The sequence below is a fragment of the Rana temporaria genome, chromosome 12, assembly GCF_905171775.1.
Source record: "Rana temporaria chromosome 12, aRanTem1.1, whole genome shotgun sequence".
NCBI lineage: Eukaryota > Metazoa > Chordata > Amphibia > Anura > Ranidae > Rana > Rana temporaria.
In genome coordinates this window covers 2,229,426-2,301,514 of record NC_053500.1, presented here as the reverse complement: position 1 = coordinate 2,301,514, position 72,089 = coordinate 2,229,426, and the positions used below count along the sequence as shown (strand labels likewise).

At 50.3% G+C, this 72,089-nt stretch overlaps 1 protein-coding gene and 1 non-coding gene across 2 annotated transcripts; both read right to left on the bottom strand.

The window, feature by feature from the left end:
• Positions 1-13,841: 13,841 nt before the first annotated feature.
• CACNG1 (calcium voltage-gated channel auxiliary subunit gamma 1) lies at positions 13,842-63,392 on the bottom strand. Its single transcript, XM_040329972.1, has 4 exons — positions 63,002-63,392; positions 23,306-23,380; positions 18,013-18,150; positions 13,842-14,716 (listed from the first exon to the last, which is right to left on the bottom strand). Exons 1-4 carry the CDS (start codon positions 63,240-63,242, stop codon positions 14,490-14,492), a joined length of 681 nt encoding a protein of 226 aa, XP_040185906.1. The 5' UTR covers positions 63,243-63,392; the 3' UTR covers positions 13,842-14,489.
• On the bottom strand, positions 19,287-19,419 carry LOC120919743. Its single transcript, XR_005744672.1, has one exon. It is a non-coding gene; the product is annotated as a small nucleolar RNA ACA64 (small nucleolar RNA).
• Positions 63,393-72,089: the final 8,697 nt, after the last annotated feature.

Below are 72,089 nucleotides of genomic sequence, written 5' to 3'. Positions count from 1 at the left end.
GAGGGGGGATTGGGGTATAATAGAGGGAAGGATTGGGGTATAATAGAAGGACAGACGGGGGATTGGGGTATAACAGAAGGACAGAGGGGGGATTGGGGTATAACAGAAGGACAGAGGGGGGATTGGGGTATAACAGAAGGACAGAGGGGGGATTGGGGTATAACAGAAGGACAGAGGGGGGATTGGAGTATAATAAAAGGACAGAGGGGGATTGGGGGTATCATAGAGGGACAGAAGGGAGGATTAGGGTATAATAGAAGGACAGAGGGAGGATTGGGGTATAATGGAAGGACAGAGGGAAGGATTGGGGTATAATAGAGGGACAGAGGGGGGATTGTGGGTATCATAGAGGGACAGAGGGGGGATTGGGGTATAATAGAGGGGGGATTGGGGTATAATAGAAGGACAGAGGGGGGATTGGGGTATAATAGAAGGACAGAGGGGGGATTGGGGTATAATAGAAGGACAGAAGGGGGATTGGGGTATAATAGAGGGAGGATTGGGGTATAATAGAAGGACAGAGGGGGGATTGGGGTATAATAGAAGGACAGAGGGGGGATTGGGGTATAATAGAAGGACAGAAGGGGGATTGGGGTATAATAGAAGGACAGAGGGGGGATTGGGGTATAATAGAAGGACAGAGGGGGATTGGGGTATAATAGGACAGAGGGGGGATTGGGGTATAATAGAAGGACAGAGGGAAGGATTGGGGTATAATAGAAGGACAGAGGGGGGATTGGGGTATAATAGAAGGACAGAGGGGGGATTGGGGTACAATAGAAGGACAGAGGGGGATTGTGGGTATCATAGAGGGACAGAGGGGGGATTGGGGTATAATAGAGGGGGGATTGGGGTATAATAGAAGGACAGAGGGGGGATTGGGGTATAATAGAAGGACAGAGGGGGGATTGGGGTATAATAGAAGGACAGAAGGGGGATTGGGGTATAATAGAGGGAGGATTGGGGTATAATAGAAGGACAGAGGGGGGATTGGGGTATAATAGAAGGACAGAGGGGGGATTGGGGTATAATAGAAGGACAGAAGGGGGATTGGGGTATAATAGAGGGGGGATTGGGGTATAATAGAAGGACAGAGGGAAGGATTGGGGTATAATAGAAGGACAGAGGGGGGATTGGGGTATAATAGAAGGACAGAGGGGGGATTGGGGTATAATAGAAGGACAGAGGGGGGGGGGATTGGGGTATAATGGAAGGACAGAGGGAGGGATTGGGGTATCATAGAAGGACAGAGGGATGATTGGGGTATAATAGAAGGACAGAGGGAGGATTGGGGTATAATAGAAGGACAGAGGGAGGATTGGGGTATAATAGAAGGACAGAGGGGGATTGGGGTATAATGGAAGGACAGAGGGAGGGATTGGGGTATAATAGAAGGACAGAGGGATGATTGGGGTATAATAGAAGGACAGAGGGAGGATTGGGGTATAATAGAAGGACAGAGGGGGGATTGGGGTATAATGGAAGGACAGAGGGGGGATTGGGGTATAATGGAAGGACAGAGGGAGGATTGGGGTATAATAGAAGGACAGAGGGAGGATTGGGGTATAATAGAAGGACAGAGGGGGGATTGGGGTATAATAGAAGGACAGAGGGGGGATTGGGGTATAATAGAAGGACAGAGGGGGGATTGGGGTATAATAGAAGGACAGAGGGAGGATTGGGGTACAATAGAGGGACATAGGGGGGATTAGGGTATAATAGAGGGACAGACGGAGGATTGGGGTATAATAGAGGGGGGATTGGGGGTATCATAGAGGGACATAAGGGAGGATTAGGGTACAATAGAGGGTAATACTATAGAGTACAGTGCAGGTTTGCGGTCTGGTAGTGTGCTCAGTGCTGTGCACACCTGTCTCAGGTGAGAAGGTTTAGCCCCTTCCTGCTCACAATCAGTATTCAGGTGAGGAGAGCTCGGCACTCACATCCACCCCTCACACTTCTCTCAGAGGTTCTCCAGGGGCCCCATACAGAGTAGGGCCCCCAGCACACAACTAGCGGTGCCCCAGTTTTACCTGGACAGGATCTTCCGCTTGTATCGGACCCTCTGCACACAGGTAAGGCAGACATTTCATTATTGGAGTGTGAGCTCTGTGCCGGATATTCAGTGTCAGGTAATTTCCCCTCACAGCTCACCTGACACGGGTATTATGTGAATAATATTTGACTAGTGTTTAGCATTCATGCCTGTGCATTGTCCGCTCTCTGGTCACATGACGGGGGTAGGTGAGGTAAATCTCTCTCTCTGGTCACATGACGGGGGTAGGTGAGGTAAATCTCTCTCTCTGGTCACATGACGGGGGTAGGTGAGGTAAATCTCTCTCTGGTCACATGACAGGGGTAGGTGAGGTAAATCTCTCTCTCTGGTCACATGACAGGGGTAGGTGAGGTAAATCTCTCTCTGGTCACATGACGGGGGTAGGTGAGGTAAATCTCTCTCTCTGGTCACATGACAGGGTTAGGTGAGGTAAACCTCTCTCTGGTCACATGACGGGGGTAGGTGAGGTAAATCTCTCTCTCTGGTCACATGACAGGGGTAGGTAAATCTCTCTCTGGTCACATGACAGGGGTAGGTGAGGTAAATCTCTCTCTCTCTGGTCACATGACGGGGTAAGTGAGGTAAATCTCTCTCTCTGGTCACATGACGGGGGTAGGTGAGGTAAATCTCTCTCTGGTCACATGACGGGGGTAGGTGAGGTAAATCTCTCTCTGGTCACATGACGGGGGTAGGTGAGGTAAATCTCTCTCTGGTCACATGACAGGTGTAGGTGAGGTAAATCTCTCTCTCTGTTTACATGACGGGTGTAGGTGAGGTAAATCTCTCTCTGGTCACATGACGGGGGTAGGTGAGGTAAATCTCTCTCTCTGGTCACATGACAGGTGTAGGTGAGGTAAACCTCTCTCTCTCTGGTCACATGACAGGGGTAGGTGAGGTAAATCTCTCTCTCTGGTCACATGACAGGGGTAGGTGAGGTAAATCTCTCTCTGGTCACATGACAGGGTTAGGTGAGGTAAACCTCTCTCTGGTCACATGACGGGGGTAGGTGAGGTAAATCTCTCTCTCTGGTCACATGACAGGGGTAGGTAAATCTCTCTCTGGTCACATGACAGGGGTAGGTGAGGTAAATCTCTCTCTCTGGTCACATGACGGGGGTAGGTGAGGTAAATCTCTCTCTGGTCACATGACAGAGGTAGGTGAGGTAAATCTCTCTCTCTGGTCACATGACAGGGGTAGGTGAGGTAAATCTCTCTCTGGTCACATGACAGGGTTAGGTGAGGTAAACCTCTCTCTGGTCACATGACGGGGGTAGGTGAGCTAAATCTCTCTCTCTGGTCACATGACAGGGGTAGGTAAATCTCTCTCTGGTCACATGACAGGGGTAGGTGAGGTAAATCTCTCTCTCTCTGGTCACATGACGGGGTAAGTGAGGTAAATCTCTCTCTGGTCACATGACGGGGGTAGGTGAGGTAAATCTCTCTCTGGTCACATGACGGGGGTAGGTGAGGTAAATCTCTCTCTCTCTGGTCACATGACGGGGGTAGGTGAGGTAAATCTCTCTCTCTCTGGTCACATGACGGGGGTAGGTGAGGTAAATCTCTCTCTCTGGTCACATGACAGGGGTAGGTGAGGTAAATCTCTCTCTCTGGTCACATGACAGGGGTAGGTGAGGTAAATCTCTCTCTCTGGTCACATGACGGGGGTAGGTGAGGTAAATCTCTCTCTCTGGTCACATGACGGGGGTAGGTGAGGTAAATCTCTCTCTCTGGTCACATGACGGGGGTAGGTGAGGTAAATCTCTCTCTCTGGTCACATGACGGGGGTAGGTGAGGTAAATCTCTCTCTCTGGTCACATGACGGGGGTAGGTGAGGTAAACCTCTCTCTCTGGTCACATGACAGAGGTAGGTGAGGTAAATCTCTCTCTCTGGTCACATGACAGGGGTAGGTGAGGTAAATCTCTCTCTCTCTCTCTCTGGTCACATGACGGGGGTAGGTGAGGTAAATCTCTCTCTCTGGTCACATGACAGAGGTAGGTGAGGTAAATCTCTCTCTCTGGTCACATGACAGGGTTAGGTGAGGTAAACCTCTCTCTGGTCACATGACGGGGGTAGGTGAGGTAAATCTCTCTCTGGTCACATGACATGACAGGGTAGGTGAGGTAAATCTCTCTCTGGTCACATGACGGGGGTAGGTGAGGTAAATCTCTCTCTCTGGTCACATGACGGGGGTAGGTGAGGTAAATCTCTCTCTCTGGTCACATGACGGGGGTAGGTGAGGTAAATCTCTCTCTGGTCACATGACGGGGGTAGGTGAGGTAAATCTCTCTCTCTGGTCACATGACGGGGGTAGGTGAGGTAAATCTCTCTCTCTGGTCACATGACGGGGGTAGGTGAGGTAAACCTCTCTCTCTGGTCACATGACAGGGGTAGGTGAGGTAAATCTCTCTCTCTGGTCACATGACGGGGGTAGGTGAGGTAAATCTCTCTCTCTGGTCACATGACGGGGGTAGGTGAGGTAAATCTCTCTCTCTGGTCACATGACGGGGGTAGGTGAGGTAAATCTCTCTCTGGTCACATGACGGGGGTAGGTGAGGTAAATCTCTCTCTGATCACATGACGGGGGTAGGTGAGGTAAATCTCTCTCTCTGGTCACATGACGGGGGTAGGTGAGGTAAACCTCTCTCTCTGGTCACATGACGGGGGTAGGTGAGGTAAATCTCTCTCTCTGGTCACATGATGGGGGTAGGTGAGGTAAATCTCTCTCTCTGGTCACATGACGGGGGTAGGTGAGGTAAATCTCTCTCTGGTCACATGACGGGTGTAGGTGAGGTAAATCTCTCTCTGGTCACATGACGGGGGTAGGTGAGGTAAATCTCTCTCTGGTCACATGACTGGGGTAGGTGAGGTAAATCTCTCTCTCGGGTAACGTGACATGCCCATAGGACATGTGACCCGAAAGCTACCAATAATCACTCAACTCATCCTCTTCTTTTTGTTTATATTTCACAGTATGTTCCCCATCCTATCCAGACCTCCCCATCCCATACAGATGTTCCCTATCCAGACCTCCCTATCCCATACAGACGTTCCCTATCCTATCCAGACCTCCCCATCCCATACAGACGTTCCCTATCCAGACCTCCCTATCCCATACAGACGTTCCCTATCCTATCCAGACCTCCCCATCCCATACAGACGTTCCCTATCCTATCCAGACCTCCCCATCCCATACAGACGTTCCCCATCCTATCCAGACCTCCCCATCCCATACAGACGTTCCCCATCCTATCCAGACCTCCCCATCCCATACAGACGTTCCCTATCCTATCCAGACCTCCCCATCCCATACAGACGTTCCCTATCCTATCCAGACCTCCCCATCCCATACAGACGTTCCCTATCCTATCCAGACCTCCCCATCCCATACAGACGTTCCCTATCCTATCCAGACCTCCCCATCCCATACAGACGTTCCCTATCCTATCCAGACCTCCCCATCCCATACAGACGTTCCCTATCCTATCCAGACCTCCCCATCCCATACAGATGTTCCCTATCCAGACCTCCCCATCCCATACAGACGTTCCCCATCCTATCCAGATCTCCCCGTCCCATACAGACATTCCCTATCCTATCCAGACCTCCCCATCCCATACAGACGTTCCCTATCCTATCCAGACCTCCCCATCCCATACAGATGTTCCCTATCCAGACCTCCCCATCCCATACAGACGTTCCCTATCCTATCCAGATCTCCCCGTCCCATACAGACGTTCCCTATCCTATCCAGACCTCCCCATCCCATACAGACATTCCCTATCCAGACCTCCCCATCCCATACAGACGTTCCCTATCCTATCCAGACCTCCCCATCCCATACAGACGTTCCTCATCTTATCCAGACCTCCCCATCCCATACAGACCTCCCCATTCCGTACAGACGTTCCCTATCCTATCCAGACCTCCCCATCCCATACAGACGTTCCTCATCTTATCCAGACCTCCCCATCCCATACAGACCTCCCCATTCCGTACAGACGTTCCCTATCCTATCCAGACCTCCCCATCCCATACAGACATTCCCTATCCAGACCTCCCCATCCCATACAGACGTTCCCTATCCTATCCAGACCTCCCCATCCCATACAGACGTTCCCTATCCAGACCTCCCCATTCCATACAGACGTTCCCTATCCTATCCAGACCTCCCCATCCCATACAGACGTTCCCTATCCTATCCAGACCTCCCATCCCATACAGACGTTCCCTATCCTATCCAGACCTCCCCATCCCATACAGACGTTCCCCATCCCATACAGACGTTCCCTATCCAGACCTCCCCATCCTATCCAGACCTCCCCATCCCATACAGACGTTCCCTATCCTATCCAGACCTCCCCATCCCATACAGACGTTCCCTATCCAGACCTCCCCATCCCATACAGACGTTCCCCATCCTATCCAGACCTCCCCATCCCATACAGACTTTCCCCATCCTATCCAGACCTCCCCATCCCATACAGACGTTCCCTATCCTATCCAGACCTCCCCATCCCATACAGACGTTCCCTATCCAGACCTCCCCATCCCATACAGACTTTCCCCATCCTATCCAGACCTCCCCATCCCATACAGACGTTCCCTATCCTATCCAGACCTCCCCATCCCATACAGACATTCCCTATCCTATCCAGACCTCCCCATCCCATACAGACGTTCCCTATCCTATCTAGACCTCCCCATCCCATACAGACGTTCCCTATCCTATCCAGACCTCCCCATCCCATACAGAATTTCCCTATCCTATCCAGACCTCCCCATCCCATACAGACTTTCCCCATCCTATCTAGACCTCCCCATCCCATACAGACGTTCCCCATCCTATCCAGACCTCCCCATCCCATACAGATGTTCCCTATCCTATCCAGACCTCCCCATCCCATACAGACTTTCCCTATCCTATCCAGACCTCCCCATCCCATACAGACTTTCCCCATCCTATCCAGACCTCCCCATCCCATACAGACTTTCCCCATCCTATCCAGACCTCCCCATCCCATACAGACGTTCCCCATCCTATCCAGACCTCCCCATCCCATACAGACGTTCCCTATCCTATCCAGACCTCCCCATCCCATACAGACGTTCCCTATCCTATCCATACCTCCCCATCCCATACAGGTGTTCCCTATCCTATCCAGACCTCCCCATCCCATACAGACGTTCCCTATCCAGACCTCCCCATCCCATACAGACGTTCCCTATCCTATCCAGACCTCCCCATCCCATACAGACGTTCCCTATCCTATCCAGACCTCCCCATCCCATACAGAGGTCCCCTATCCTATCCAGACCTCCCCATCCCATACAGACGTTCCCTATCCAGACCTCCCCATCCCATACAGACGTTCCCCATCCTATCCAGACCTCCCCATCCCATACAGACGTTCCCTATCCTATCCAGACCTCCCCATCCCATACAGACGTTCCCTATCCAGACCTCCCCATCCCATACATACGTTCCCTATCCTATCCACACCTCCCCATCCCATACAGACGTTCCCTATCCTATCCAGACCTCCCCATCCCATACAGACGTTCCCCATCCTATCCAGACCTCCCCATCCCATACAGACGTTCCCTATCCTATCCAGACCTCCCCATCCCATACAGACGTTCCCTATCCTATCCAGACCTCCCCATCCCATACAGACGTTCCCCATCCTATCCAGACCTCCCCATCCCATACAGACGTTCCCCATCCTATCCAGATCTCTCCATCCCATATAGACGTTCCCTATCCTATCCAGACCTCCCCATCCCATACCGACGTTCCCTATCCTATCCAGACCTCCCCATCCCATACAGACGTTCCCTATCCTATCCAGACCTCCCCATCCCATACAGACGTTCCCCATCCTATCCAGACCTCCCCATCCCATACAGACGTTCCCCATCCTATCCGGACCTCCCCATCCCATACAGACGTTCCCTATCCTATCCAGACCTCCCCATCCCATACAGACGTTCCCTATCCTATCCAGACTCCCCATCCCATACAGACGTTCCCTATCCAGACCTCCCCATCCCATACAGACGTTCCCTATCCAATCCAGACCTCCCCATCCCATACAGAGGTCCCCATCCCATACAGACGTTTCCTATCCAGACCTCCCCATCCCATACAGACGTTCCCTATCCAGACCTCCCCATCCCATACAGACGTTCCCCATCCTATCCAGACCTCCCCATCCCATACAGACGTTCCCTATCCAATCCATACCTCCCCATCCCATACAGACGTTCCCTATCCAGATCTCTCCATCCCATATAGACGTTCCCTATCCAGACCTCCCCATCCCATACAGACGTTCCCTATCCTATCCAGACCTCCCCATCCCATACAGACGTTCCCTATCCTATCCAGACCTCCCTATCCCATACAGACGTTCCCTATCCAGATCTCCCCATCCCATACAGACGTTCCCTATCCAGATCTCCCCATCCCATACAGACGTTCCCTATCCAGATCTCCCCATCCCATACAGACGTTCCCTATCCAGATCTCCCCATCCCATACAGACGTTCCCTATCCAGACCTCCCCATTCCATACAGACTTTCCCTATCCTATCCAGACCTCCCCATCCCATACAGACATTCCCTATCCTATCCAGACCTCCCCATCCCATACAGACATTCCCTATCCTATCCAGACCTCCCCATCCCATACATACGTTCCCTATCCTATCGAGACCTCCCCATCCCATACAGATGTTCCCCATCCTATCCAGACCTCCCCATCCCATACAGACGTTCCCTATCCTATCCAGACCTCCCCATCCCATACAGACGTTCTCCATCCTATCCAGACCTCCCCATCCCATACAGACGTTCCCCATCCTATCCAGACCTCCCCATCCCATACAGACGTTCCCTATCCAGACCTCCCCATCCCATACAGACGTTCCTCATCTTATCCAGACCTCCCCATCCCATACAGACCTCCCCATTCCGTACAGACGTTCCCTATCCTATCCAGACCTCCCCATCCCATACAGACATTCCCTATCCTATCCAGACCTCCCTATCCCATACAGACGTTCCCTATCCAGACCTCCCCATCCCATACAGACGTTCCCTATCCAGACCTCCCCATCCCATACAGATGTTCCCTATCCAGACCTCCCCATCCCATACAGACATTCCCTATCCTATCCAGACCTCCCCATCCCATACAGACGTTCCCTATCCTATCCAGACCTCCCCATCCCATACAGACGTTCCCTATCCAGACCTCTCCATCCCATACAGACGTTCCCCATCCTACCCAGATCTCCCCATCCCATACAGACGTTCCCTATCCTGTGCTGAACCTTGTCATTTTCCTTAAAGTGCAAATTTTATATTATTTTGATCCGTTGTTGTGGGGCCCTTCAGTGGCACGGGACCCATAGCCTGGTGCCTACTTTTCCTGTTTGGTAATCCGGCGGACAGTACAACGCTTCCTGTGCAGCAAAAAATAATCCTTTCTGTCCGCTAAATTACGTAAAGATTCGTTTCCTATCCCCCGAGGGCTCGTTCACACCGCGCCGCACATAAAAAATACATGAATGTTAATGCACATTACACTTCGCACTTCATTATTTAAATATATTGTTTTCTATAATGGAAACATCGAGGGACATAATATTAATTCCTATTTTTTTTGTGTGTTTTTATGAGGCGTGTTGCAAAAATGTATAATTTTTATCGGTGCGCTGGCATGACGTGAACAGAACACATGGGACCGGATTCAGAACGAAGTTACGCTGACGTATCTAATAATATGCCGCGTAACTTCTAGGATGCGCCGACGCTGGAATTTTGGTAAGATCCGACTGGTGTAAGCCTCTTACGCCGTCGTATCTTAGTTGCATATTTACGCTGGCCGCTAGGTGGCGCTTCCATAGATTTACGCAAGGAATATGCAAATTAGGTAGATATGCCGATTCACAAACGTACGTACGCCTGGCGCATTTTTTTACGTCGTTTACGTAAGGCTTTTTCCGGCGTAAATTTATCCCTCATAAAGCAGGGGTAAGTCATGTTAGGCATGGACGTCGGAAACGTATGAACAGCGTCGTATTGGAGATGTCCCCAGCACACCATGGGTCTCCTGGAGATGTCGCCAGCACACCATGGGTCTCCTGGAGACGTCGCCAGCACACCATGGGTCTCCTGGAGATGTCGCCAGCACACCATGGGTCTCCTGGAGATGTCTCCAGCACACCATGGATCTCCTGGAGATGTCTCCAGCACACCATGGATCTCCTGGAGATGTCGCCAGCACACCATGGATCTCCTGGAGATGTCGCCAGCACACCATGGATCTCCTGGAGATGTCGCCAGCACACCATGGATCTCCTGGAGATGTCGCCAGCACACCATGGGTCTCCTGGAGATGTCGCCAGCACACCATGGGTCTCCTGGAGATGTCGCCGGCACACCATGGGTCTCCTGGAGATGTCGCCTGCACACCGTGGATTTCCTGGAGATGTCGTCACCACTCCATGGGTCTCCAGAATGGATCCAAAGCTTTTTTTAGTGATCACATAGTTACTGCAAATAGCAACCTTTGGGAGGCACGCAGGGTGGCAGGCATGGGTCACATGCCTGATGAAGGGGTCCTGCGTGGCTTCTAAACCTTGCTATTTGCTGTAACTATGTGATCGCTAAATAAAGCTTTGGACCCATTCTGGAGACCCATGGTGTGCTGGTGACATCTCCAGGAGACCCATGGTGTGCTGGCGACATCTCCAGGAGACCCATGGTGTGCTGGCGACATCTCCAGGAGACCCATGGTGTGCTGGCGACATCTCCAGGAGACCCATGGTGTGCTGGCGACGTCTCCAGGAGACCCATGGTGTGCTGGCGACGTCTCCAGGAGACCCATGGTGTGCTGGCGACGTCTCCAGGAGACCCATGGTGTGCTGGCGACGTCTCCAGGAGACCCTTGGTGTGCTGGCGACGTCTCCAGGAGACCCGTGGTGTGCTGGCGACGTCTCCAGGAGACCCGTGGTGTGCTGGCGACCTCTCCAGGAGACCCGTGGTGTGCTGGCGACATCTCCAGGAGACCCGTGGTGTGCTGGCGACCTCTCCAGGAGACCCGTGGTGTGCTGGCGACATCTCCAGGAGACCCGTGGTGTGCTGGCGACATCTCCAGGAGACCCGTGGTGTGCTGGCGACGTCTCCAGGAGACCCGTGGTGTGCTGGCGACGTCTCCAGGAGACCCGTGGTGTGCTGGCGACGTCTCCAGGAGACCCGTGGTGTGCTGGCGACGTCTCCAGGAGACCCGTGGTGTGCTGGCGACGTCTCCAGGAGACCCGTGGTGTGCTGGCGACGTCTCCAGGAGACCCGTGGTGTGTTGGCGACATCTCTGACTATTCATGGTTCCAGCCGATGGTCACTTCAGCACCCACTTATACATGCCGCCATCTCTACAGGAATGTGTGCGTTGGGAATAGTGCGTTTGAACCAAAGAACTGACGCTCACCGAATGGCGTGCCTTGATCTCAGAAGGACTGATACAATGTTGCTTTATGTTTTGAGGGTGCATGTGCCCGACAGTACACTGGGTGGGCAACCCCTTCCATAAAACGGGGCACTGCGTCTTTAACGCTGACATGGACGGTGTAAAAAGAAGTGCGTAGACGTGTAAGAAATGCGGCCGGTGGGAGCCGGGTATTTATAGGAGGCCCGCCCACATAGCCGCTCCAACGGCTCCATTTTAAGAGCTCGGGGAGAAAGTGTTTGGCCTCTTCTTGCAAGGAGACACCTCGGCAGAATCTGTCGCCGGAGGATCGGGTTCTCTCGTCTATTTAAAGGGAATGAAATAACATTTTTGCAGCCTAGTCCGTGAGTGCAGGCCTGGATCCGGGGGGGGGGGGGGGGGTCACTGCAGGCGTGAAAGTTTTTCAACAGGAAGTCAGAGAATGCCAGAGAGGAGTCACAGCCGCCATTTTCTGAGAAGATGCCAAACCTCGACCCGGGTCATAAAAAATATTTGGTTTACCATTGTAGATTCAGGCCCGGATTCAGAAAGCAGTTACGACGACGTATCTCCAGATACGCCGTCGTAACTCTGGGTGCGGCCCGTCGCATCTCGGCGTCTGATTCATAGAATCAGATACGCCTCAATGTTGCCTAGATACGAGCGGCGTAAGTCTCCTACGCCGTCGTATCTTAGGGTGCAATATTAACGCTGACCGCTAGGGGCGCTTCCCTAGACTTCCGTGTCGAATATGCAAATTAGGTAGATACGCCGATTCAGAAACGTACGTCCGCCCGGCGCAGTTTTTTACTTTGGGCTTTTTCCGGCATAAAGTTACCCCTGCTATATGAGGGGTATCCTATGTTAAGTATGGACGTCGTTCCCGCGCCGAGTTTCTAAATTTTACGTTGTTTGCGTAAGTCGATTCAGAAAAGAGCTGGACGCAAGTTACGCTCACGTCGAAACCAATGACGTCCTTGCGACGTCATTTGGAGCAATGCACGCTGGGAAAGTTTACGGACGGCGCATGCGCAGTTCGTTCGGCGCTGGGATGCGCCTGATTTAAATTTTACACACCCCCCAGCCGCGGAATTTGAATTCCGCCGGGGGATTTACGATACGCCGCCGCAACTTTAGAGGCAAGTGCTTTCTGAATAAAGCACTTGCCTCAAAAACTTGCGGCGGCGTAACATAAATCAGATAGGTTACGCTGAATCTAAAGATCCGCTGACCGATCTGAATCTGGCCCACTGAAAATCCAAATTTCTAAAAAGCAGTAAGGGCACCACGCCAGCGGTCGTAGATTCCAGAAAAGTTTTTAATTGAATAATTAAATAATAAAAAAAAGAAAGGCAACGCGTTTCGGAGGTTCAGGCCCCTTGAAGCATTGCAAGCACGACTCCCACAGGCAGAAGCATGATGGGGCTTGTAGTTTTGCAACAACTGGGGGGGGGGGCACCAGTTTTGAGACCCCTGCTCTATGGTCACCAGATGTACTACAGTGGAACCTCGGCTTACCAGTAACGCGGTTAACGAGCGTTTTGAATAACGAGCAACCTTTTTTAAAAAAAAAGTTCTGACTCGCTTTGTTGTCTTGCAACACGAGCAGAATTCAAGCTAATAGGGTGTGCAGTACCGCATTTGGCCAGAGGGGCGGAAATGCTCGGAATTACTCGGAAATACTCAATTGCCAAGGGTTTCTGAGATCAGCCAAGCTGTCCCTGAATATTTCCAAGGCTCTCCGGCGCCCCCCCCCCCTTCATCTGGCCAAATGCGGTATTGCATGCCATAGAAGTCAATGCGGAACGAATTAACTTTGTTTCCATTGACTTCTATGGGGGAAACTCGCTTTGGATTACAAGCATTATGCTCGTAATCCGAGGCTCCACTGTATTTGTAATATCCAGTGCTTACCCCGACTTGTTCATTCCCCGACTTAGGGGTACCTGGGGTAGGCGGCACACTTTGGTAGGGGTGGGTCAGCCACACCCCACTGTGAACTTTGACCTCTGGAATTACTGTTTATCAAATGTATCCGAGTACCCCCATCAAAAGGGGGTGAGGGGCGGGGGGGGGGGGGGTCACCCAGAGGAAAAAATAGGATTTTTTGTACTCACCGTAAAAATCCTTTTCTCTGTCGTCCATGGACGGACACGGCCTTCACAAGTCTTGACATTTGGGTTATGTTCCCTGTTCATAGGAGAGGATTAGGCAGATGTCAAGACTTGAGAAGGCTGTGTCTGTCCATGGACGAAAAGAGAAATCCAAATTTCTAAAAAGAAAGCAGTCGTAGATTCCAGAATTTTTTTTAATTGAATGTTTGGTAGAAAAACAAAAAAAGAAAAGAAAGGCAACGCGTTTCGGAGGTTCAGGCCCCTTCATCAGTACTTATATAATATGTAACCTCCAGGATTGTCCAGACTCATTTAGAATATTGATGATCGTTGTATACAGAGAATCATGTAACATCCCCAGCAATAAAAACCTGATGGGGGTTCTAACCCCCCCCCCCACCATACACACTCACTCCATCCAAAAACAGAATTTTGCATGCAGAAAACAAAAGAGGGATCTTCATTCAATAGTTTGTCGTTTTTTTTTAACACCCGGAGCTCCATCTTAAGTCTAGTACCGGGTCCGAACGCTGTCATTGGCTCGTTCCAGGCAGACGAGGGGGGCTGTGGGGTGAGAGACGCCCTGGGGGGGGGGGAGGGGAAAAGTTACAACCAACCAATGAACTCTATGATCCTCCTTGTAGCTCTATACAGTAAGGAACCTTCTCCATCCTGCTGACATGGAGACGGAATTGTACAGATCAGCAGAGCTGCGTCTTTATTGGTCTGAAGGCTTTTTTTGGGGGGGGGGGAGGGGGGCCCTCGGAGACCATCAACATTTTTTTAAATCTGCCGTCTGGAGTGCAACGGTGACATGGATGGGGCCCCTCAGATCTCGGGCTCAGCGTCCATACACGACTCCCATGGGTTCCTGGGCATCCGGGGCAAAGAGATGAGCACCAGGGCGATGCCACACAGGAAGAGCAGACCGAAGGAGGCGCAGGCGCAGCCGAAGGACCAGGAGTAGTAATATTCGATCCACACCGTCTCCTTGCTGTCGATCATCCGGTGCACAGACTGCCTGATGACCTCCGCCGAGATGATCATACACAGACCTGCAAGAGAGAAGGGACACAACGTCAGATTGGTCTGATCTTCAGAATTCGTATCTACAAAGACTCGGCGCTATGGCCGCTATCTATGGGGCCTTTCCCTGACAACCAGATTCCTGACCACCAATGTAAGGGACATTCTTCCCACTGATCACCAATGTAAGGGACATTCTTCTCACTGATCACCAATGTAAGGGACATTCTTCTCACTGATCACCAATGTAAGGGACATTCTTCCCACTGATCACCAATGTAAGGGACATTCTTCTCACTGATCACCAATGTAAGGGACATTCTTCCCACTGATCACCAATGTAAGGGACATTCTTCTCACTGATCACCAATGTAAGGGACATTCTTCTCACTGATCACCAATGTAAGGGACATTCTTCTCACTGATCACCAATGTAAGGAACATTCTTCTCACTGATCACCAATGTAAGGGACATTCTTCTCACTGATCACCAATGTAAGGGACATTCTTCCCACTGATCACCAATGTAAGGAACATTCTTCTCACTGATCACCAATGTAAGGGACATTCTTCTCACTGATCACCAATGTAAGGAACATTCTTCCCACTGATCACCAATGTAAGGGACATTCTTCTCACTGATCACCAATGTAAGGGACATTCTTCTCACTGATCACCAATGTAAGGGACATTCTTCTCACTGATCACCAATGTAAGAGACATTCTTCCCACTGATCACCAATGTAAGGGACATTCTTCTCACTGATCACCAATGTAAGGGACATTCTTCCCACTGATCACCAATGTAAGGAACATTCTTCTCACTGATCACCAATGTAAGGGACATTCTTCCCACTGATCACCAATGTAAGGAACATTCTTCTCACTGATCACCAATGTAAGGAACATTCTTCTCACTGATCACCAATGTAAGGGACATTCTTCCCACTGATCACCAATGTAAGGGACATTCTTCTCACTGATCACCAATGTAAGGGACATTCTTCTCACTGATCACCAATGTAAGGGACATTCTTCTCACTGATCACCAATGTAAGGGACATTCTTCCCACTGATCACCAATGTAAGGGACATTCTTCCCACTGATCACCAATGTAAGGGACATTCTTCTCACTGATCACCAATGTAAGGGACATTCTTCCCACTGATCACCAATGTAAGGAACATTTTTCCCACTGATCACCAATGTAAGGGACATTCTTCCCACTGATCACCAATGTAAGGGACATTCTTCTCACTGATCACCAATGTAAGGGACATTCTTCTCACTGATCACCAATGTAAGGGACATTCTTCTCACTGATCACCAATGTAAGGGACATTCTTCCCACTGATCACCAATGTAAGGGACATTCTTCTCACTGATCACCAATGTAAGGAACATTCTTCCCACTGATCACCAATGTAAGGGACATTCTTCTCACTGATTACCAATATAAGGAACATTCTTCCCACTGATCACCAATGTAAGGGACATTCTTCTCACTGATCACCAATGTAAGGAACATTCTTCTCACTGATCACCAATGTAAGGAACATTTTTCCCACTGATCACCAATGTAAGGGACATTCTTCCCACTGATCACCAATGTAAGGGACATTCTTCCCACTGATCACCAATGTAAGGGACATTCTTCCCACTGATCACCAATGTAAGGGACATTCTTCTCACTGATCACCAATGTAAGGGACATTCTTCTCACTGATCACCAATGTAAGGGACATTCTTCTCACTGATCACCAATGTAAGGGACATTCTTCTCACTGATCACCAATGTAAGGGACATTCTTCTCACTGATCACCAATGTAAGAGACATTCTTCCCACTGATCACCAATGTAAGGGACATTCTTCCCACTGATCACCAATGTAAGGAACATTCTTCTCACTGATCACCAATGTAAGGAACATTCTTCTCACTGATCACCAATGTAAGGGACATTCTTCTCACTGATCACCAATGTAAGGGACATTCTTCTCACTGATCACCAATGTAAGGAACATTCTTCCCACTGATCACCAATGTAAGGGACATTCTTCTCACTGATCACCAATGTAAGGGACATTCTTCCCACTGATCACCAATGTAAGGGACATTCTTCCCACTGATCACCAATGTAAGGAACATTCTTCTCACTGATCACCAATGTAAGGGACATTCTTCCCACTGATCACCAATGTAAGGGACATTCTTCTCACTGATCACCAATGTAAGGGACATTCTTCTCACTGATCACCAATGTAAGGGACATTCTTCTCACTGATCACCAATGTAAGGGACATTCTTCTCACTGATCACCAATGTAAGGGACATTCTTCTCACTGATCACCAATGTAAGGGACATTCTTCCCACTGATCACCAATGTAAGGAACATTCTTCCCACTGATCACCAATGTAAGGGACATTCTTCTCACTGATCACCAATGTAAGGGACATTCTTCCCACTGATCACCAATGTAAGGGACATTCTTCCCACTGATCACCAATGTAAGGGACATTCTTCCCACTGATCACCAATGTAAGGAACATTCTTCCCACTGATCACCAATGTAAGGGACATTCTTCCCACTGATCACCAATGTAAGGGACATTCTTCCCACTGATCACCAATGTAAGGGACATTCTTCTCACTGATCACCAATGTAAGGGACATTCTTCCCACTGATCACCAATGTAAGGGACATTCTTCCCACTGATCACCAATGTAAGGGACATTCTTCCCACTGATCACCAATGTAAGGAACATTCTTCCCACTGATCACCAATGTAAGGGACATTCTTCTCACTGATCACCAATGTAAGGGACATTCTTCCCACGGATCACCAATGTAAGGGACATTCTTCCCACTGATCACCAATGTAAGGAACATTCTTCCCACTGATCACCAATGTAAGGGATATTCTTCTCACTGATCACCAATGTAAGGGACATTCTTCCCACTGATCACCAATGTAAGGGATATTCTTCTCACTGATCACCAATGTAAGGGACATTCTTCTCACTGATCACCAATGTAAGGAACATTCTTCCCACTGATCACCAATGTAAGGGACATTCTTCTCACTGATCACCAATGTAAGGGACATTCTTCTCACTGATCACCAATGTAAGGGATATTCTTCTCACTGATCACCAATGTAAGGGACATTCTTCTCACTGATCACCAATGTAAGGGACATTCTTCTCACTGATCACCAATGAATTGGCTTTAGCAGGTATCCCAATGTTTTCATTGGCTCCCCTGGGATGGGAAGTTTGGGAACGGATGTAATGGATACAATGGATAGAAAGTTGCACTGACCTGCGAAGACGTAGAAAAGGCCGGCCGGTTTGAGGAGGTAGTCCAGCTTCTCCCGGAAGGACAGAAGGGTGCAGAAGGTGCCCATGGTCATGAAGCCGACCCCGATGATGGCGATGGCTGCAGCCGAGATGCTGTACTCTGCAGAGACAGGAATGAGTGTAAGAAGGGAAAGACGATCACTGACGTCATACGTCCAGCCCCTCCCCCCCCTACAGTTAGAAACACATATGAGGTCACACTTAACCCCTACAACTCCCCCTAGTGGTTAACTCCTAAACTGCAATTGTCATTTTCACAGTAATCAGTGCATTTTTATTAAAGGTCGACCGATATGGGTGTTTCTCAGTGCCGATGCCGATATTTAGAAATCAGGGCGGCCGGTGGCTGATATATGATGCCGATTTTTGCTGCCGATTTTTGCTGCCGATATTTTAGGCCGATTTATTTTCTTTTTTTTGGCACTTACAGGTGGCACTGGCAAGTGGCACTGATTGGCAGGTGGCACTAATTGGCACTGAAAGGTTGCACTAATTGGCACTGGTAGATGGCACTGATTGGCAGGTGGCACTGGCAGGCACTAACAGGTGGCACTGGCAAGTGGTACTGGGTGGCACTTATTGGCACTGGCAGGTGGCAATGGATGGCACTGGCAGTTGACACTGGATGGCACTAGTTAGCATTGGCAGATGGCACTGGTTGGCACATGGCACTGGCAGGTGGCACTAACAGGTGGCACTGGTTGGCACTGATTGGCAGGTGGCACTAACTGGCACTGGATGGCAATAGTTAGCACTGGCAGATGGCACTGGTTGGCATTGGCAGGTGGCGCTGGATGGCTTTAGTTCGCACTGGATGGTGGCACTGGCGCAAAAACTAAAAACCGCAGAGGTGATCAAATACCACCAAAAGAAATCTCTATTTGTGGGTAAAAAAGGACGCCAATTTTGTTTGGGAGCCACGTCGCACGACCGCGCAATTGTCAGTTAAAGCACAGCTCTCCCCGTTCTTCAGCCCCGGGGACCGATCGCGGGACTCCAGCGGCGATCGGGCCCGCGACCCACGGCTGGGCACTTAAAGAGGACGCACAGGTACGTGCTTGTGCCCAGCCGTGCCATTCTGCCGACGTATATCTGCAGGAGGCGGTCCTTAAGTGGTTAATCCTGTTCCATAGCCAAAACGGAAACGGTGTGAATAAATGGCTGGTTGTCACCAAACTGGTGTCCCAATTTGAAGATTTCCCCTTTCATTTGGGAATATGGCAAAGGCATGGGGCAGAGTGTTGGGGTACGGGTCTCATTACACACACACACAAGGTTATGGGTAATAAGCTTTGATACCCCAATGTTTGTATAGGCACATTGATCTTACCAATGGCTACAGAACAGACCAGTGGCAATTTCCCTCTGTGCCGCAAAAAAAATAAAAAAGGGAATTTCTTAACTGGTTGCTGACCAGCCACCGTCATTTTACGGCGGCAGGTGGGCTCCCCTGCGCGAGAGCACGTAGTATAACGTCGGCTCTCGTGCAGGCCACTACCCCCGCGCGTCCCCAGCGGGCGCGATCGCCGCCGGGCACACGCGATCGCTCGTTACAGAGCGGGGAACGGGAGCTGTGTGTGTAAAGACACAGCTCCCGGACCTGTCAGGGGGGGAAACGTTGATCCTCTGTTCATACAATGTATGAACAGCGATCTGTCATTTCCCCTAGTGAGGCCACCCCCCCCTACAGTTAGAACACACCCAGGGAACATGATTAACCCCTTCCCCGCCCCCTAGTGTTAACCCCTTCACTGCCAGTGGCATTTTTATAGTAATCCAATGCATTTTTATAGCACTGATCGCTATAAAAATGCCAATGGTCCCAAAATTGTGTCAAAAATGTCCGAAGTGTCCGCCATAATGTCGCAGTACCAATTAAAAAAATCGCTGATCGCCGCCATTACTAGTAAAAAAAAAAAAAAAAATTATAAAAATGCCATAAAAATATCCCCTATTTTGTAAACGCTATAACTTTTGCGAATCAATAAACGCTTATTGCGATTTTTTTTTTTAACGAAAAATATGTAGGAGAATACGTATCGGCCTAAACTGAGGAAAAAAAAGGTTTTTTTTATATATTTTTGGGGGATATTTATTATAGCAAAAAGTAAAAAATATTCATTTTTTTCAAAATTGTCGCTCTATTTTTGTTTATAGCGCAAAAACTAAAAACCGCAGAGGTGATCAAATACCACCAAAACAAAGCTCTATTTGTGGGGGAAAAAGGACGCCAATTTTGTTTGGGAGCCACGTCGCACGACCGCGCAATTGTCGGTTAAAGCGACGCAGTGCCGAATTCGCAAAAAGTGCTCTGGTCTTTGACCAGCAATATGGTGGCTAAATTCTATTCTGCTACATTTCTTTGGGGGGGGGGGGATCCCAATAAGTGCATGTTGATTGGTTTGTGTGAAAGTTATAGCGTCTACAAACTATGGGATATATAGTAGAATTGTTATTATTTTTCATACTAGTAATGGCGGTGATCGGTGACTTATAGTGGACGAGCAATTTGACACTAAATGACGTTGGGGGGGGCGAGTGGTTTAGTTGTCTTGTTATTTCTTACTGCCGCCAGTAGATGTCACTGGTATCCAGGGCTTTTTTTCTGGGGGAACGTCGGGGAACGCAGTTCCGGCACCTTCAGCAATGAATGTATGTAATAGAAAGGAGTGCTGGGGGTGTGCTGGAGGGTCTATTGATGCTGGCGGGAATCAATTTTTGTATGTTGTTGGGTAGGTTTGTTGTTGCTGAAGGGGGGCGTGCTATGTTGCTGGGGGGGGGGTCAATTGTTACTGGGAGGGGTCTACTGTTGAGGGAGAGGTCTATTGTTGCTGGCTCCTGGAGGGTCTATTGATGCCAGCTGCTGGGGGTCTATTGTTGCCGGGGGTGGTATTTTGTTGCAGGGGGTCCATTGTTGCTGGGGGGGGGGTCTATTGTCGTGTGGTTGATCTATTGTTGCTGGGGTGAGGTCTCTATTTTACTGTCTTTCTTGTTATTGACAAATTCCGTGCAAATCACTTGGTAGCACAAGATGATACTTGGTTCTGTATTCTCTAAAAGGGTTGGTACTGGGAGGTGGGTAGGGGGTAGAACCAATGGACAATGCTCAGGGGTGGGTAGGGAGCGGAAACGAAGGGTAACCCAGAAGGGGGGAGTTCCTGCACCTATTCTCTGAGGAAAAAAAAGCCCTGCTGGTATCACTGGTCATAGTGTGAGATCTCACAAACAAAACTGAGTTCTGAATATTTATATTTTCTCTAGCCAATTAGGTAGGAGGTTTTTGCCACTGGTGCATGCTGGGGGGAGGACATAAATATTTGGGACAGGCCATGTGCTCGCTCTCTTCCTCCGGGATGATGCCTAGGGAGAGGTGCTGTAGGATGGAGCTCTGCTGTTAGGCCCAATGTGTTGCGGCCTGGAAGTGGTATATCGGGGTTATGACTGAAGCTTTTAGCCAAAACCCTGGTATTTTTCTTTTTAGCTGTCGATTCTGTTAATCATAAAAGCGATCCGAGCAGCCGATTAGCTGCTGGATCGCTTTTAGAAGCAACGGAAGGGGACGGCTCTTCCCGTTGCTTGCCTGGGAAATGATCCGAAGGTTCGCGCAGCTGAGCCGTAGAGGTGAACAGAGACGTCGCTACCGGTCTAGGGCAGAAGTAAATCAAACTTCCTTTTTATTTTTTATTTTTTTGCTTTCAATGGTAGAGGAGAGATTTGGGGTCCATAAGGAGGACCTGTCATTCTTATTTAAATGTATAGGGATATTTTACATTCCTTGTAATAGGAATAAAAATGATTAAAAAAAAAAAATAATAATAAAAGGGACAGTTTTTAAAAATAAATAAATAAGAAAAATAAAAAGTGCCCCCCATCCCTCTGTGCACATGTGCAGAAACGAAAACCAATACGTAAGGGACACACGCATGTGTAAAGGTGTGTAACACCACACATGTGATGTATCACCGCGATCGTTAGAGCGAGAGCAAAAATTCTAGCACTAGACCTCCTCTGTAACTCAAAACATGTATAGCTAGATTCAGGTACATTTGCTCAACTTTGCGGCGGCGTAGCTTAAGGAATTTAAGCTACGCCGCTGTAAGTTAGCGAGGCAAGTACATGATTCACAATGTACTTGCCTGCTATGTTACGGCGGCGTAGCCTAAATCGGCGGGCGTAAGGGCGCCTAATTCAAATGTGTTTGAGGGGGGCGTGTTGTATGTCAATGAGGCTTGACCTCACGTTTTTTGCGAACTGCGCATGCGCCGGGCGCCTACATTTCCCAGTGTGCATTGCGGCCAAGTACGCCGCACGGGCCTATTGATTTGGACGTGGACGTAAACTACGTAAATCCCTATTCACGGACGACTTACGCAAACGACGTAAAAAATTCGAATTTCGACGCGGGAACGGCGGCCATACTTGACATTACTATTTCAACTAGGGCCTAGCTCTAACTTTAGGCGGCCTATCTCTTACGTAAACGGCGTAAAAGTACTGCGTCGGCCGGGTGTACGTTCGTGAATCGGCGTATCTACTCATTTACATATTCTACGCCGACCGCAATGGAAGCGCCACCTAGCGGCCATCCGAAATATTGCAATCTAAGATAGGACGGCGCAAGCCGTCGTATCTTAGATATGTTTAAGCGTATCTCTGTTTGAGAATACGCTTAAACATAGGTCGGCGCAGATTCTGAGTTAGGTCGGCTTATCTACTGATACGCCGACCTAACTCTTACTGAATCTACCTAGTAATCTGTAAAAAAATGTTTGAATGGTTGCCTATGGGGATTTCTAAGTATGGTAGTTTGTCACCATAACAATGGGTGTGCCCAATTTTAAAGCGTGACATGTTTGGTATCTATTTACTCGGTGTAACATCATCTTTCATAATTTACCAAAAAATTAGGTTGTATGTTTTTTTTTTATATTTTTTTCCCCTCAAAAACTGCATTTGAAAAAAAACGCTCCAGAAATACCGTGTGACATAAAAAATTGCAATGATCGCAATTTTTTTCTCTAGGGTCTGTGCTAAAAAAAAAATTATGTGTGTGTGTGTGTGTGTGTGTATGTGTATGTATATATAAATATATATACATACACATACATAAAAATAAAAAAATAAAAATAAAAATATATATATAAAAAATATGTTTGGGGGTTCTGAGGGGCTTGGGTGTGAGGGGGACCCCAATGTTCAGTAATGTGTCCACCACAAATCTATGTGATTTAGAGGCTCGGCATACGTCTACCTACCTTTCTGAGTGGTGACCTGTAATATCTCCGAGGTTTCTCCAGAGGTGAAATGCTTGAAGTAAGAGCAGTTTGTCTCTGAAAGAGAGCAGAATGACACAACTCATATTAATGTTATTACAGCTCATTTACATATCTCTGACATATACCACAGTGCTGTACAGAGAATACATTATTCTCTACAGTAGTTTTTCTAATGGATTGGACTACACGGACCAGCCTTCCCTCCCCACCTCCATCAATGAGCCTTCCCTCCCCACCTCCATCAATGAGCCTTCCCTCCCCACCTCCATCACTGAGCCTTCCCTCCCCACCTCCATCAACGAGCCTTCCCTCCCCACCTCCATCAACGAGCCTTCCCTCCCCACCTCCATCAATGAGCCTTCCCTCCCCACCTCCATCAATGAGCCTTCCCTCCCCACCTCCATCACTGAGCCTTCCCTCCCCACCTCCATCAACGAGCCTTCCCTCCCCACCTCCATCAATGATCCTTCCCTCCCCACCTCCATCAATGAGCCTTCCCTCCCCACCTCCATCACTGAGCCTTCCCTCCCCACCTCCATCAACGAGCCTTCCCTCCCCACCTCCATCAACGAGCCTTCCCTCCCCACCTCCATCAATGAGCCTTCCCTCCCCACCTCCATCAATGAGCCTTCCCTCCCCACCTCCATCAATGAGCCTTCCCTCCCCACCTCCATCACTGAGCCTTCCCTCCCCACCTCCATCAACGAGCCTTCCCTCCCCACCTCCATCAATGAGCCTTCCCTCCCCACCTCCATCAATGATCCTTCCCTCCCCACCTCCATCAATGAGCCTTCCCTCCCCACCTCCATCAATGATCCTTCCCTCCCCACCTCCATCAAAGAGCCTTCCCTCCCCACCTCCATCAATGAACCTTCCCTCCCCACCTCCATCAAAAAGCCTTCCCTCCCCACCTCCATCAATGAACCTTCCCTCCCCACCTCCATCAATGAACCTTCCCTCCCCACCTCCATCAATGATCCTTCCCTCCCCACCTCCATCAATGATCCTTCCCCCACCTCCATCAATGATCCTTCCCTCCCCACCTCCATCAAAAAGCCTTCCCTCCCCACCTCCATCAATGAACCTTCCCTCCCCACCTCCATCAAAAAGCCTTCCCTCCCCACCTCCATCAATGAGCCTTCCCTCCCCACCTCCATCAATGATCCTTCCCTCCCCACCTCCATCAATGATCCTTCCCTTCCCTCCCCACCTCCATCAATGAGCCTTCCCTCCCCACCTCCATCAAAAAGCCTTCCCTCCCCACCTCCATCAATGAACCTTCCCTCCCCACCTCCATCAAAAAGCCTTCCCTCCCCACCTCCATCAATGATCCTTCCCTCCCCACCTCCATCAATGAGCCTTCCCTCCCCACCTCCATCAATGAGCCTTCCCTCCCCACCCCCATCAACGAGCCTTCCCTCCCCACCTCCATCAATGAACCTTCCCTCCCCACCTCCATCAATGAACCTTCCCTCCCCACCCCCATCAACGAGCCTTCCCTCCCCACCTCCATCAATGAGCCTTCCCTCCCCACCTCCATCAAAAAGCCTTCCCTCCCCACCTCCATCAATGAACCTTCCCTCCCCACCTCCATCAATGAACCATCCCTCCCCACCTCCATCAATGATCCTTCCCTCCCCACCTCCATCAAAAAGCCTTCCCTCCCCACCTCCATCAATGAGCCTTCCCTCCCCACCTCCATCAATGATCCTTCCCTCCCCACCTCCATCAATGAGCCTTCCCTCCCCACCTCCATCAATGAGCCTTCCCTCCCCACCTCCATCAAAAAGCCTTCCCTCCCCACCTCCATCAATGAACCTTCCCTCCCCACCTCCATCAAAAAGCCTTCCCTCCCCACCTCCATCAATGAACCTTCCCTCCCCACCTCCATCAATGAACCTTCCCTCCCCACCTCCATCAATGATCCCTCCCTCTCCACCTCCATCAATGAGCCTTCCCTCCCCACCTCCATCAATGAACCTTCCCTCCCCACCTCCATCAATGATCCCTCCCTCTCCACCTCCATCAATGAGCCTTCCCTCCCCACCTCCATCAATGATCCCTCCCTCTCCACCTCCATCAATGATCCTTCCCCTCCCCCACTCCATCAATGATCCTTCCCTCCCCACCTCCATCAATGATCCTTCCCTCCCCACCTCCATCAATGAGCCTTCCCTCCCCACCTCCATCAATGAGCCTTCCCTCCCCACCTCCATCAATGATCCTTCCCTCCCCACCTCCATCAATGATCCTTCCCTTCCCTCCCCACCTCCATCAATGAGCCTTCCCTCCCCACCTCCATCAATGAGCCTTCCCTCCCCACCTCCATCAATGAGCCTTCCCTCCCCACCCCCATCAACGAGCCTTCCCTCCCCACCTCCATCAACGAGCCTTCCCTCCCCACCTCCATCAATGATCCTTCCCTCCCCACCTCCATCAAAAAGCCTTCCCTCCCCACCTCCATCAATGAACCTTCCCTCCCCACCTCCATCAAAAAGCCTTCCCTCCCCACCTCCATCAATGAACCTTCCCTCCCCACCTCCATCAATGAACCTTCCCTCCCCACCTCCATCAATGAGCCTTCCCTCCCCACCTCCATCAATGAGCCTTCCCTCCCCACCTCCATCAATGAGCCTTCCCTCCCCACCCCCATCAACGAGCCTTCCCTCCCCACCTCCATCAATGAGCCTTCCCTCCCCACCTCCATCAATGATCCTTCCCTCCCCACCTCCATCAAAAAGCCTTCCCTCCCCACCTCCATCAATGAGCCTTCCCTCCCCACCTCCATCAATGAGCCTTCCCTCCCCACCTCCATCAATGAACCTTCCCTCCCCACCTCCATCAATGAACCTTCCCTCCCCACCTCCATCAATGATCCTTCCCTCCCCACCTCCATCAAAAAGCCTTCCCTCCCCACCTCCATCAATGAGCCTTCCCTCCCCACCTCCATCAATGATCCTTCCCTCCCCACCTCCATCAATGAGCCTTCCCTCCCCACCTCCATCAATGAGCCTTCCCTCCCCACCTCCATCAAACAGCCTTCCCTCCCCACCTCCATCAATGAACCTTCCCTCCCCACCTCCATCAAAAAGCCTTCCCTCCCCACCTCCATCAATGAACCTTCCCTCCCCACCTCCATCAATGAACCTTCCCTCCCCACCTCCATCAATGATCCCTCCCTCTCCACCTCCATCAATGAGCCTTCCCTCCCCACCTCCATCAATGAACCTTCCCTCCCCACCTCCATCAATGATCCCTCCCTCTCCACCTCCATCAATGAGCCTTCCCTCCCCACCTCCATCAATGATCCCTCCCTCTCCACCTCCACCAATGATCCTTCCCCTCCCCCACTCCATCAATGATCCTTCCCTCCCCACCTCCATCAATGATCCTTCCCTCCCCACCTCCATCAATGAGCCTTCCCTCCCCACCTCCATCAATGAGCCTTCCCTCCCCACCTCCATCAATGATCCTTCCCTCCCCACCTCCATCAATGATCCTTCCCTTCCCTCCCCACCTCCATCAATGAGCCTTCCCTCCCCACCTCCATCAATGAGCCTTCCCTCCCCACCTCCATCAATGAGCCTTCCCTCCCCACCCCCATCAACGAGCCTTCCCTCCCCACCTCCATCAACGAGCCTTCCCTCCCCACCTCCATCAATGATCCTTCCCTCCCCACCTCCATCAAAAAGCCTTCCCTCCCCACCTCCATCAATGAACCTTCCCTCCCCACCTCCATCAAAAAGCCTTCCCTCCCCACCTCCATCAATGAACCTTCCCTCCCCACCTCCATCAATGAACCTTCCCTCCCCACCTCCATCAATGAGCCTTCCCTCCCCACCTCCATCAATGAGCCTTCCCTCCCCACCTCCATCAATGAGCCTTCCCTCCCCACCCCCATCAACGAGCCTTCCCTCCCCACCTCCATCAATGAGCCTTCCCTCCCCACCTCCATCAATGATCCTTCCCTCCCCACCTCCATCAAAAAGCCTTCCCTCCCCACCTCCATCAATGAACCTTCCCTCCCCACCTCCATCAAAAAGCCTTCCCTCCCCACCTCCATCAATGAACCTTCCCTCCCCACCTCCATCAATGAACCTTCCCTCCCCACCTCCATCAATGATCCTTCCCTCCCCACCTCCATCAAAAAGCCTTCCCTCCCCACCTCCATCAATGAGCCTTCCCTCCCCACCTCCATCAATGAGCCTTCCCTCCCCACCTCCATCAATGATCCTTCCCTCCCCACCTCCATCAAAAAGCCTTCCCTCCCCACCTCCATCAATGAACCTTCCCTCCCCACCTCCATCAAAATACCTTCCCTCCCCACCTCCATCAATGAACCTTCCCTCCCCACCTCCATCAATGAACCTTCCCTCCCCACCTCCATCAATGATCCCTCCCTCTCCACCTCCATCAATGAGCCTTCCCTCCCCACCTCCATCAATGAACCTTCCCTCCCCACCTCCATCAATGATCCCTCCCTCTCCACCTCCATCAATGAGCCTTCCCTCCCCACCTCCATCAATGATCCCTCCCTCTCCACCTCCATCAATGATCCTTCCCTCCCCACCCCCATCAATGATCCTTCCCCTCCCCCACTCCATCAATGATCCTTCCCTCCCCACCTCCATCAATGATCCTTCCCTCCCCACCTCCATCAATGAGCCTTCCCTCCCCACCTCCATCAATGAGCCTTCCCTCCCCACCTCCATCAATGATCCTTCCCTCCCCACCTCCATCAATGATCCTTCCCTTCCCTCCCCACCTCCATCAATGAGCCTTCCCTCCCCACCTCCATCAATGAGCCTTCCCTCCCCCACCTCCATCAATGAGCCTTCCCTCCCCCACCTCCATCAATGAGCCTTCCCTCCCCACCTCCATCAATGAGCCTTCCCTCCCCACCTCCATCAATGATCCTTCCCTCCCCCACCTCCATCAATGATCCTTCCCTCCCCCACCTACATCAATGAGCCTTCCCTCCCCACCTCCATCAATGATCCTTCCCTCCCCACCTCCATCAATGAGCCTTCCCTCCCCACCTCCATCAATGATCCTTCCCTCCCCACCTCCATCAATGAGCCTTCCCTCCCCACCTCCATCAATGAGCCTTCCCTCCCCCACCTCCATCAATGATCCTTCCCTCCCCACCTCCATCAATGAGCCTTCCCTCCCCACCTCCATCAATGAGCCTTCCCTCCCCACCTCCATCAATGAGCCTTCCCTCCCCACCTCCATCAATGAGCCTTCCCTCCCCACCTCCATCAATGAGCCTTCCCTCCCCACCTCCATCAATGAGCCTTCCCTCTCCACCTCCATCAATGATCCTTCCCTCCCCACCTCCATCAATGAGCCCTCCTTCCCCACATCCATCAATGAGCCTTCCCTCCCCACCTCCATCAATGATCCTTCCCTCCCCACCTCCATCAATGAGCCTTCCCTCCCCACCTCCATCAATGAGCCTTCCCTCCCCACCTCCATCAATGAGCCTTCCCTCCCAATCTCCTTCAATGATCCTTCCCTCCCCACCTCCATCAATGATCCTTCCCTCCCCACCTCCATCAATGAGCCTTCCCTCCCCACCTCCATCAATGAGCCTTCCCTCCCCACCTCCATCAATGAGCCTTCCCTCCCCACCTCCATCAATGAGCCTTCCCTCCTCACCTCCATCAATGAGCCTTCCCTCCCCACCTCCATCAATGAGCCTTCCCTCCCCACCTCCATCAATGAGCCTTCCCTCCCACCTCCATCAATGAGCCTTCCCTCCCCACTTCCATCAATGATCCTTCCCCTCCCCCACCTCCATCAATGAGCCTTCCCTCCCCATCTCCATCAGTGAGCCTTCCCTCCCCCACCTCCATCAATGCGTCTTCCCTCCCCACCTCCATCAATGAGCCTTCCCTTCCCCACCTCCATCAATGAGCCTTCCCTCCCCACCTCCATCAATGAGCCTTCCCTCCCCACCTCCATCAATGAGCCTTCCCTCCCCACCTCCATCAATCAGACTGGACTCTGTGCAGGCCAGTCAGGTTCCTCCACCCCAAACTCCCTCATCCATGTCTTTATGGCCCTTGCTTTGTGCACTGGTCCAAATCATTTGGTGGAGGAGGGATTATGTTGTGGGGGGAGGGAGGATTATGGTGGGGGGTTGTTTTTCAGGGGATGTGTTGGCCCCTTAGTTCCAGTGAAGGGAACTCCTAAGGCGTCAGCATACCAAGACATTTTGGACAATTTCATGCTCCAGAGTTTGTGGGAGGAGTTTGGGGACGGCCCCTTCCTGTTCCAACATGACTGCCCACCAGTGCACAAAGCAAGGTCCATAAAGACATGGAGGAGCGAGTTTGGGGCCGAGAAACTTGACTGGCCTGCACAGAGTCCTGACCTCAACCCGATAGAACACTGTAACGGAATGACCCGTGACACCCAGAGACTTTTGAAGGATGGGGGTACTCCTGTGCCAGCGTCACTAATGACTCTTGGGTCATCCTGTGCCCCTTTTGGGCATAGGGTGACTGATAAATGATAATTCATGTTTTGCAGGATATCTTGGAATATTACAAGTTGTTAAAGTCTGACTCCCAATGGAGTGTTTTCATTCAATGGGGGGGGGGGGGGGACATGCTTTTGAGGTGTTAATTGCGTCTGCTCCTAGACATTCCATTGTGAGATGCTAATGACACTGGCCCGGATTCAGAAAGCAATTGCGCCTGCGTAACCATAGGTTACGCAGCGCAATTGCTTACTTGCGCCGGCGTAACGAATGCTCCTGATTCAGGAACCTCGTTACGCCGACTGCAGCCTAAGATATGCGCGGCATAAGGCTCTTATGCCCGCATATCTTAGGCTGCATTCTTGCGATGGCCGCTAGGTGGCGTTCCCGTTGTGCTCAGCGCATAGTATGCAAATTGCATACTAACGCCGATTCACACCGTTACGCGAGCCCTGAGTACGCAATTTACGTCGTTTGCGTACGGCGGTTTTCGCGTAAGGCTGCCCCTGCTATTAGCAGGGGCAGCCAATGTTACGTATACCCGTCGTCCCCGCGTCGCGAAATTTGAACTTTACGTACTTTGCGTAAGTGAATCGTGAATGCCGCTGGACGCCATTCACGTTCACTTTGAAGCAAATGACGTCCTTGCGACGTCATTTGCCGCAAGGCACGTCGGGAAAGTTTCCCGACGGAGCATGCGCTCTACGATCGGCGCGGGAACGCGCCTAATTTAAATGATTTCCGCCCCCTACGGGATCATTTAAATTGCCCGCGCTTACGCCGGGCATTTTGCCGGAGCGCCCACGCAATTTACGGAGCTACTGCTCCGTGAATCGCGGGTAGCGCAGAAAATTTGCGGGGGCGCAGGGCAAAAACGTTGCCCTGCGCCTCCGTAAAAACTGTGCAAAGGTACCTGAATCTGCCCCACTGTTGGTGTGAGAAGCCTATTGATGATCAGGTGTGAATAGCTTATTATTGCGGAGACGGGACGTCTGGGGGATGACTAATAATCAACTCAACTGAATGTCATTGTCTAAGAGAGTGTGGATTGAAGTGCCGTGTGGGTGGAGTTGATTCATTGTTCACTTGGTTTCTAAAACTGTATATAAGAAAGCCAAGTTACCATTAAAAGTGTTCATACATTTTGAAACCAGTAACAGAGCTTGTGTCTCGTTATTCTGGGAAATGAGATGGATTGTGTCTGCTGGCTTGTCGGACTGTCACTTCTCTCCTCTCCCTGAACTGTCGCTTTTCCCCTCTCCCTGAACTGTCGCTTTTCCCCTCTCCCTGAACTGTCGCTTCTCCCCTCTCCATGAACTGTCAATTCTCCCCTCTCCCTGAACTGTCAATTCTCCCCTCTCCCTGAACTGTCGCTTCTCCCCTCTCCCTGAACTGTCGCTTCTCCCCTCTCCCTGAACTGTCGCTTCTCCCCTCTCCCTGAACTGTCGCTTCTCCTCTCTCCCTGAACTGTCGCTTCTCCTCTCTCCCCGAACTGTCGCTTCTCCCCTCTCCCCGAACTGTCGCTTCTCCCCTCTCCCCGAACTGTCGCTTCTCTCCTCTCCCTGAACTGTCGCTTCTCCCTTCTCCCTGAACTGTCGCTTCTCTCCTCTCCCTGAACTGTCGCTTCTCCCTTCTCCCTGAACTGTCGCTTCTCCCCTCCCCCTGAACTGTCGCTTCTCCCCTCTCCCCGAACTGTCGCTTCTCTCCTCTCCCTGAACTGTCGCTTCTCCCCTCTCCCTGAACTGTCGCTTCTCCCCTCCCCCTGAACTGTCGCTTCTCCCCTCTCCCTGAACTGTCGCTTCTCTCCTCTCCCTGAACTGTCGCTTCTCCCTTCTCCCTGAACTGTCGCTTCTCCCCTCCCCCTGAACTGTCGCTTCTCCCCTCTCCCTGAACTGTCGCTTCTCCCCTCTCCCCGAACTGTCGCTTCTCCCCTCTCCCCGAACTGTCGCTTCTCTCCTCTCCCTGAACTGTCGCTTCTCTCCTCTCCCCGAACTGTCGCTTCTCCCCTCTCCCTAAACTGTCGCTTCTCCCCTCTCCCTAAACTGTCGCTTCTCCCCTCTCCCCGAACTGTCGCTTCTCCCCTCTCCCCGAACTGTTGCTTCTCCCCCTGAACTGTCGCTTCTCCCCTCTCCCTGAACTGTCGCTTCTCTCCTCTCCCTGAACTGTCGCTTCTCCCTTCTCCCTGAACTGTCGCTTCTCCCCTCCCCCTGAACTGTCGCTTCTCCCCTCTCCCTGAACTGTCGCTTCTCTCCTCTCCCTGAACTGTCGCTTCTCCCTTCTCCCTGAACTGTCACTTCTCCCCTGTCCCTGAACTGTCGCTTCTCCCCTGTCCCTGAACTGTCGCTTCTCTCCTCTCTGAACTGTCGCTTCTCCCCTCTCCCTGAACTGTCGCTTCTCCCCTCTCCCTGAACTGTCGCTTCTCCCCTCTCCCTGAACTGTCGCTTCTCCCCTCTCCCTGAACTGTCGCTTTTCCCCTCTCCCTGAACTGTCGCTTTTCCCCTCTCCCCGAACTGTGGCTTCTCTCCTCTCCCTGAACTGTCGCTTTTCCCCTCTCCCTGAACTGTCGCTTTTCCCCTCTCCCTGAACTGTCGCTTTTCCCCTCTCCCTGAACTGTCGCTTTTCCCCTCTCCCCGAACTGTGGCTTCTCTCCTCTCCCTGAACTGTCGCTTCTCTCCTCTCCCTGAACTGTCGCTTTTCACCTCTCCCTGAACTGTCGCTTTTCCCCTCTCCCCGAACTGTGGCTTCTCTCCTCTCCCTGAACTGTCGCTTCTCTCCTCTCCCTGAACTGTCGCTTTTCACCTCTCCCTGAACTGTCGCTTCTCTCCTCTCCCTGAACTGTCGCTTTTCACCTCTCCCTGAACTGTCGTTTCTCCCCTCTCCCTGAACTGTCGCTTGCACCTTCCCAACACCATAACCTACATCCACCTCGATGTGATCTTTCTGGACGATTCCCTTCCTGGGAAATGTAGAAATATTGTGAGGAGAAGAGCGGACGGGGGAGGGTGACATGATGTGATGAGACAGGCCATGTTTTCTGTTGCCCGTGGAGCGCCAATCGCAATAATGAAGCAGAAAAGCTGCAGGAAACGCGTTGGGATGAGACAGCTGCTGGGAGCGGGGGGATGCGGCGAGTGTTGGGGGCTGCGCTCCGGTCCGGCTCCTGGTAGTCACAGGAGGATGGGGGGGGGAGGCGACTCGGGGGCCCCAAACCTGCCGTGTCACGAATTCTGTCTGTTGTCATAATCAGAGATTTGTTGGTCAATAGAATATGACATCCCCTAAAGAGAACCTGTCATGTAAAATAAAAAATCTGCACACTAATTGGGTCAGATCCGATGTTTCCGCCCGTCTAACAATGGCTGTGGGAACGCTCACATCCAATCATTTTCAGCCGCGTCCCGGATCGGAGTGGGGTCTGATGGTGATCCGATTCCGAGGAGCTTCTATGACCCCAGATCACACTGACACACTGACACTTGGGGGTCCCAGAACAATGGCACCCTGACACTTGGGGGTCCAGAACAATGACACTTGGGGGTCCCAGAACAATGACACCCTGACACTTGGGGGTCCAGAACAATGACACTTGGGGGTCCAGAACAATGACACACTGACACTTGGGGGTCCCAGAACACTGACACCCTGACACTTGGGGGTCCCAGAACAATGACACACTGACACTTGGGGGTCCAGAACAATGACACCCTGACACTTGGGGGTCCCAGAACAATGACACACTGACACTTGGGGATCCAGAACAATGACACCCTGACACTTGGGGTCCCAGAACAATGACACACTGACACTTGGGGGTCCCAGAACACTGACACCCTGACACTTGGGGGTCCCAGAACAATGACACACTGACACTTGGGGATCCAGAACAATGACACCCTGACACTTGGGGTCCCAGAACAATGACACACTGACACTTGGGGGTCCCAGAACACTGACACCCCGACACTTGGGGGTCCCAGAACAATGACACACTGACACTTGGGGGTCCCAGAACAATGACACACTGACACTTGGGGGTCCAGAACAATGACACACTGACACTTGGGGGTCCCAGAACAATGACACACTGACACTTGAGGGTCCCAGAACAATGACACCCTGACACTTGGGGGTCCCAGAACAATGACACACTGACACTTGGGGGTCCAGAACAATGGCACCCTGACACTTGGGGGTCCAGAACAATGACACTTGGGGGTCCAGAACAATGACACCCTGACACTTGGGGATCCAGAACAATGACACCCTGACACTTGGGCGTCCCAGAACAATGACACCCTGACACTTGGGGGTCCAGAACAATGACACTTGGGGGTCCAGAACAATGACACCCTGACACTTGGGGATCCAGAACAATGACACCCTGACACTTGGGGGTCCAGAACAATGACACTTGGGGGTCCCAGAACAATGACACACTGACACTTGGGGGTCCAGAACAATGACACCCTGACACTTGGGGGTCCCAGAACAATGACACACTGACACTTGGGGGTCCAGAACAATGACACACTGACACTTGAGGGTCCCAGAACAATGACACCCTGACACTTGGGGGTCCCAGAACAATGACACACTGACACTTGGGGGTCCAGAACAATGGCACCCTGACACTTGGGGGTCCAGAACAATGACACTTGGGGGTCCAGAACAATGACACCCTGACACTTGGGGGTCCAGAACAATGACACCCTGACACTTGGGCGTCCCAGAACAATGACACCCTGACACTTGGGGGTTCAGAACAATGACACCCTGACACTTGGGGGTCCAGAACAATGACACCCTGACACTTGGGGGTCCAGAACAATGACACACTGACACTTGGGGGTCCCAGAACAATGACACCCTGACACTTGGGGGTCCCAGAACAATGACACCCTGACACTTGGGGGTTCAGAACAATGACACCCTGACACTTGGGGGTCCCAGAACAATGACACTGACACTTGGGGGCCCCAGAACAATGACACACTGACACTTGGGGGTCCCAGAACAATGACACCCTGACACTTGGGGTCCCAGAACAATGACACCCTAACACTTGGGCGTCCCAGAACAATGACACACTGACACTTGGGGGTCCCAGAACAATGGCACCCTGACACTTGGGGGTCCAGAACAATGACACTTGGGGGTCCAGAACAATGACACCCTGACACTTGGGGATCCAGAACAATGACACCCTGACACTTGGGGATCCAGAACAATGACACCCTGACACTTGGGGATCCAGAACAATGACACCCTGACACTTGGGGGTCCAGAACAATGACACTTGGGGGTCCCAGAACAATGACACCCTGACACTTGGGGGTCCAGAACAATGACACCCTGACACTTGGGGGTCCAGAACAATGACACCCTGACACTTGGGCGTCCCAGAACAATGACACCCTGACACTTGGGGGTCCCAGAACAATGACACCCTGACACTTGGGGGATCCAGAACAATGACACACTGACACTTGGGGGTCCCAGAACAATGACACCCTGACACTTGGGGGTCCCAGAACAATGACACCCTGACACTTGGGGGTCCCAGAACAATGACACCCTGACACTTGGGGGATCCAGAACAATGACACACTGACACTTGGGGGTCCCAGAACAATGACACCCTGACACTTGGGGGTCCCAGAACAATGACACCCTGACACTTGGGGGATCCAGAACAATGACACACTGACACTTGGGGGTCCCAGAACAATGACACCCTGACACTTGGGGGTCCAGAACAATGACACCCTGACACTTGGGGGTCCCAGAACAATGACACCCTGACACTTGGGGGATCCAGAACAATGACACCCTGACACTTGGGGGTCCAGAACAATGACACACTGACACTTGGGGGGTCCCAGAACAATGACACCCTGACACTTGGGGGTCCCAGAACAATGACACACTGACACTTGGGGGTCCAGAACAATGACACCCTGACACTTGGGGGTCCCAGAACAATGACACCCTGACACTTGGGGGTCCAGAACAATGACACCCTGACACTTGGGGGTCCCAGAACAATGACACACTGACACTTGGGGGTCCAGAACAATGACACCCTGACACTTGGGGGTCCCAGAACAATGACACCCTGACACTTGGGGTCCCAGAACAATGACACCCTGACACTTGGGGGCCCCAGAACAATGACACCCTGACACTTGGGGGTCCCAGAACAATGACACACTGACACTTGGGGTCCCAGAACAATGACACACTGACACTTGGGGGTCCAGAATATTGACACCCTGACACTTGGGGATCCCAGAACAATGACACCCTGACACTTGGGGGATCCAGAACAATGACACCCTGACACTTGGGGGCTCAGAACAATGACACCCTGACACTTGGGGGTCCCAGAACAATGACACCCTGACACTTGGGGGATCCAGAACAATGACACCCTGACACTTGGGGGTCCCAGAACAATGACACACTGACACTTGGGGGCCCCAGAACAATGACACCCTGACACTTGGGGGTCCCAGAACAATGACACCCTGACACTTGGGGGTCCCAGAACAATGACACCCTGACACTTGGGGGCCCCAGAACAATGACACCCTGACACTTGGGGGTCTTTCTCTGTATACGATTCTGAATTATATTTTCTGGGGATCGGTGCGGCGTGGAGAAGGTAGAATTTGCTGCGCTGGCTCTGGATGGACAATCAGGTCTTCTCCGGTCTCACAGAGTTCCATCGTATTATCAGTAAATAGCTCATGTTCATTAGCAGACTATCCCCTTACACTGGGCAGCCACCCCCGCCAGGCGCCCCCCCACCCCCATATCAGGAACACCAGCTGCTGAATCTTGGGAATGCTGCTATCCATGGGATCCCCCGACTCACCCAGATTAACCCCTGAGGAGCCGGGATAACCAAATACACAACATGGAGTGTTGGTCGGCTAAGGTTACCTCTCTGATGACAGAGCTGGTCCCCCACATATACCAAGCAATAGGAAACGCATTACAGACAATATATAGTGCCATGAAAAAGTATTCACACCCCCTTGAAATTCCCCACATGTCATGTACAGCCAAAAAACGTAAATGTATTTTATTGTTTTTTTTTGTGATAGACCAACACAAAGTGTCACATAATTGTGAAGTGGAACCAATCTCATGGTGAGGCGCGGGGCCCTTGGCTGGGCGCAGTGTCATGGTAAGGTGCGGGGCCCTTGGCTGGACGCAGCATCATGGTGAGGTCCAGGGTCCTGGGCTGGGCGCAGTGTCATGGTGAGGCGTGGGGCCCTGGGCTGGGCGCAGTGTCATGGTGAGGCGTGGGGCCCTGGGCTGGGCGCAGTGTCATGGTGAGGCGTGGGGCCCTTGGCTGGGCGCAGTGTCATGGTGAGGCGTGGGGCCCTCGGCTGGGCGCAGTGTCATGGTGAGGAGCGGGGTCCTGGGCTTGGCACAGTGCCATGGTAAGCTGCTGGGGCCCTCTGCTGGGCTCAGTGTTGCTGTGAGGTTCAGGGCCCTCGGTTGGGCACAGTGTCATGGTGAGGGGTGGGGGGCCTTGGCTGGGCGCAGTGTTGCTGTGAGGTCCAGGGCCCTGGACTGGGCGCAGTGTCATGGTGAGGCGCGGGGCCCTTGGCTGGGCGCAGTGTCATGGTGAGGCACGGGGCCCTTGGCTGGGTGCAGTGTCATGGTGAGGCGCGGGGCCCTTGGTTGGGTGCAGTGTCATGGTGAGGCACGGGGCCCTTGGCTGGGTGCAGTGTCATGGTGAGGCGCGGGGCCCTTGGCTGGGTGCAGTGTCATGGTGGGGCGCGGGGCCCTTGGCTGGGCGCAGTGTCATGGTGAGGCGCGGGGCCCTTCGCTGGGCGCAGTGTCATGGTGAGGGCCGGGGCCCTGGACTGGGCTCAGTGTCATGGTGAGGCGCGGGGCCCTTGGCTGGGCGCAGTGTTGCTGTGAGGTCCAGGGTCCTTGGCTGGGCTCAGTGTCATGGTGAGGCGCGGGGCCCTTGGCTCGGCGCAGTGTCATGGTGAGGGCCGGGGCCCTGGGCTGGGCGCAGTGTCATGGTGAGGCGCGGGGCCCTTGGCTGGGCGCAGTGTCATGGTGAGGGCCGGGGCCCTTGGCTGGGCACAGTGTCATGGTGAGGGCCGGGGGCCCTTGGCTGGGCGCAGTGTCATGGTGAGGCGCGGGGCCCTTCGCTGGGCGCAGTGTCATGGTGAGGCGCGGGGCCCTTCGCTGGGCGCAGTGTCATGGTGAGGCGCGGGGCCCTGGACTGGGCGCAGTGTCATGGTGAGGGTCGGGGGTCCTGGACTGGGCGCAGTGTCATGGTGAGGCGCGGGGCCCTTGGCTGGGCGCAGTGTCATGGTGAGGGTCGGGGTCCTGGACTGGGCGCAGTGTCATGGTGAGGGCCGGGGGTCCTGGGCTGGGCCCAGTGATATGGTGAGGTCCAGGACCCTTGGCTGGGCGCAGTGTCATGGTGAGGCGCGGGGCCCTTGGCTGGGCGCAGTGTCATGGTGAGGCGCGGGGCCCTTGGCTGGGCTCAGTGATATGGTGAGGGCCGGGGGCCCTCGGCTGGGTACAGTATCAGGTGAATAATTGCAGTGAATGGGAAGCATGTTGGGCTCTCCATATAAAAGTGTATTTATACACAGAGGACATTGCAGGGCTCATTCTATATTTGTCTTCCACCATATAATCACCTGCAGCTCCTTCTGGGGCCCCCCCGGGGGGTGGGGCCCGCCTTCGCTCTTATGTAGCCTGCAGTTCGCACGCTGGGCGCTGCCCTCCTGTCTCTGTCAATCACATGACCCCCCTGGCCCAGCAATGCGGAGACAGCTGGACATTTACGACCAGCGCACCCCCAAACGTGCCGCAAACCTCAACTCTTTTATCTCATCTGGTGAATTGAGCCGTTTGCTGCCGGCGGCTATAAATATCCCAGCCGCCATTTGCTCCGGTGGGGGCGGGGGTGGGGGGGCATCTTACAGGGTGTGCAGGAGAGTCACGCTGAGACCGTCTATGTATGAGAGTCATGTGCGTTCCTCTACACACCGAGACCGTCTATGTATGAGAGTCACGTGCGTTCCTCTACACACTGAGACCGTCTATGTATGAGAGTCACGTGCGTTCCTCTACACACCGAGACCGTCCATGTATGAGAGTCATGTGCGTTCCTCTACACACCGAGACCGTCTATGTATGAGAGTCACGTGCGTTCCTCTACACACTGAGACCGTCTATGTATGAGAGTCACGTGCGTTCCTCTACACACGTGTAGAGGACCTCTAGTCACGTGTGTTCCTCTACACACTGAGACCGTCTCTGTATGAGAGTCACGTGCGTTCCTCTACACACTGAGACCGTCTATGTATGAGAGTCATGTGCGTTCCTCTACACACTGAGACCGTCTATGTATGAGAGTCACGTGCGTTCCTCTACACACTGAGACCGTCTATGTATGAGAGTCACGTGCGTTCCTCTACACACTGAGACCGTCTATGTATGAGAGTCACGTGCGTTCCTCTACACACCGAGACCGTCTATGTATGAGAGTCATGTGCGTTCCTCTACACACTGAGACCGTCTATGTATGAGAGTCATGTGCATCCTCTACACACTGAGACCGTCTATGTATGAGAGTCACGTGCGTTCCTCTACACACTGAGACCGTCTATGTATGAGAGTCACGTGCGTTCCTCTACACGCTGAGACCGTTTATGTATGAGAGTCACGTGCGTTCCTCTACACACTGAGACCGTCTATGTATGAGAGTCACGTGCGTTCCTCTACACACTGAGACCGTCTATGTATGAGAGTCACGTGGGTTCCTCTACACACTGAGACCGTCTCTGCTCTCTCTCCCCTGTGCAGGGGGACTGGTCTTGTCTCCGCCCTCCTCCTGTTTTTTTCTGTAGTGGGTGGAGCCTGCTGGGTCCCTTCCACAGCTCTGCTCTTTCTTCTTGTGCAGGGGGACTGGTCTGGTCTCCGCCCCCCTTCTGCAGTTTTCTGTAGTGGGTGGAGCCTGCTGAGCCCCTCCCACATTTCTGCTAAATCCCAATTATGCAGGGTGCCTGGTCTTGTCTCCGCCCTTTCCCTTTCTGTAGTTTTATGCAGACAGCCTGTGGTGGGTGGGGTCTACTTGGCCCCTCCTCCATTCCTGCATTCTCCTGGCCCTGGGTGGGCCAGGAGAGGGCATCTAGATGGTTCTAATCCCTGGTGGTCCTGATGGAATCCCTAGTGGCCCTGGGTGGAAATCTAGATGGTCCTAATGGCATGCCTAGTGGCCCTGGGTGGGCATCTATGATGGGCATCCCTGGTGGTCCTGATGGCATCCCTGGTGGTCCTGATGGAATCTCTAGTGGCCCTGGGTGGGCATCTAGATGGTTCTAATGGCATCCCTAGTGGCCCTGGGTGGACATCTATGGTGGGGATCCTTGGTGGGCCTGATGGAATCCCTAGTGGTCCTGGGTGGGCATCTAGATGGTCCTAATGGCATGCCTAGTGGCCCTGGGTGGGCATCTATGGTGGGCATAACTGGAGAGCATGATGGAATCCCTAGTGGCCCTTGGTGGGCATCTAGATGGTCCTAATGGCATCCCTAGTGGCCCTGGGTGGGCATCTATGATGGGCATCCCTGGTGGTTCTGGTGGCATCCCTGGTGGACCTGATGGAATCTCTAGTGGCCCTGGGAGGCATCTAGATGGTTATAATGGCATCCCTAGTGGCCCTGGGTGGGCATCTATGGTGGGGATCCTTGGTGGGCCTGATGGAATCCCTAGTGTTCCTGGGTGGGCATCTAGATGGTCCTAATGGCATGCCTAGTGGCCCTGGGTGGGCATCTATGATGGGCATCCCTGGTGGTCCTAATGGCATCCCTGGTGGTCCTGATGGAATCTCTAGTGGCCCTGGGTGGGCATCTAGATGGTTCTAATGGCATCCCTAGTGGCACTGGGTGGGCATCTATGGTGGGGATCCTTGGTGGCCCTAATGGAATTTCTAGTGGCCCTGGGTGGGCATCTAGATGGTCCTAATGGCATCCCTAGTGGCCCTGGGTGGGCATCTATGGTGGGGATCCTTGGTGGTCCTCATGGAATCCCTAGTGGTCCTGGGTGGGCATCTAGATGGTCCTAATGGCATGCCTAGTGGCCCTGGGTGGGCATCTATGGTGGGGATCCTTGGTGGTCCTAATGGCATCCCTAGTGGCCCTGGGTGGGCATCTATGGTGGGCATTCCTGGTGGTCCTGATGGCATCCCTGGTGGTCCTGGGTGGGCATCCTGGGGAGGGGGGCTGCGCTGATAATCAACCAGCACAGACCCCACCCTGTCAGGAGAGCAGTCGATCGGCTCTCCTCTACTCGCGTCTGTCAGTGCGAGTGAAGAAAAATCGATATACGGCTCTTCCTGTTTACACCGTGATCAGCTGTGATTGGACACGGCTAATCACATGGTAAGGAGCCTCCGCCAGAGGAGATCGGTGATGCGGTGTGTCAAGCTGCGCTCCTCCTCGGGCATGCGATCGCGGCTTATCCAGACTGAATGTCAAATGACGTCCGGTCAGGATAACTTGCGCACGTCATTCTGTTATATGGTGGCGGGAAGTGGTTTAAAATGATGTTTGTGTTGCAGGAGATGCCCAAAATCTGACTTGTATCTTAGTGCAGACTTCTGGGAAAATCAGTCAGCCAATCACACAAGCAGGAAATTATATTTGGGGGGGTGCTCTGTATACCATGATCTGTGTATAGAGCGCCTCCAGGCGGCCATATTGCACTTTACAGAAAATGGGGAGGAAATATCATTTTTAATAACATTCAATCACAATCGGACTTGTGTAGCGATTGTAAATGGGAGAACCCCCCCACCCCCCACTAGTGGAGTTACCCTTTAAGTGAAACTTTAATTTCTGGTGAGAAGCCACGCCCCCTGGCAGCGCAGACCGCGAGGCGTGGGAGGAAAGCCAGGAATTTCCATGTAATCGATCGGTGTTGCGCTCCTCCTTGGATCCGGCCACCCAGATCCAGCCAGGAGCCGGACAGATATCCCCCCCCGGAGCCGCATGAAGTGGCCGCAGCTGCTGGACCACCTGAACCGGAGAGCGTGCGGGAATGTGATCCGACGTTCTAGGGATCGGGTGATTGATCGGATTTATCGGGAAGGGTCACATGACATGTAGTGTGGGTGGGATGATGGGAAGTGGACTGCTGAGATTTTACAACAAAAGTGACCAACCAATAAAAAACAAAATACTTTTATTGATTACCCAGCTGGCATTGATGAAGACCACCAATCATGGAAGATTCATGGAGGAAGGGGAAGTTCACACGGGCGGCACAATCAGTTAATTAGCATTTTTACCACGTGCCCGCCTACAGGATAACATGGCGGCCACTCAGGTTTGCTCACATTGGATCTTTGAAACCTTATTTTGCAGCACCCCCGGGTCCACCACTGACCCCACCCCCTTTTCCCTGCCCATGTATACCCCACCTTTTTAATGAAGCACCCATCAATGCAGCCTCGGCAGTGCCCATCAATGCAGCCTCAGTAGCGCCCATCAATACAGCCTCAGTAGCGCCCATCAAATGCTGCCTCACCAGCGCCCATCAAATGCCCATCAATACAGCCTACCAGTACCCATCAATGCCGCCTACCAGTGCCCATCAAATGCAGCCTCACCAGCGCCCATCAAATGCAGCCTCACCAGCGCCCATCAAATGCCCATCAATACAGCCTACCAGTACCCATCAAATGTAGCCTCACCAGCGCCAATCAATGCCGCCTACCAGCGCCCATCAAATGCAGCCTCACCAGCGCCCATCAAATGCAGCCTCACCAGCGCCCATCAAATGCAGCCTCACCAGCGCCCATCAAATGCAGCCTCACCAGCGCCCATCAAATGCAGCCTCACCAGCTCCCATCAATGCAGCCTCACCAGCTCCCATCAATGCAGCCTCACCAGCTCCCATCAATGCAGCCTCACCAGCTCCCATCAATGCAGCCTCACCAGCTCCCATCAAATGCCCATCAATACAGCCTACCAGTACCCATCAATGTAGCCTCACCAGCGCCCATCAAATGCCCATCAATACAGCCTACCAGTACCCATCAAATGCAGCCTCACCAGCGCCCATCAAATGCAGCCTCACCAGCATCCATCAAATGCAGCCTCACCAGCGCCCATCAATGCAGCCTCACCAGCGCCCATCAATAAATGTTTGCTTGCTTCCATTCATTCGGGAGTCGGGGCACAGTCCTCCACCGCCGCCTCGCCTCAGACACTGTGTGCCAATGGCGTGGCGGCTGCCTGCTGATGCTGAGACTTAGTTGCTTGCTGTCCAGAGAAGAGAGTAGGAACCCCAGTGGCTGGGCGCCCTAGGCGGCTGCCTAGTTTGCCTAGTGGAAGCGCCGGCCCTCCCTCCCTTCTCTCTCCTGCCTCCAAAAATAAAATCATTTTATGGAATGGAAAAGCTACAAAGTACAAATGACGGAAAATAAAAGAGTCAGTCTGGTTAGATGGCGCGGCTTTCCCAGCATCCCCTCTTCTGTCTCTTCTAGGCCCTTTCAATCTTAGCCTGGCAGGTGCCATCTTGGCTCCTGGAGGATTGGAATGCATGGGGGGGTACAGTAAGTGGAGGCGGACCCTTCTCCTCCTTGGGTTACACACACGGGGTTAATGAGCGCGGAATAGCGAGGAACAGATGTCACTGGAGGTATTTTCATACTCATTATAAGATGAGTATCTCCTCATTCCTCCCTCAGCCCCGTCTGCCCTCCGGATCAGCTGATTACTTATTGCTCATGTTCTAGAGATCCCTAAGAATAACACCCCCGATCACTTTCCTCACCTGTCTGCCCCCCCGTCCCCGGGAATGTCCCCGATTTCCATCGCCCACTAATTGCATCACAAAGTGTCAATTAACCCCAATCACACAATGTAGAAGTCAACTTATACTGTGCCCATCAAACGCAGCTACTGTGCCCATCAAACGCAGCTACTGTGCCCATCAAACGCAGCCACTGTGCCCATCAAACACAGCCACTGTGCCCATCAAACACAGCCACTGTGCCCATCAAACACAGCCACTGTGCCCATCAAACGCAGCCACTGTGCCCATCAAACACAGCCACTGTGCCCATCAAATGCAGCTACTGTGCCAATCAAACGCAGCTACTGTGCCCATCAAACGCAGCCACTGTGCCCATCAAACGTAGCCACTGTGCCCACCAAGCGCAGCCCTGTGCCCATCAAACGCAGCCACTGTGCCCATCAAACGCAGCCACTGTGCCCATCAAACGCAGCCACTGTGCCCATCAAACGCAGCCACTGTGCCCATCAAACGCAGCCACTGTGCCCATCAAGCGCAGCCACTGTGCCATCTTAAATGCAGCCACTGTGCCCATCAAGCGCAGCCACTGTGCCCATCAAGCGCAGCCACTGTGCCCATCTAAAACGCAGCCACTGTGCCCATAAAACGCAGCCACTGTGTGTGGGGGAGTGTCAGTCGTTTTCTATGAGCGGGGGAGTGTCAGTCGTTTTCTATGAGCGGGGGAGTGTCAGTCGTTTTCTATGAGCGGGGGAGTGTCAGTCGTTTTCTATGAGCGGGGGAGTGTCAGTTGTTTTCTATGAGCGGGGGAGTGTCAGTTGTTTTCTATGAGCGGGGGAGTGTCAGTTGTTTTCTATGAGCGGGGGAGTGTCAGTTGTTTTCTATGAGCGGGGGAGTGTCAGTCGTTTTCTATGAGCGGGGGAGTGTCAGTTGTTTTCTATGAGCGGGGGAGTGTCAGTTGTTTTCTATGAGCGGGGGAGTGTCAGTTGTTTTCTATGAGCGGGGGAGTGTCAGCAGTTTTCTATGAGCGGGGGAGTGTCAGTAGTTTTCTATGTGCCGGGGAGTGTCAGTCATTTTCTATGAGCGGGGGAGTGTCAGTCGTTTTCTATGAGCGGGGGAGTGTCAGTTGTTTTCTATGAGCGGGGGAGTGTCAGTAGTTTTCTATGAGCGGGGGAGTGTCAGTTTTCTATGAGCGGGGGAGTGTCAGTTGTTTTCTATGAGCGGGGGAGTGTCAGTTGTTTTCTATGAGCGGGGGAGTGTCAGTCGTTTTCTATGAGCCGGGGAGGGTTGGCAGTTTTCTATGTGCGGAGGAGTGTCAGCATTTTTCTATGAGCGGGGGAGTGTCAGCAGTTTTCTATGAGCGGGGGAGTGTCAGTAGTTTTCTATGTGCCGGGGGGTGTCAGCAGTTTTCTATGAGCGGGGGAGTGTCAGTCGTTTTCTATGAGCGGGGGAGTGTCAGTCGTTTTCTATGAGCCGGGGAGGGTTGGCAGTTTTCTATGTGCGGAGGAGTGTCAGCATTTTTCTATGAGCGGGGGAGTGTCAGCAGTTTTCTATGAGCGGGGGAGTGTCAGTAGTTTTCTATGTGCCGGGGGGTGTCAGCAGTTTTCTATGAGCCGGGGAGTGTCAGTCGTTTTCTATGAGCCGGGGAGGGTTGGCAGTTTTCTATGCGTGGGGGAATGTCAGCATTTTTCTATGAGCGGGGGAGTGTCAGAAGTTTTCTATGAGCGGGGGAGTGTCAGAAGTTTTCTATGAGGGAGGGAGTGTCAGTTGTTTTCCATGAGCGGGGGAGTGTCAGCTGTTTTCTATGAGCGGGGGAGTGTCGGCAGTTTTCTATGAGCGGGAAAGTGTCAGCAGTTTTCATTCGTTATGATCAAAATTCGTTTTTTGGAAAATATTCGGAAATTCGAAAATTCAAAAATTCGAAATTCCAGAAAATAAAAAAGAAATGTATTATTTATTATTATTAATTCATTTGTTTAGATGCGGAATTCGTTATTTTGGATAATTCGTAACTTCGGATAAATTCGTATTTGTTACGTTCACTAACAGACAAATTTGAAAGTAATCTCCAATACCTATCATTTAATAATAATAGTTATTGATCAAAATTTGTTATATGGAAAAAATTCCGAAATTAGAAAAAAAAAAATTTCGGCAAATTTAAAAATTCGAAATTCCTGAAGATAAGATGGTCACAAGTCATCTCTATGATCGTCGGCGGCCCGGCGCGACGTTATGACGTCACGCCCGGCTGCCGGAATGTAAACAAAGCCGCAATCGCGGCTGTCGGCATGTGATCCGTGAATATTTGTCATGAGCTCATGCTTTCCAGCCTGTAGGAGAGATGTGGGAGGAGGGGAAGGTCTTATTCACCCCGCCTCTCTCCATAAAGAGGACCTGTCACACTGATTCCTATTACATGGGATGTTTACATTCCTTGTAATAGGAATAAAAGTGATCAGAAAATAAAAAAATGTAAAAAAAAGTGCAAAAATTAAATAAATAAAGTAAAATATAAAATAAGAAACATATATTTTTTAAAATATAAAAAAAGTGCAAAAATTCAATAAATAAAGTAAAATAAAAAATAAAATAAGCAACATATTTTTTAAAATATAAAAAAAAGTGCAAAAATAAAGTAAAATAAAATAAGAAACATTTTTTTTAAACGCCCCTAATAAAAGTGATAAAAAAAAATATATAAAAAAAGTGCAAAAATTAAATAAATAAAGTAAAATATAAAATAAGAAACATATATTTTTTAAAATAAAAAAAAGTGCAAAAATTCAATAAATAAAGTAAAATAAAAAAAAAAATAAGCAACATATTTTTTAAAATATAAAAAAAAGTGCAAAAATAAAGTAAAATAAAATAAAGTAAAATAAAATAAGAAACATTTTTTTTAAACGCCCCTAATAAAAGTGATAAAAAAAAAATATATAAAAAAAAGTGCAAAAATTAAATAAATAAAGTAAAATAAGAAACTTATTTTTTAAAATATAAAAAAAGTGCAAAAATTAAATAAATAAAGTAAAGTAAAAAATAAAATAAGAAACTTTTTTTAAACGCCCCTAATAAAAGTGATCAAAAATAAAAAATATAAAAAAAAGTGTAAAAATTAAATAAATAAAGTAAAATAAAAAATAAAATAAGAAACATATTTTTTAAAATATAAAAAAAGTGCAAAAATTAAATAAATAAAGTAAAATAAAAAATAAAATAAGAAACATATTTTTAAACGCCCCTAATAAAAATGATCTCCTGGAAGAGAGATGTGGGGGGAGGGGGAGGTCTTATTGACCCCGCCTCTCTCCATAAAGAGGACCTGTCGCACACCATTCCTATTACAGGGGATGTTTACATTCCTTGTAATAGGAATAAAAGTGATAAAAAAATATAAAAACAATGCAAAAATTTAATAAATAAAATAAAATAAAAAATAAGAAACATTTACTTTTTAAACGCCCCTATCCCCAGTAGCTTGCGCTCAGAAGCGAACACACATGTAAGTCCCGCCCACATATGTAAACGGCGTTCAAACTACACATATGAGGTATCGCCGCGTGCGTTAGAGCGCCAGCCACAATTCTAACCCTAGACCTCCTCTGTAACTCTAAACTGCTAACCTGTAAAAAAAAAAATTAAGCGATGCCTATGGAGATTTTGAAGTACTGAAGATTGGCGCCATTCCATGAGTGTGCGCAATTTTAAAACGTGACATGTTGGGTATCTATTTACTCGGCGTAACTCCATCTTTCACATTATACAAACAAATTGGGCTAACTTTACTATTTTGTTATTTTTTAATCCATGAAACCGTTTTTTTCCCCCCAAAAAAAAGGCGTTTTGAAAAATGATTGTGCAAATATCGTGCAAGATAAAAAGTTGCAATGACCGCCATTTTATTCCCTAGGGTGTCTGCTAAAAAAAACATATATAATGTTTGGGCGTTCTGAGTAATTTTCTAGCAAAAAAATTATGATTTGTACATTTAGGAGAGAAGTGCCAGAATAGGCCCCCGGTATGGAAGTGGTTAATAGTTAATTATTATTTCAGATTTTCTAATTTTCGGATTTTTTCTTTCAAATTTTCTTTCTTATTTTTAAGGAATTTTTTTATTTCATAATTTTCGGCTTTCGAATCTCCGAATTTTTTACCTATCATTTTAATAGTTGATATTATTTTAGATTTAAATTTTTGGGGGTTTTTCGAGTTTTTGGAATTTTGTTCTGTTGAATTTTCGGATTTTTGTTTCTTGCGTCCAAATTTTTTTAATCTTCAGATTTCAGAATTTTTCGAATTCTTCGGATTTTAAGAAAAATAAATTGAACGGGTTTTCGCTAAATTAGAATATTTCCAAATTAATACATTTGTAGAGTTTCGTCCAAAAAAAATACGAATTTGGAACGAAAGGAAATGCACATGTCTGGTCTACATGTAGAATGTCATTGTGCGCCGGGCAGACGTCGCATGACGGTCTATCGCCTCTTTGTATGTACTTCGGTTTTATTTGCTGTCCCTGTTGGGTCGATGAACCCCACGATTTGTCCTTGGTGACCACTGCCAGTGAGATAGAAAGTGACAGGAAATTCCAAAATTTTACAGTTGTCACCAGAACAGGAAATGAGGGGAAACCTTCCAATGGGGACACCTGTTCTGGACGACATCTGTCTAGGATGGGAACGCCCCTCACTTTGTAAGAGATTTCTTTCACTTCCTGTTGTGTTTTGTGTCTCCAGGACAGGAAATGAGGGGAAAGCTTCTAATGGGGACACTTGTTCTAGTGACATCCCTCTAAGAAGGAACCCCCCCCCCCCGTTTTGTAAACAAATTCCTTTCACTTCCTGTTGTGTCTCCAGAACAGGAAATGAGGGGAAAGGCTTCTAATGGGGACACCTGTTCTAGTGACATCTCTCTAAGAAGGGAACCCCCCCCCCCTGTTTTGTAAGAAATTTCCTTTCACTTCCTGTTGTGTCTCCAGGACAGGAAATGTGGGGACACCCGTTCTGGCCGACATCTGTCTAGGATTGGGAACGCCCCTCACTCTGTAAGAGATTTCTTTCACTTCCTGTTGGTGTCTCCAGGACAGGAAATGAAGGGAAAATCTTGCCAAAGAGATCTCATAAACGCCCTTTCCTGATGTATCCAAATGTAACTCGACTTGAGAATTCCCCACTCCGGACGTCTCACTTCACCCTCCAGGATGGAGGGAGCAGAGAATGTTTTGTTTTTCTATGTGTGGCCCGTGATTGGTCCGTTTTTATGCCGGGACCGCGATCTGCTTCCAGCTGTTTTGCTCGGAGGCGAGTTTGGTGACAGACGATTTAATAATTGGGATTAGCAGAGCTTTGTCCCGGCTGATCCCAAGTCCGGGGTCACCGAGGGAGCGGACGCTACCGAGATCTGAAATATATGTACAGATACCGAGAATTACAGGACAAGAGAAGTGGTACTGTGCAGAGTCCATACATACAGAATAAGAAGAGATACCGAGAATTACACCCGACATACAGGACAGGAGAAGTAGTACTGTGCAGAGTCCATACATACAGAATAAGAGGAGATACCGAGAATTACACCCGACATACAGGACAGGAGAAGTAGTACTGTGCAGAGTCCATACATACAGAATAAGAGGAGATACCGAGAATTACACCCGACATACAGGACAGGAGAAGTAGTACTGTGCAGAGTCCATACATACAGAATAAGAAGAGATACCGAGAATTACACCCGACATACAGGACAGGGGAAGTAGTACTGTGCAGAGCCCATACATACAGAATAAGAGGAGATACCGAGAATTACACCCGACATACAGGACAGGGGAAGTAGTACTGTGCAGAGCCCATACATACAGAATAAGAGGAGATACCGAGAATTACACCCGACATACAGGGGAAGTAGTACTGTGCAGAGTCCATACATACAGAATAAGAGGAGATACCGAGAATTACAGGACAAGAGAAGTGGTACTGTGCAGAGTCCATACATACAGAATAAGAGGAGATACCGAGAATTACAGGACAAGAGAAGTAGTACTGTGCAGAGGGTGTGGCTGCTTGTGGAGCAGCTGAAGCCTGTGTGTGCTGAGCTGCTCTGATGTCTGGTGCAAGCCCAGGGTTGGGCTCCCCTGGGCTGGGATCTCTCCCAGGAGAGTCCCAGGCTTCCCGGCCTACACAAGGTGAAGCTGTGGTTGGTGGTGAGGATGGAGGACGGAGCTCTGGAAATGGAAAGACAGTTACAGAGACTGTAAGTAGAAGTGAAAATGTTTGTGTGAAGAGTACCAATGTTACCGATAAGAAGAAGTTTGGGAATGTTATTCCACAAAAAAGTTCTAAGTCCAGTCAGCCATTGCAGGCCCAGCAAGCCCAGCGCAGTGCAGCCCAGTCTGTTCAGCGCAGTTCAAGCTCTGCAAGTACAGCCCAACCCAGCCAGACAAAGCAAACCCTGCAGAGTGGGGCACATGTAGTCCAGCCACATACCAATGCCACCCAGTCCAGTCCAGTCTCTGGAAGTATGATTCGGGACAGTCGGCCATCACAGCCACATCAAGCCCAGCACAGTGCAGCTCAGAGTGGAGCAGAGACATTGGCTTCTCCTAGTACGCCCCGTAAATATTCCAGAACCTCCTTGGAACAGAAGACAATCAGTGAGAACTTGCAGCAGCGTGTGATGGTCAGTAGCAGCCAGGGACGGTCATTGCGCTCTAAGCAGCAGAGTGAAGACGAGGGTGGCAACAATCCCCAATCTGGCCCAGTGATACCACCCACACCCAGTAAAGACCCTCAGGCCAGTACTAGTAATGGGAAGGAGGATAAAAATTTCAAGCGCCCTGCAGCTGCAAAGAAGAAAAAAAAGAAGCCTGAACCTGCGCTGCACCTGGCTGATAGAATGCCTTCCCTGGTGAAACGAATGGACTCCCTAAGAAAAGCTAAGACTAGGATCCAGACGCAGATCGACTCTGTATACAGACTTAAAGCTGCCAATCCCAAGAGAGAAACGTTATACGACAACAGGCTGAACTCCTTGGGCATTGAACTGGCCGGTGTATCAAAAGACATTGACGCTACCCTGGAAGAACTGGGACCGGCGGGTGAGGTATATCGCAATCGCGATCGATTTGAGGCAGCATTAAGTGTGGGGATTGAGTCTTCAACAGAGTCAGACTCTGGGGAACCAGGTCAGCGTATACAGCCACCAAACGTGTCTCCTGAGGGGAAGTCTGTGCATCCTCTGGAGGACAGTAAGGAGCAACATCAGATTGGAGCAGGTTCTCCTGCTGGACTTCCAGCTCTGGAGGATGGCGGGATCATCAGTATAACCCAGCAGACATTTACAGTTCAGGAGACGCAGATGAGTGACGTAGTGGACTCCCAGCAAATGGACTGTGAGGACAGTGCTGCTGCCACTAGTACTCATGATGGGAGCCATGCTGAGGGGACTGGGGTTCAGGGTGGGGGTGATACTGGGGTGACAAGTAATGATACTGCTGGCAATGACATTATGTGCAGTGATGATGTGGTGAATAATTCTGACGGTGTTGATATTAGTACAGGGGTATCTGATTGGGGTCATCAGCAGTCAGAGAGCTCTGAGAATATAGTGATGGAGGAGTCAGTTCAGAACAACCCTCAGGACTTCCCCCCTTTGGTGGACCCACCACCTGCTCCACAGGGGAATGCTGGTCCATCTAGTCATGTCCCTCCTCGGAATGCCTGGAGCCGCGGGGCCCCTTCATTTTCCACTGGTAATAATTACACTGGTCAGGCTTTTAAAAGAAGGAACGTGGTTAGATTCAAGCATAGGGGTTCCAGAGAGGAGCTCCCTGATAGGAAGTTTGTAGTAAGGGAGTTGCTGTGTCAGCAGATGGGGTTTGCGCCTGCAAACATACTGGCAGTCATCAATCTCCCTGACAGACAAGGTTATGATGTCAGCTTTAAGCTCATGTGTGACTTGGACAAATTCTGGGCCAGCTTCAGTGGTTTGCGGGACAAAGAGGGATGGAGGGATTTCATCCTTATTCCCATCTCCAAACCTGACACAGCAACTGTTAACATCATTTTCTGGAATGAGTCTGTGCCCCCCCAGGACATTATCATCTGGCTTAGAAGACATTGTGAAATGGTTTCTGAGTTGACAAAAACTAAAGATAGTGATGAGATCTGGACAGGGGGTTGGAGGGTTCTTGTCAAGTTGAGGCAATCTAACAATGTTACCCATCACCTGCCAAACTCCTTTTTCATTGGGCGGGAGAGAGGGGTTTGTTTCTATGCAGGTCAGCCCAGGTTATGTTTCAAATGTGGCAAGTCCGGCCATGTGGCGAGCGTTTGCACCATCTTGAAGTGTAATCTTTGTGGGGAGGTCGGCCATGTCAGTTCTACCTGTGAGACGGTTAAGTGCAATCTATGTGGAAAGCTCGGCCACTTCCACAGGAATTGCCCGGAGGCCTTCCATAATATGGGTGAGGAATCTGCAGACAATGAATTGTTGGCTGCAGCAGAACAACTAGAGGAGGAGGCCTTAATAAACGGGGCCACATTGACTAGGGAGGAGGTGGGCCCAGAGGTTCAGGAGACTACCCCCGGACGGGCGGACAGTGTCCAGCAGGTTGAGGAGCAGCCGGCCGCACACTCTTCTTCTGTTCCTGTCTCTGTGAAGATCATTGGTCAGAAGAGGAGGAATAAAAAAGATAAAACCACCCGTAAACCCGAAGGTGACTGGACATTAGTGCAGAAGTCAGCTAAAAGAGTGAAAGGGGCACCAGAAGTGGGTACGGTAGTTTCTACCAATAGGTACGAAGCATTATCAGATTCGGATGCCGATTCCTATTCTCTAGAGGCCCATGAACTGGAGCAGGAACTAAAAAGAGTGGAGAGGGAGTATGCGACTGGCTCAGAGGATGACCCGCCCACTAAAAGGCGTCCGCCCCCTGATCCTGTATACGTAGAATCTGATATGGAAACTGGTAGTCGGCAGAGTGACTCCGATTCTGACTTATGATGATGGGGATCTTATTCTTTCTCCTGTTTGCTGTGATGGCAGGTTTTTCTCTAAACATTGTCTCCAGCAATGTGAACAGTATTAAAAACAGGAGGACAAGGCATGCAGTTTTTGAACACCTCACGTACCTGGATGCTGATGTCTATTTTTTACAAGAGACACATCTAACATCTGTGGGACTCATGCGGGAGGCAGAGAGGGAGTGGCACATGGGACCCTCATTTTGGTCCTTGGCCGTGGAGTCTTATGCGGGTGTTGCCATCCTTTTTAATACTAAGGATGTGACGGTGCACAGACTCACTGAGGTGTCCATGGGAAGATGTCTTATATTGGAAGTAACAATTCATGGCAGGAGACTCCGATTAATTAACATATATGGGCCTCAAACAATATCAGGAAGAATCGGGTTATTTAATGATGTGAAGCCATATCTCTTTACATCAGTCCCTGTGGTCATGGTAGGAGACTTTAATGTCACCAGGACACTAAGTGACCGTTCTTCTGGTAGGGTGTTGGGTAGCGACTCCAAAGTCCTTAATCATATTATTTCGCAGACCGGTTTAAGTGATGTTTTTGCACAAAATGGCAGGAAGCCGGGCTTCACCTTCTTTCGCGGGAATATAAAAAGCAGACTAGATATGGCACTGGTAAGTCCTACGGAACTGGTGACCAATAGGAGTGAGAAGCTGGTACCTTACTCAGATCATGCGGCCCTCTACTTTTGCCTGGGAACCTGTAAGCATCCTGACATGGGCAGGGGGCTATGGAGGCTCAACTCTAGTCTTTTAGAAGATGTGTCTGTTCAGCAACAAGTGCAGAACCTCTTACAACACCATGCAGAGAGACTAGACTTCTATGACTGCACTGCGGATTGGTGGGAGGACGTTAAAAAGGACATCTCTTCTCTCTTGAGGAAATCGTCAGCTAGAATGGGGAAGAGTAGATATAGCCGTTATCTCAGGCTGCGGAAAGAGCTGGAGCTGCTTTATTCAGGCGGGTTGGAGGCAGGGAGGAAAATTGATCAAGTAAAATCCGAGCTAAGTCAATACCAATATAGCAGATACAACTCCCTAGTATTTGAACGGGACTATGGATCCCTGGGGACACCTGATCCCTTTGAGAATTGTAGGGACAAGGTGGCTAAAAAGTTAATAACGGGCCTGAAGGATTCCCAGGGGATTTTGCAGGAGTCTCGGGAGGGTATTCTGGGAGTGGTAAGATCATACTATGCTGACTTGTTTCGGGAGAAGGGTTTGGATGGGGAGAAGATGGCACAGTTTTTAGAGGCAGTTCCAGGTCCTGTTGTTGATAATTTGGACTTTTCTCCCTTGACAGCAGACATAACGGTGGAGGAAGTTAGGGAGGCTATTGACAAATTACGTCAAAAGAAGGCACCAGGACCCGATGGCATTACAGCCGAATTTTATAAGAAGTTTAAAGAGTCCCTGGCTCCGATTCTGGTGGATGTGTTTAAAAGTTGTTTGGAGAAACGCCTGATGCCTCCATCCATGAGAATATCATCCTTAGTTCTGCTGTTCAAGGGTAGAGAACCAAATGACATCAAGAACTGGAGGCCTATATCCCTCTTGAATGTAGACCGGAAAATTCTGGCAAAAATATTGTTTTCTAGGTTGAAGAGTTTTTCTTCAGCACTTTTGACAGACTGTCAGTATGGTACGGTAGAAGGGCGGAATATTTTTGGTGCTCTCATTTCCTTAAGGGAAGCTTTTGAGAGGTGTAAGGTTCTTAGGAATGGGAAATATATGGTGAGTTTAGACCAAGCTAAAGCTTTTGACAGGGTTGACCATGGGTATCTGTGGGCAACCCTGTTAAAGTATGGCATCCCAAGGTTATTTGTTGATTGGCTGAGAACTTTATACTGGAAGGCTGAGAGCTTTCCACTTATTAATGGGTAGCAGGGTGGTACTTTTGGGGTTGAGGCTGGGGTGAGGCAGGGTTGCCCTTTGAGTCCCCTCTTATATGTTTTTGCCATTGATCCTTTTTTGAGATCACTGCAGGGATGTGGATTTCAGGGGGTACCCGTGCCCCATGCCTCGGCCCTATCCGTATTCGCTTATGCGGATGATGTCACTGTAGTGGTGTCTGCCTCCCAGGAGGCCCAGTTGCTAGAAGCTTCCATTGGAGCTTACTCTGAGGCTTCTGGGTCTCTTGTCAACTTTGAGAAGAGTGAAGCCCTCTGGACACTGCAGGGTGATCCAGATTTTGATCTGCCCCAGTTTGCAATAGCTTCAAGTTGTCTCAAGATCTTAGGGGTTAAGTTTGGAAGGGAAGATAACGCCAGGCTAAACTGGGAGGAGAAGTTGGATGCTGGGAATGTAAAGGTTCAGCGATGGAAGAATTGCAAGCTGACTTACAGAGAAAGGGTCACAATGTTGAAAACTTATTTAATTCCTATTTTTCTGTATGTCTCTATGGTTTTTCCGTTGCCGGAATCTTTCTCTGCAAGGCTCTTCAGTTTGTTTTTTCAGCTCTTCTGGGGTAATAGATTAAATCCAATAAAAAGAGGGGTTACTTACCTGCAGAAGAAGGAGGGTGGGTTAAATATGATAAACCCAAAGGTGTTTTTTGATTCTCTCTTTTTTAAAGTAAATTTTGGGTGCTTGGACTCCAGTGTTGGCCCTCCGTGGGTAAACAGCGTTAGGGCCTGGATTTTGCCCCGTGCAGAGTCCTGGATGCAGGGCAACGGTTCTCTCAAGAGGAAGAGATGTACTCAGGGTTATCTCCCACCATATCTGGACTCGGCTCTGAAGTCCCTGAGGAGGTGGGGGATTGAGAAGTCCTACCTTGAAAATAGTTCAAGGAAATTGTTATACCAAAGGATCTGTAGGAACTTCTTCTGTTCTCCACTTGTACTCAGAGACTGCACTACGGCTGTTATGGAGGAAAGCTTAAAGTTGCTGAATAGTCCCAGATTACCCTTGAAGTTTCATGACATTGCCTGGCTGTCCTTCCATGGGAGAATGTATGTGAGGGGGAACATGAAGGGTCTGGCCGCATCTGAAAGGACCTGCCCTTTGGGATGTGGTCAGGAGGAGTCCATGGAGCACTTCTTGGTGGATTGTTGGGGAGGCCGTGAAGTCTGGAAGGAAGTTGCTGCCGGAGTTGGGATCCCGGGGTTGGAAAACCTGAGTTACTCAGACAGGCTTTATGGTGTTCCCCCAACAATACACGGTGTAGACAGAGGGACAACGCACATGATCATTACCATAGTCAAATACTATCAATGGCATGCAAGGGCCAGAGTGGCCATGCATAATGAGCAGTTTAACTCCAGCAAAATCGCAGGGTTGGTGATATCCGAATTGCGGTGGATCAAATGTCTGGAGATTGGGAAGTGTTGTAGGAGTTCAGATTTATGGGAAGGGTTTTTTTTGTAACATTGGGACATTTTTATGGACTTTTTATTCTCCTATGATGCTTGTTTTTAATTGCTAGACATTGACCGGAACATGTCTGTGATTGTTGTGTATTGATGTGTATCTTGTCTGTTTTTACAAATAAAAATATCCATACATACAGAATAAGGAGAGATACCGAGAATTACACCCGACATACAGGACAGGAGAAGTAGTACTGTGCAGAGTCCATACATACAGAATAAGGAGAGATACCGAGAATTACACCCGACATACAGGACAGGAGAAGTAGTACTGTGCAGAGTCCATACATACAGAATAAGAGGAGATACCGAGAATTACACCCGACATACAGGACAGGAGAAGTAGTACTGTGCAGAGTCCATATATACAGAATAAGAGGAGATACCGAGAATTACACCCGACATACAGGACAGGAGAAGTAGTACTGTGCAGAGTCCATACATACAGAATAAGAGGAGATACCGAGAATTACACCCGACATCTTCCCGTTCTCCTGCTCTCCATCCTCAACATCTTCCCGTTCTCCTACTTTCCATCCCTGATATCTTCCCGTTCTCCCGCTCTCCATCCCCGACATCTTCCTGTTCTCCCGCTCTCCATCCCCGACATCTTCCCGTTCTCCCGCTTTCCATCCCCGACATCTTCCCGTTCTCCCGCTCTCCATCCCCGATATCTTCCCATTCTCCCGCTCTCCATCCCCGACATCTTCCCGTTCTCCTGCTCTCCATCCCTGACATCTTTCCATTCTCCTGCTCTCCATCCCCGACATCTTCCCGTTCTCCTGCTCTCCATCCCCGACATCTTCCTGTTCTCCTACTTTCCATTCCTGACATCTTCCCGTTCTCCTACTTTCCATCCCTGACATCTTCCCATTCTCCTGCTCTCCATCCCCGACATCTTCCCATTCTCCTGCTCTCCATCCCCGACATCTTAACATTCTCCTGCTCTCCATCCCCGACATCTTCCCGTTCTCCTGCTCTCCATCCCCGATATCTTCCCGTTCTCCTGCTCTCCATCCCCGACATCTTCCCGTTCTCCTGCTCTCCATCCCCGACATCTTCCCGTTCTCCTGCTCTCCATCCCCGACATCTTCCCGTTTTCCTGCTCTCCATCCCCGACATCTTCCCGTTCTCCTGCTCTCCATCCCCGACATCTTCCCGTTCTCCTGCTCTCCATCCCTGACATCTTCCCGTTCTCCTGCTCTCCATCCCCGATATCTTCCCGTTCTCCTGCTCTCCATCCCCGACATCTTCCCGTTCTCCTGCTCTCCATCCCTGATATCTTCCCGTTCTCCTGCTCTCCATCCCTGACATCTTCCCATTCTCCTGCTCTCCATCCCCGATATCTTCCCGTTCTCCTGCTCTCCATCCCCGACATCTTCCCGTTCTCCTGCTCTCCATCCCCGACATCTTCCCGTTCTCCTGCTCTCCATCCCCGATATCTTCCCATTCTCCTCGTTCTCCATCCCCGACATCTTCCCGTTCTCCTGCTCTCCATCCCCGACATCTTCCCGTTCTCCTCGTTCTCCATCCCCGACATCTTCCCGTTCTCCTGCTCTCCATCCCCTACATCTTCCCGTTCTCCCGCTTTCCATCCCCGATATCTTCCCGTTCTCCTGCTCTCCATCCCCGACATCTTTCACGGTATGTGGCCTGGTACAGTTCAGGAAGGAGGGGGGCGCTCTCTCATCAGGTTGCCATTTTTGTGTGCACGGATAAGGGTCTGGTATGGGATTTACGGGGGGGACCCCCACGGCATTTTTTATTTAATTTGGGCACGGGGTTCCCCTTAAAATCCATACCAGACCTGAAGGACCTGATATGGATTTTGGGGGGACCCCCCATGCCATTTTTTTTTGCGGGGTTCCCTTTTATAATCCATACCATACCTGAAGGGACTGGGGTGGGGGTGGGGTGGACTCACGCCGTTTTGGTATACATGGTGTAAATATAAACTTGTAATTTCCTTAGAATGTATATGGACCGGTCTCCTCCTGTTATGATGACAGATGACACTCAGACTATATTCTTGGGGTGTATTTGGACCCTTTTTTTGGGGGGGGGGAGTAGTTGGGACACACTTGTTCTCCTGACTCTGGAATGTCTCTTGTGAAATGGAAATCTCATTCCCGCGGTGGAGTGGGGGTGGGGGGGGGGCAGGTGGGAGGGGGATTGAGTTTCATCCACAAGACATTTAATTTTTGCGGTTGCCGGACATGTGTTGATCTCAGATATAAATGTTCCTCCTTTGGGCTCGGCACTCGTCTCAATTGCTGAACATTTGTGCCGCGTCGGGATTTTCTCTGGCTATCAAAAGACGAAAAACTCCACACACTCCGCACTTTCCCCTCCGTCATCTTCATATCAGAGCTGCTCAACCCTGACTGCAAAGTTACAATGTACAGTCTGATCACTTGGGGAGGGAAGACTGAGGAAATGCCTCCTCCTCAGTCTTCCCTCCCTCCACATAGTAGAACGTGCAGTCTTGGAGGTGATGAGTTGCCCAATCCCTGTCGGGAAAAACCCAACATTGGGGCTCTGAGATACAATTTTAGGAATATTCACCTTATTATCAGCCAAGCATAAACTGTGGCACATACTCCCCTATAGGGGGCCCAAGACCAGCTTCCTGGGTAATCAAGGCGATCACTTTTGCAGTGGGCATCATAGGTATGTACACTGATAGAGACTGGTCCAAACTCATCACCTCCAAGACTGCGCGTTCTACTGTGTGCCGGAAAAAATTATGTCTAATTCTATCAACTGTTTATACTTTAATTCTTGAGAGTAGGTGCGTAAATTGGGACAGGCTGTTAGGGGCCCCAGGGCATTACTTTGCCCAGGGGCCCATGATGCTATTAAGACCTCTTACCCTAAGATTAAGGCCGCACGCTGAAATGCGTAGAGCTCTTTATTATTTAGGGCGGTATTCCAACATGATAACTCCAACCCTAACCCTAAACCCCAACCACTAACCCTAGTCACAGCCCTAGCCCTAAACCCCAACCCTAAACCTAAACACTAGCCATAACCTTAACCCTAATCCTAACCCCTAACCCTAACTCCTAACCCTAACTGCTAACCCTAACCCTAGCCTTAACCCCTAACTCCTAACCCTAGCCATAGCCCTAACCACTAACCCCCAACCCTAACTCTAACCCTAACCCCTAACTGCTAACCCTAAACATAACCCTAAGCCCTAACCCTAAGGCCCTGTACACACAATTGCCTAGATTCACATACATTGCCGCAACTTTGCGGCGGCGTAGCTTAAGGCATTTAGGCTACGCCGCCGTAAATTAGCGAGGCAAGTACATGATTCACAATGTACTTGCCTGCTAAGTTACGGCGGCGTAGCCTAAAGCGGGCGGGCGTAAGCGCGCCTAATTCAAATGTGTGTAAGGGGGCGTGTTTTATGTTAATGGGGCTTGACCTTACGTTTTTGATGTTTTTTTTAACTGCGCATGTGCCGGCGCCTACATTTCCCAGTGTGCATTGCGGCTAAGTACGCCGCACGGGCCTATTGATTTCGACGTGGACGTAAACGACGTAAATCCCGATTCACAGACGACTTGCACAAACGACGTCAAAAATTCTAATTTAGACGCGGGAACGGCGGCCATACTTAACATTACTATTCCAACTAGGGCCTAGCTCTAACTTTACGCGGCCTATCTCTTACGTAAACGGCGTAAAAGTACTGCGTCGGCCGGGCGTACGTTCGTGAATCGGCGCATCTACTAATTTACATATTCTATGCCGACCGCAATGGAAGCGCCACCTAGCGGCCATCCGAAATATTGCAACCTAAGATAGGACGGCGCAAGGACCTGAGTTAGGTCGGCTTATCTACTGATAAGACGGCCTAACTCTTTCTGAATCTACCTAAATCAGTCCAAACTGATGAAAACGGACTGAAGTTCAGTTTCACAGTTAACCGATGAAGCTGACTGATGGTCTGATGTGCCTACACACCATCAGTTCAAAAACCGATCGAGTCCAACGCAGTGACGTAAAACACAACGACGTGCAGAAAAAAATGAAGTTCAATGCTTCCGAGCATGCGTCGACTTGATTCTGAGCATGGGCGGGTTTGGAACCGATGCTTTTTGCGTACTATCCATTGGTTTTGACCGATCGGTCAGGCGTCCATCGGTCCGATTTTAAAGCAAGTTCTAAATTTTTGGACCGAAGGACAACAGACCGATGGGGCGTACACACGGTCGGTTTGGACCGATGAAACTGAACTTGAGTCCGTTTTCATCAGTTTGGACTGATCGTGTGTACAGGGCCTAAGAATTTCCTAACTTGAAATTTTTTCGAATTTCGATTTTTTTTTCAAATTTTTCAATTTTCAGAATTTGAAAATTCGGAAATTTAAAAATTCGGAAATCCAAAAATTCGGAAATTGAAAAATTTGGAAATTTCGGAAAAATACTAATTTGGAATTGAACGAATTGCACATGTCTAATATTTACACAAATGTGAGGGGTGTACTTACTTTTGTGAGTTACTGTATACGATTTATAATGTTAGGTGGGTACATGTGGATCTGTAGACACGGTGGGGGAGGGGGGGCGGGGTTGAGTCACCAAGCTGGAAATCTATGAAATGTTTTCTGCATTAGATTTCTCAACAAATACGTAGCGTTAGTCCGACTTAAACCCTCCTGTCAGAGATATCCAATCAGGTGGGTTCACGCCGCTTATTTATTGCTACCGAATGAAGATTGTACAACTGGTCTGTAACGTGCGTGGCCGGGTTCAGTCATTTGTGATTGCACCGGCCACGTTGTAAATCACTCCGAAAGGTCAAAGTTGTCGGAAACTGGTGTTGCAAGAATAGTGTACTTGTTTTATACTCCATTCACTCTGTAGTGGTCCAACCCAATTCCCAGTGCTCCCAGTCTGCGAATGGACCGCACAGGGTGCTCACCTCATCTAACCCAACAACTAATGGTCCTGCCCATTGGTCCCAGTCTGAGAGGACTCGGGAATATCCTATACACCTCTGAATGTATCCATATTGTAAATAAAGAGAACCTACCATGAGGAAGACTATGTGGACCACACAGGGTGCCCACCACATCTAACCCAGTGACCAGTTGTCCAACCCAATGACCAGTGCTCAAAGTCTGAGAAGACTCAGGAATATATTATAGATGTCTCAATGTATCCATATGGTAAATAACGAGAACCTACCACCAGGAAGACTGAGTGGACCGTACATGGTGCTCACCACATCTAACCCAGTGACCAGTGGTCCAACCCAATTCCCAGTGCTCCCAGTCTGAGAGGACTCGGGAATATCCTATAGATATATCTCAATGTATCCATATTGTAAATAAAGAGAACCTATCTCCGGAAAGACTGAGTGGGCCTCACTTTGTGCTCATCAACCCAATGACCAGTTCTCAAAGTCTGAGAAGACTCAGGAATATATTATAGATGTCTCAATGTATCCATATGGTAAATAACGAGAACCTACCACCAGGAAGACTGAGTTGACCGCACAGGGTGCTCACCACATCTAACCCAATGACTAATGATCCTGAGTCTAAGAAGACTCAGGAATATCCTATACACCTCTTAATGTATCCATATTGTAAATAAAGGGAACCTACCATGAGGAAGACTATGTGGACCACACAGGGTGCTCACCACATGTAACCCAATGACCAGTGGTCCAACCCAATGCCCCGTGCTCCAGTCTGAGAAGACTCAAAAAATTATTATAGATGTCTCAATGTATCCATATTGTAAATAAAGAGAACCCAACATCACCAGGAAGACTAAATGGGCCGCACAGGGTGCTCACCACATCTAACCCAACGACTAATGGTCCTGCCCATTGGTCCCAGTCTGAGAAGACTCAATGTCTCCATATTGTAAATAAAGAGAACCTACCACCAGGAAGACTGAGTGGACCACACAGGGTGCTCACCACATGAAAACCCAATGACCAGTGGTCCGACACAATGCCCAGTGCTCCCAGTCTGAGAGGACACAGGAATATCCTATACACCTCTCCAATGAATCCATATTGTAAATAAAGAGAACCTACCTCCAGGAAGACTGAGTGGCTGCACAGAGTGCTCACGACATGTATCCCAATGACCAGTGGTCCAACACAATGCCCAGTGCTCCCAGTCTGAGAAGACACAGGAATATATTATAGACGTCTAAATGTATCTGTATTGTAAGTAACGAGAACCCACCACGAGTAAGACTACGTGGACAACACAGGGTGCTCACCTCATCTAACCCAACGACTAACGGTCCTGCCCATTGGTCCCAGTCTGAGAGGACTCAGGAATATCCTATACACCTCTTAATGTATCCATATTGTAAATAAAGAGAACTTACCATGAGGAAGACTGCATTGGCCACACAGGGTGCTCACCTCATCTAACCCAACGACTAACGGTCCTGCCCATTGGTCCCAGTCTGACAGGACTCAGGAATATCCTATACACCTCTCAATGTATCCATATTGTAAATAAAGAGAACCTACCACCAGGAAGACTGCATTGGCCACACAGGGTGCTCACCATATGTAACCCAATGACCAGTGGTCCAACCCAATGCCACGTGCGCCAGTCTGAGAGGACCCATGAATTTCGTATAAACATCTCAATGTATCCATATTGTAAATAAAGAGAAACTACCTCCAGGAAGACTGAATGGGCCACAAAGGGTGCTCACCACATTTAACCCAGTGACCAGTGGTCCAACTCCAGTGCTCCCAGTCTGAAAGGACTCAGGAATATCTTATAGACATCTCAATGTATCAATATTGTAAATGAAGAGAACCTACCTCCGGAAAGACTGAGTGGTCCTCACATTGTGCTTATTAACCCAATGCCCAGTTCTCGAAGTCTGAGAAGACTAGTAGTGCAACCCCAGTGCTCCCAGTCTGAAAGGACTCAGGAATTTCTTATAGACATTTCAATGTATCCATATTGTAAAATAAAGAGAACCTACCTCCAGGAAGACTGAGTGGGCCACACAGGGTGCTCACCACATCGTTGCCCTCCACCGTGATCCTCTTGGTGCACAGTTTCCACAGGCCGAAGTGGGCCACCTCGCAGGGATGGGTGAAATCGTCCACCTTCGGGCTCATGACCGCCCAATGGTTACCCATGATGGCGGCCAACATCAGAGACACCCCAATCAGGGTGATAAAGAAGGCGATCCGGATCTTCAGGGCTTTAAGTTCCTTCATGGTGGTGGTGGGATCCCTGGGGGTCTGAGAGTCTTCAGGGGGGTCTGAGACTTGTCCTGCTCTTGGTAGGGATCTCTCATGTACTGTTGTGTATCTGTGAGGGATTTTTGGCTGGGGGTCGGGGAAGGGGCCGGACTCGCAGTCCACAGCTGTTGGGATCTGTCAGGACATTTTATAGGCATGCTCGGTGCTATGGGGGGCTTCGTCTCCCTAATCCTCCTCCTTTTTGTCATATATCGGGAATCCACCGAGTGGCTGAAGATGACGTGTTTGGCTTTTCTCTGATAAATAATTACATTGTTGCATCTTGCAATACAAACAAATACTTCACCGAGAAATAAACATTTACTTTGTTGTTTTTGGGGAAATTAAAGTGGATGGAAACCCAATCGCTATAATCTCCTGTGAGATTTAACATGGAAGTCTAAGGCCCAGATTCTCAAAGGGCTTACAACGGTGCAACGCAATGTACGCCGTCGTAAGTCCTAATCTGGGCCGTCGTATCTATGCGTCTGATTCTTAGAATCAGTTACGCATAGATATCCATTAGATCCGACAGGTGTAAGGCTCTTACGCTGTTGGATCTTAAATGCAATTTTTTTTTCGCCGCTAGGTGTCGCCTCCGTCGTTTTCCCTGTCGAGTATGCAAATTAGCAAAATACGCGAATTCCCGAACGTACGCGTGGTCGACGCAGTGAAGTTACGACGTTTACGTTAGATTTGCGACACGTAAAGTTGCCCCTGCTATATGAGGGGCAACCAATGTTAAGTATGGCCGTCGTTCCCGCGTCGAAATTTAAAAATTTACGTAGTTTGCGTAAGTCGTTCGTGAATGGGGCTGGACGCCATTTACGCTCACGTCGAAACCAATGACGTCCTTGCAACGTCATTTGAAATAATGCACCCTGGAATATTTTCCGGACGGCGCATGCGCAGTACGTTCGGCGCGGGAACGCACTTAATTTAAATGCTCCACGCCCCCTACCCGGCTAATTTGAATTAGGCGGCCGTGTTCCAGGGGGATTTAAGCTACGCCGCCGCAATTTTAAAAATTTAAAAAAAGTGGGCGTTTCCCGACGAACACCTGTAATAATAATAATAATAATAATAATAATAATAATGCTAATATTTTTTTTTTTTAAATACACACCGATTTCCTCATCCTAGCCCGCAAAGGTGAACGCACGCCTAGGTCCCACACTGATATGTACAGCGATCGCACCAAAAACGTGAGGTATTGCCGCGAACGTCAGAGCGAGAGCAATAATTCTAGCACCAGACCTCCTTTGTAACTCTCCGCTGGTAACCTGTAAAGGCTTTTAAAGCGTCGCCTACTTGTATAGAGGTTGGGGAGGGCTGGGCTGGGGGGGCTGGGGGGACAATTGCCTCCCTAGCCACACTAACTTATGTTCAAAATGGCCAGCAGCCGCTGCCCGCTACCATTTTCTTTTTTATTCTGGTCTAGGAAGCCGGGGCCAGGGGGCATGGCCACAGCGGCCGACCACTAGCTGTTGCATTCCGGAAGTTGTAGTTCCGCGCTCAAGCTCCCGGTGGGTGGAAAACAGAGCAGAGGAAACTACAACTCCCTGGGACCGGATTCTTGGAATCAGGCAGAGGCAGGGCGTGCCAGGGAGTCGGAACGCAGGGCTGGGCGCTGACTGCAACTTGACCCCAGGACCAGGAGCATTACCCCCCAGGAGGCCGTGGCGTGCAAGGACCTGCTAAGCTGAGATCACTGAGGTGAGATACCCTGACACCCCTAGCTGATACCCCCCCCCCCCTACACCCCATGTAACCCCATGTAACCTGCCCCAGCTGCACTGATGGGCACTGGTGAGGCTGCATTGAAAAAAACAGGTGGGCCATGGATGGTGAGCTGATTTGGCGGTTCAATGGGCCAATTGACTGGACTTGCCCCTCAGGCCTCCCCTGATGGAGATTATTGAATACTGTAGTTTGGCGCCATTCCACAAACGTGCGCGATTTTAAAGCATGGCATGTTAGGTATCAGTTTACTCGGCGCAGCGCCATCTTTTATATTTTACCCCCCCAAAATTGGGTATTATATAACATAGTTACATAGTTAGTCAGGTTGAAAAAAGACACAAGTCCATCCAGTTCAACCATAAAAAAATAAAATAATAATAATATCATACAATCCCAAATACCCGATTCTATATATCCAGAGGAAGGCGAAAAAATCTTGTGTTTTTTCTGTGCATTAAAATTCATTAACCACTTAAGGACCGCCTAACGCCGATATACGTCGGCAGAATGGCACGGCTGGACACAGGCACGTACCTGTACGTCTCCTTTAAGAGTCCAGCCGTGGGTCGAAAATGCGCCCTGCTGTCGTGTGCACGTGGCCCGGTCCGAAGCTCCGTGACCGTGGGACCCCCGGACCAGATCGCCGCGATCGGTCACCGGAGCTGAAGATCGGGGAGAGGTGTGTGTAAACACAGCTTTCCCGTTCTTCACTGTGGCGCTGTCATTGATTGTCTCTCCCTTTATCAGGGAAAAGACAATCAATGATGTCACACGTCCAGCCCCGCCCCCCTACAGTTAGAAACACATATGAGGTCACACTTAACCCCTACAGCACCCCCTAGTGGTTAACTCCTAAACGGCAATTGTCAGTTTCACAGTAATCAGTGCATTTAAATAGCAATGGTCCCAAAAATGTGTCAAAAGTGTCCGAAGTTTCCGCCATAATGTCGCAGTCACGAAAAAAAATCGCTGATCACCGCCATTAGTAGCAAAAAAAAATATTAATAAAAATGCCATAAAACTATCCCCTATTTTGTAAATGCTATAAATTTTGCGCATCAATCAATAAACGCTTATTGCAATTTTTTTTGATTTTTTTTACCAAGAAGAAGAATAGAAGAATACGTAAAACTGAGGATTTTTTTTATCAGTGGGAGGAATAGTGCCCCATCATTGGTGTCAGTGGGAGGAATAGTGCCCCATCATTGGTGTCAGTGGGAGGAATAGTGTCCCATCATTGGTGTCAGTGGGAGGAATAGTGTCCCATCATTGGTGTCAGTGGGAGGAATAGTGTCCCATCATTGGTGTCAGTGGGAGGAATAGTGTTCCATCATTGGTATCAGTGGGGGAATAGTGTCCCATCATTGGTGTCAGTGGGAGGAATAGTGTCCCATCATTGGTGTCAGTGGGAGGAATAGTGTCCCATCATTGGTGTCAGTGGGAGGAATAGTGTCCCATCATTGGTATCAGTGGGGGAATAGTGTCCCATCATTGGTGTCAGTGGGAGGAATAGTGCCCCATCATTGGTGTCAGTGGGAGGAATAGTGTCCCATCATTGGTGTCAGTGGGAGGAATAGTGCCCCATCATTGGTATCAGAGGGAGGAATAGTGTCCCATCATTGGTGTCAGTGGGAGGAATAGTGCCCCATCATTGGTATCAGTGGGAGGAATAGTGTCCGATCATTGGTGTCAGTGGGAGGAATAGTGTCCCATCATTGGTGTCAGTGGGAGGAATAGTGTCCCATCATTGGTGTCAGTGGGAGGAACAGTTCCCCATCATTGGTATCAGTGGGAGGAATAGTGTCCCATCATTGGTGTCAGTTGGAGGAATAGTGTCCCATCATTGGTGTCAGAGGGAGGAATAGTGTCCCATCATTGGTGTCAGTGGGAGGAATAGTGTCCCATCATTGGTGTCAGTTGGAGGAAAAGTGTCCCATCATTGGTGTCAGTGGGAGGAATAGTGTCCCATCATTGGTGTCAGTGGGAGGAATAGTGTCCCATCATTGGTATCAGTGGGGGGAATAGTGTCCTATCATTGGTGTCAGTGGGAGGAATAGTGTCCCATCATTGGTGTCAGTGGGAGGAATAGTGTCCCATCATTGGTGTCAGTGGGGGGAATAGTGTCCCATCATTGGTGTCAGTGGGAGGAATAGTGCCCCACCCACCATTGGAGCACAGGTGTGTGAGGAGGAAGGTGTGTGAGAAGCTGCTGTGTGAGAAGGGAGTTGCCTGGAAATCTCTCCCAGCTCTCCTGGCCCCTTTTCTGGGGAAGCCATGGAGGGCAGCGGGGCCTCCCCTGCTGGAGGCTCTCAGCCATCTCCTGGGCCATCTGCTGACATGTCTGCCCCTCTACAAGCCTCAGCTGGTGATCTCTCTGCCCCTGGTGTGGATGAAGGCTCGGAGGCCATTCGGGAGCGAATGGTGGCCGGCATAAAAGTCCTAAACCGGGAGAGGGACAAGCTGTACAAGCTACGTGCGGAGCTGAAGCGCCTGCGAAGGCAACGTGAAGGCTTGCATAGCCAGAAACGCGGATCCATGGATCCAGAGATCCAATTGGCCAAGGTCCGTGTGGACCACCAGGAGACCATCGTGGCCATAATGGAGGGAAGGGATGGTCCTTTCAAGGAAAAGTTCTCCAACGAAAGGAGGTTTGCAAAGGTGACAAAGATGGAGGTGGAGGAGGAGGAGACCCCCAGTTCTGACCCCCTGCCCCCCCAGGGAGAGGTAAGCACCCCAATGCCTTCCCAGGACTCAGGAGGCATGCTGAGGGTGATCCAGGTAATGGAGTCTCCTGTGCGGGGGGATCAGATGGTTTTCAATGATGAAGATATTGCAGATGGTGTACCTGATAAAGTAAAGCCTGCTAAGCCCCATGTTGTGAATAAGACTGTGTTTGTACCATCTAGCACCATGCCTGATAATGTGCCTAATAATCAGAATGTATGCAGTAATAATGTGCCTGCTGAGGCTGCAATGCAGCAAGAGATCCGTTTAAAAAATGACATTTCTGTGAAGGAACTGCAAGTCCCAGCAGAACCCATTAACCCTCCTGATGCTGAGACCAGAGCTGATTGCCCCACTGCTGCTCAGGACTCCACAGCGCAGCATCAGGCGACAGCTGGTACTGCAGCAGCAACAGTGACTGTTCCTGATGGCAATGTGTGTGTGACTGATAAAAATCATCTCAGTTCAGGTGGGATGGACAATGGTCCCAGTTCAGGTGGGATGGACAATGGTCCCAGTTCAGGTGGGATGGACAATGGTCCCATTTCAGGTGGGATGGACAATGGTCCCATTTCAGGTGGGATAGACAATGGTCCCATTTCAGGTGGGATGGACAATACTAACTCTGTTCATGCAGATAAAGTGACTTCAGTGTGGGGTCTTGGCCCCAATAAACCCACTTTCGCTCAGGTGGTACGCTCTGTCCCTGGCAGCTCCGCCCCCAAGCAGGGTTTTCCCCTGCGAGCTACCACCTCAAGCCCCCCGGGATATGGTCTTGGGTCTCTGGCTTCTGCTGGGGGCCCAAGACGTAATGTTGTCATCTTGAAATGGGAAGGTGGTGCAATCCCCCCTGCAAGGCGTGCAGTGGTGGATTTAATTCTAGAAATGGGTTTTGGGGTTAACGATCTCTATGCTTTTATTCATGTGTCAGGGACGCGAGAGTATACAGTCAGTTTCACCAAGCCAGAGGGTCTTGACCTGTTCTGGGAACGATATGAGGCCCGGTGCAGGTCAAGACCCGAATGGGAGAGTCTGGCCCCAGTTGCGATTTCGCAGCAGTCAACAGTAAAAAAGATCACTATCATCCTCACCAATGAGAGCGTCCCTGCCAGGGATCTGGAGGTCTGGTTGAGGAACTATGGGGAAGTTTTGACCAAACCCAGTAAAATATTAGATGAGCGTAACATCTGGACTGGGGGATGGTCGGTAACAGTCAGGCTGGCCAGGGATGGAAATGTTGTCCGTCACCTGCCCTCCTCGGCTTTCATAGGGAGGGATAGGATGACCGTCTTCTACCCTGGTCAGCCGAAGCTGTGCCACCGCTGTGGAGAGAGGGGGCACCTTAGCTCCTCCTGTTCGGCCTTGATATGCTCAGTGTGTCGGGGTCAGGGTCATATGGCCAAGGACTGCACCCAGAAGATCAGGTGCAACCTGTGCCTGCGACTTGGCCACCCTTATAGCAGATGCCCTGAGGCCTGGCACAATATGGAGAAGGAGGTAGTGGATGAGATGTCAAGGCTGGACAGGATGGAGGGGGAGGCCCCTGGTGTACCATCCTCCGCTGCGGTGACCGACCCCCCTGGTCCTGCTCAGGATCCCTCCCCGGTTTCCTCCCCAGTTCCCTCCCCAGTTCCTGTGACCACCCCTTCTGTGTCTGTAAGTACTCCTTCTGTATCTGTATCTGTGTCCCCCCAGCCTACTGTACCCGCTCCTCTTGTGTCAGAACCTTCCAAGTCTGTGCCCCCTGAGTCAGTTACCCCCCAGAAGTCTATCCCTGTTAAGTCGGATTTACCCCCCCCATCAGGAGTGATAGCGGGTACTAAAAAGGTCGCTTCAAAGAAAAAAACAAGGGATGAGGGCATCTCTGAGGCTGACCTCAAGTACCTGGAGGAGAGAAGGAAGGTTGGGCGGCGGAAGAAGCAGGCGGTGAGGACGGAACGGGGACGGGAAGCTCCGGTGCATGTCTCCACCCGTCGTAGGTCCTCTAGGTGGGACATTTCATCATCTGGCGCTTCTTCAGAGCTGAGCTCTGAGTCAGAGATGGAGTTGGAGGCGGCCTCAAGAAAGAGGGAGGCTTCTGGTGATGAGCAGCAGAGGGGAGCTAAGAAGCAATCCACCCAATAACCCAAATGGCGGTTCCCCCTCCGTTAAAAGTGGCGACAATAAATGTCGCCAGCATTAAGTCAGTGAGAGCTCGCTCTATGGCCTTCTTTTTGTTCAGCCAATTAGATGCTGAAATTTTATTTTTGCAAGAGACTAGGCTCACCTCCTTGGCAGATATTCATATGGCCAAGAGAGAGTGGAGGTATGGTCCATCTTACTGGTCTCTTGCGGCCGAGCCTTACGGCGGTGTGGCGGTGTTGTTTAAAACCGGCATGGTAACTGTCCGGCGGGTTATTGAGGTGGAGATTGGGAGATGTATGGTCTTAGACGTCCTTGTGGGAGGGCAGGACCTGCGCCTAATTAATATCTATGGGCCGCACACAAAGTGGGACAGGAAATGCCTTTTTACAAGGATCAAGCCATTTCTTTTTACATCCCGGCAAGTGGTCTTTGGAGGTGACTTTAATACAGTAACTAGGCCCAAGGACAGGAAGGCCTTCAAGGACAGGCTGGGATATGATAGCGTTTTTTTAAATAGTATGGTTAGGGATGCTGGTCTTGTGGATGTGCACATTGCGCACCTCCCGGATGACACCGGGTTCACCTTTCATCGTGGTAATAGTCAGAGTAGGATAGACAGGTTTTTTTTGAAGGAGGCCTCTGCTTTCTCACCCCCAGTGGTGCAGGCAGTAGAGTTCTCTGATCACTGTATGCTATCTGTGGCCCTGAATGCTTCAGACGCCCCTCAGAGAGGAAAGGGCATCTGGAGATTGAATTCGACTCTACTCAAGGAAGAACATGTTAGACAATCCTTTGAGGAATTCTTTCAGGCACAGGTGACCCTCCTGGACTTTTGTAGCAGCAAGGCTGAGTGGTGGGAGCTGACCAAAAAGAGGATCGCTGGATTCTTCAGGGGCCTAGCCAATAGAACACAGTTTAATAAATACATGACCTACCAACGTTTGCGGAGGAAGCTGGATATTCTTGTCTCGAGAGGAGGAGATCCTGGGGCAATCTCTGAAGTGAAACTCCTTCTCAGGAAGTGTCAATATGACCGGCATGCCTCTTTGGTTCTGGAGAGGGACTATGGGAAGTACCACTCGCCTGACCCTTACCAGAACTGCAAACAAGGTGTAGCTGTTAAAGCGGTCGTTGGCCTTAAGGACAGTACAGGTTCCGTGACAAAGTCCAGGTCAGGGATTCTGGAGGTCGTGAGGTCCTTTTATGCCGACCTTCTTGGAAGGAAAGAGCTTGACCGTGACAAGATGGAAAGCTTTTTGGACTCTACTCCAGGTCTAAATGGTGGAGATGTTCCATTGATGAATTTGACAGAGGAGATCACAGTTGAAGAGGTGATGAGGGCAATTGAACAGCTTGCCATCAAAAAGTCACCCGGACCGGATGGCTTGACGGCTGAGTTCTACAAAGCCTTTAAGTCTATTCTGGCCCCACATTTGGTAGAGGTTTTTAACAGTTGTCTTGCTGAGGGGGTGCTATCCCCTTCCATGAGGCACTCGGCTGTGATTCTTCTGTCAAAGGGTAAAGATCCTTCGATGATTGAGAATTGGCGCCCCATCAGCCTTCTTAATGTCGATAGAAAGATACTGGCGAAGATATTTTTCTGGCGCCTGTCGTCAGTAGCAGAGTCTTTGCTTTCTCGCCATCAGCACTGTTCGGTCCAGGGTAGGAGTACCTTCACAGCGGTGTTAGCTGTCCGGGAGGCCTTGGAGCGGTGCAGGGCTGCAGGCTGGGGAAAGTACTTGCTGACATTGGATCAGGCAAAGGCTTTTGATCGTGTTAACCATGAGTACCTGTGGTTGCTCCTTAGTAAGTACGGTCTGCCGGGTGGTTTTGTTGATTGGCTGAAAGTCTTGTATAAGGGGGCAGAAAGCTTCCCTCTTGTTAATGGTTGGGTTGGGCAGTCCTTTGAGGTTGGCTCCGGGGTGCGCCAGGGCTGTCCCCTGAGTCCCCTGCTCTATGTGTTCGCAATCGACCCCTTCATCAGGAGGCTAGAGAGCGGCATGTTGTGTGGGGTACCAGTGGGGCTCCCGGGTGAGCCGCCATTGAGGGTTGTTGCTTATGCGGACGATGTATCAGTGATTGTCACTGGGACGGATGAGGCGGAGGAGGTGGTCTCTCTGACATCACGGTATTCTGAAGCATCAGGCTCCAAGATCAATCAGGAAAAGAGCGAAGTTTTCTGGATGGGAAAGGAAGGTGAGGGGTTTGATCTCCCGGACACCTTTCCAGTGC

Excerpts from the sequence above, each read along its gene's own strand:
- CACNG1 (XM_040329972.1), bottom strand. The coding sequence starts at position 63,242 with ATGAAGGAACTTAAAGCCCTGAAGATCCGGATCGCCTTCTTTATCACC. Across the intron at positions 23,381-63,001 it reads CCCACTCAGTCTTCCTGGAG|AGACAAACTGCTCTTACTTC; the intron begins GTAGGTTCTCTT and ends GCTCTCTTTCAG. Across the intron at positions 14,717-18,012 it reads CCTTTTCTACGTCTTCGCAG|GTCTGTGTATGATCATCTCG; the intron begins GTCAGTGCAACT and ends TCTCTCTTGCAG.